The sequence below is a fragment of the Physcomitrium patens genome, chromosome 3, assembly GCF_059467195.1.
Source record: "Physcomitrium patens ecotype Gransden chromosome 3, ASM5946719v1, whole genome shotgun sequence".
NCBI classification, from domain to species: domain Eukaryota; kingdom Viridiplantae; phylum Streptophyta; class Bryopsida; order Funariales; family Funariaceae; genus Physcomitrium; species Physcomitrium patens.
The window spans coordinates 21797021-21848652 of NC_143412.1; the positions used below are offsets into that span (position 1 = coordinate 21797021).

A 51632-nucleotide genomic window follows, 5' to 3' on the forward strand; every position below is an offset into this window, starting at 1 on the left:
GTCGAAGGATGTTGCGTGACCGGTTGTGGGATTAGCAATTCCATGTGGTGCAACCGTCACTTGAAAGCAGGAGTGGGGGAAAGTTCCGATCCTATACGGAATCATGAGATTTAGCGTAGAAAGGAAGAGGAAGCCTACGCGGGTAGCACAAAGGCCTGCGGCGGTGAGGATGATGGGTGACGGGAAAACGCGTCCAGCGGAAGCGCTGGTGGCCGAGATGGGCAAGATAGTGCAAGAGATCGAATCGAAGCGGAAACAGGGAACCGGGGGAATGGACAAAGGAGGGATGCGTGCTGGCGTATGAGCGCGGACTGAAGGAAGGCCAGGGCCTGCACCCTCCGCCGCACGTCCTTCCTTACAAACCCCTCGGAACCCACCCATACACTTCCCGATTCATGGATGGCACTGTGTCCCATTCTACTACTGTAACTTCATCTGTAACCGATTTCGTTTTCCTACTTCGGATCCACTAGCCTCGACTTGTCTCGAAAGTCGCGAATTCGGAGTCAGTTTTTGTTGTTTTTGTTGGTGTTGTTGGTTCCTGCAGGAGTGGTGGATGTAAGTCGTGACAGATCATTGCTGCCGGTGCAGTACCGGGTCTACAAGAGGCCCCACAGTCGGCGAGAGGGTTGCAGGAAGGAGACCCTGGATCCCGTGCCGGAGGAGATTCCCAAGAGCATGGACAGCGTGTCGTTGCGTCTGAATGTGAAGAGCGCTAGCTGGAACGGCGAGCAGTGGTGTAGCCTTGGATTCTCGCCTCGCAACGCCGAGGTCGCCAATGGCTACGCGATGCTCCGCGACGAGGTCACCAAGTCCCACAATCGACTCCACCACACCAAGTGAGCCTTGCCTCTTCTCCTGCAACCTTGCAGTTCAAAACACACTCATGCAATCTACACACACACACACACACATGCACTCACAGCTATGTATATATATATATATATATATATAACTATCTGTTATGTGAGTGGATTAATATACTCACACATGCAGATGTAAATATACACAGATGCACACATAAAATGTTAGATAGATAGTTCGATAGAAACACGAACATGCGCACAGAAACACACACACAAATTTTATATCACATCTACGATTTGGTTTGACAGAACAAAGAATGAAGCTTGGGTGCAGGCATTGTTTTCACAAAATCAATCCCTCTTTAGAGTTTAATTTGAACAGCTTACTGACTGGGTAGAATAGAGATGTTGTATAACTAGATGTAGGTCTTCAATTGAGGATTGGAAATCGTGACATATTTGATAAGGTGGGTTTGTGCTCCATAGCAATAGCAATGTTTTAGGGTTTGGGAGAACAGAATTAGTCGTGTGCCACTTTTTCAGTTGAAATGTGATGCTCTGCTTTGAAGGATGGCAATGTGACATATGGGGTTCATTAAAAAGTTTTGCAGAAAATGAATGTAGAAAATCAATTTTATTTATTTACAGTTGGATAGGTTATGAACAAATCACATTATTTTACTTTATATATATATATATATTTAACAAATTTCTCTCTTACATTTTAATATTTAAATACAATAAAATAATATTTCGAATGAGGATATTTTTTCTCAATGGATTGTATTTGGAAAAGCCACGCGCTAAAAGCATTAGTTACCTTCAACCAATTGAAGCCACTGAAACCAACTTCCGTCCTTATATTCCACCACTTCCTCTTGCCAACATTGCTCGGTATCAAATCGAAGCTCAAATTGAAGACAATAAACATTTACTTAATTTGTACCGAGAGGAAGCAAAACGAACCTTGTGTTCTTACAGGTTTAATTACCTGCAACTATATGTCATGTCTATATATAGGTAAATGTTCCATTTTCAATTCAAAATTTTGGTATTATTATTATTATTATTATTATAAATATTAGATTTTAATTAAGGAAAGGAAAACAATCTTCAAGATGCATACATTCAAATGTTTAATTCTACCTTAAGTTGCTTAAATAGAGTATATATTGTCCTTCATATTGCTAAATAACATATGTGTGTTTAATTGTGTGTGTGTGTATATATATATATATATATATATACATCATAAAGCTAAAAGATTACACTTGTTATTTATTTGAAAGACTAGAAAAGCATCTGCAAAGGCATCAATGGAAAATTCTCCCATGGACAAGAGGAAACAATATGGTGGACTCCCTGTAAAGTCTTGCTCAAAGCTTGCCCTAAAAACCTTAGACAAAATATTGGACGATTCCATGAAATTTGAGATTTTACAAGCAAAGTACAATTTTGATATGTTGAAGCAACTTGCTGCTACCAAATCTACCCATGCATACAAGTTTCCAAGGAATTATGCAGCATTGAAGGTAGAAATTTATGTAAAAGAAAAAGCAAGAAAAATGTTCCATTCTATACCATCACAAAAATATCAACATGTGAATTCAAAGCCTAGGCTGAGAAGTCCTTTAAAATAGAATAGAATTTTAATTAATTTTCGGTTTTTTCACTTAAAAAAACATAATTAAATCATTTTACTTACAAAAATAACAATGATAATTTCTACTTTTATTTGGATACCCATGCCTTTTGAATAAAAATGCATGCATTTGTGCTCTAGTGTGCACAACACAGGAACTTCAAAATGCAAAGGACTTCATTTGTGAACCGGGCATGGCATCACGAAGGGCACAAAAGTATAGATCATGCTATTAAAGTTCCCATGGTAGAGGTTTTGATTAGTCTTATCCACCATGATGGGCAGCATCCAAACAAATCTGAGATTTACATATTGGACCACATTAGGTTTGTAGTTCAGGTACAACAATTTTTTTAATATTATTATGACTACAATTTTTTCTCATATATATATATATATATATATGAATGTGTGTGTGTGTGTGTGTGTATATTACAGAATTATCCTCAATAATTTCAAAATTTATAAATATATCAAACAAAATTGGAACACACATTTCCACTCAATGTCCAAATGTAGACTCAAAACAAGTTTGATGCTACCAATTACTGTGACTTGATGTGTGCAATCCAATTGACGAAATTGGATATGAATAGCTTATCTATACATCGCACATTACATTTTGTAAAAGAGGCCATTTATATGACAGATATGGAAATTATTGAAAAACTATTTGAAAGAAAAGTAACAAGTTTGCTGTATTGGTTGGAGTGCAAGAAAACTTGGTGACCCAAGTGAAACAAAAACTTGAGACAAAAATGTTGTTTCCTAGTAAAGATTTGGGGAATTCAACTCCTCTTTACCCATCACAGCCATTGGTTTTCAAGCCCTTGAAACAAACTAATGTAGAATCTTTGCCCTCTTCAGCTACATTGACAACTAGGATTGACAAAGCTTGAAAATAAAAATAAAAATAAAAATAAAAAAACGTCTAGTTCTTTTGTTGTAAAATATTGTACAATGACACAATATTAAAATTTGATTGATTTTTTAAAGTTTCTTGAGACTGAAAAAAACGATTTGAAGATAAAACTCAAACATCATCAAATAAAATATGAAGAAAATCTTTTTATCAGAATTATGATGATTATTCTTAATGTAATATATCTCAGCACATAATGTTATTAATTGATTATTCGGATTAGGGTTTAGTGCTTGTGAGATCTTAGGTTTGTGAAGTATTTTCAACAAAGTCTTTGGAATGTGCTTGTGAAGTATTTTGGCAACGTGAGTTCTGTGACGTTGTGCACCTGAGTATGTCTATCTATGTACATATAGACTAAGTGAACTATCATCAATGTTTATTTGTGAATTTTACTGTATACATGTATATATACATATACATGTATTATTCTTTTTTGAATTTTTATTGAAGTTTATGATTCATTGGTTTCATTTATTTATTTGTTTTTACAATCAAGTAGGACACTTTATTATTCCAAAATGGCCCTCATACTGCATTAGAATGTTAAAAATTTACATGGTCCACGGACTTTGGATAATACCACACCCACATTCCAAAGACTTTGTTGAAACATATGTTAGTTGGCAGATCACTTCAGCACCACCAACTTTTAGAAACTATGTTTTTCTACAACAAATTCATTCATTGAGCCTCTTAATATTTGCATATTAAAAGCCTCTTGGTACATACAAGTAACCTACATTAACTTTCAACAACATTGTTTACATTCTGTGTAAATCTCAAATTTTTATTCAAAAGAATCTAAACATTTGTAGGTTATTTTGGAGAGTTTTTGAAACCTCAAAGAATATCTCTCAAAAAAGTGTACAATGAATTTCCTAATTTGGTCATCAAGTCTTGATAAGAAATTATAATATAGATAAAATTAAGCACAGATAAAATTTAGAGATTTGTTTCAGCATATAAACATATAAACAAATAAAAAAAAGAATGGGAATAATTCAACATATTAGTTACATGGTTTTATTAAATTAAAAAATAAAAAAATCGATGTATGTATATATATATAATTTTTTCATTTATAATTTTCATAAATTTAAAATATTTTTTTCATAGAAATAATAAATTTTAATTGAATTTAAGAATTAGTGTTTAATATTTAGAAAGACAAATTTTATTTTATTTGAAAGTCTATTTCAAGAGGCATAATATTATTTGATAAAAACACACAAATTTTATACTCTTTAAATCACCTTAATAATTATTTTTTATTTTAATATTTTTTTTAATTAAAGATTTTTTTTTTATTCATTGAACTCTAAAAGCTATGCATTAGAAGATGTAGATAATATATATTTTTTAAATTACAAAATTATTAAACTTAGATACCTAGAAGACTTAGTATAAAGAAATATAATCTTAATTTGAATTCATTTTTTTTAAAAATCCTTAGGATTTTCATGTCATTTCTAGAAAGTTTTAGAAATTTTAAGAATATGATAAAATCTTTCATAAGTTTCTAAAATCTTTCATTATCTTTAAAGGTTTTTGTCAACTGTTTTTAGTATTTAGAAGATTTTGTAAAAAATTCCTAGAGATTCTAGATAAGTTGATAACTTTTAGAACCTTTTTGAAAGCATCTATAGGATAGTTGCTACACATTAAGAAAATGAAACCTTAGTCTTCCCAGCACAAGTTTAAAAATAATCCATATTTTTCTATCTTTTTGCAATCTTATAATTAACATATTTTTACTATAATATTTTTTATCATTTCATTTTTTTACTATTTTTTCTTTTTTGTTGCATTAAATTTTTATAGTAGTTTATATCTCTCTCTCTCTCTCTCTCTCTCTCTCTCTCTATATATATATATATATATTATAAAAATTAAAAATTTTAATCCAATGTATAATTTTTAATAGATGTTGATTTATTTTTATTTTTATTTTTTATTCTAAAAAATAATATTTTATCTTAAATGATAATATTTAAGCTTATATCTCATTATATAATTATTAGTATTATTATTTTTAATTTTTCAACAAAATATTATTTGATATTAATGATTGCAAATTTTCTTCAAATTTTTATTTAATAATATTCTTCTAATAGATATTAGAGACTTTTTTTTTAAAAAAAGTATTAATAATAAATAAGATTATATTTTTTATTAATTTATATATATATATATATATATTATAATTTTTTTATCATGATACACATGCTTAAATAGATTGTTGTTTTTTTAACTATTGAAAGGTAATGATAGAAGAATAATTTTTTTTTTAGTTTTATAAAGTTCAATTATAATCTCAAAGATAATTTAAAGAAATTAAATCAAAATAAATTTAAAATTAAATTATAAAAAATAAAAAAATAAAAAATTTTATAACTTATTCTATTTTTATTTAATTTAATTTTTAAAAAAATTATAGAAAAAAAATAGTTTTTTTAAAATAAAATTTTAATATTTTCATAATTTTTTTTAATTAGAATTTTTATATTTTAAGTACTATTGTGTGTTAAAAAATAGACAATAATATTGAAATTTGTTTTTGATAGTGTATCACAATGGTAATAAAAATAATATATCAAATTTTCGAAAAATCTATAAATAATAGACTCATGTCTTATAAAAGAAGGAAGAAAGTTAAAAAAGAGGATATAGTTATAAAATATGAAAGAACTAAAATCATTATTGCAATATACAAAGAGACTAAAAGTATTGAACCAAGATTGAAATACAAGAAAATAATTGACAATACTAAATGTCAATGACACATTTAGAACTTCAATCTAGAAAAAATAGTTTCAAGAATTGAAGACTAAGATATATACAGATAAGAAGAAATACCTAAGAAGACAATAATCAATAGTTAGTGATAAGAATAGAATATCTAAAGACCTTAATAAAAACTAACTTAAGATATAAATTAATAAGATTGAGAGGGACCTCAATCTTGTATCTACTTATAATACTTCTAAGATCTAAGGATTGAAATTTAGAACTCTCATATATTGATATGCAAGCTAGAAATGATTTGTAATTCAAGTTTCAAGAAGCCTTCCAAGAAGCTTCCTAAAAAGACTAGCAATATAAACTAAACTATCCTACTTAATTCTTAAGATATTCTGAAAGTTTTTTAAAACCCCATCTAACATAGCTTAGTTTTTAAGCTACCTACCACATACTTCTACTAAGCTCATAGAATATTTTAAAAATATTTGCCATAATATAGAAGATTTGTGAAAGATCTTGAATTTTTTTTTTTTTTAATATCCATAATACTAAAGATGGCCTTAGTCTTAGTTTCTTATGTATAACCTATAAAAAATGTCTTGTAGAAGCTTTTTAAGAATTACTAAGCTTGTAGTCTAAGCACTAAGTTATAGGTTGCATTTAGTACAACTTCATAAAAATATAAAACTCATAGAACAAGTTTCAATAGCTACATGACATATCTATAAAAATCTCAATATTTAATTTGGATCTATAAAACTTCTTTCAAGATTTTAAATTAGATATTATCTTTTCAATTTATATATATATATATATATATATATATATATAATTAAATAATATTAGTATTTATTATATTACTCTCTTTTATAGGCAATAAGATCTTGAAGAACAATTTAATTGCTTTATAAGTTGATAAAGTCTAAGATCTATTAAATAATATTAGAAACAACTTTGATTTGAGTTTTATATTATTATCACATTAATAGATATTATTAAAAAAATTAGTTGTTTCTTTAGCTAAAATATTTTTTCAAAAAATAAAATAATATATAATATTGATTAGAAAATCAACAATCATAAAAATAGTTTCTAAAGAGTTTGAAATTAGATCATTAGTAATAAAATCTATTGAAAGAAATAACAAAGGCTGCGTTAAAGTAGATAGACATTGAAGAAGTTTTTTGGATAGATGATGTAAAGTCTTAGCTTTAAAAATATTGTTACATGATTGTTTTTTTTTTTTTTTTTTTTTTTTTTTTTTTTTTTTTCTACTTTGCACATTTTGAGCTATTGAAAATCTCTTAAATATCTATAATTTTGTTAAATCCACAATGCTATTTTACTAAAAATTTATGTTGTGCTTATAAAGCATGTAATTATATTATAGGATTATATAAAGATCTTTTATAATTAAGAAGTTTTTTTTTTTTAGATTCATCATAAAAGTTATTTATTACATCAAGAATAAAAATTTCTAAAAATATATTTTAACAAACTTCATAAAAAGTAGTTTCAATTAGAATTTTGTACTAGATGGCTTAAATATGTAATTGCTCTAATTTGAAAACAAAAATATGTTGTTGATCATATGCCACATCTTCTTCTTTTGGTGCAAATAAAAACACCTTAATAATGTATTTGACAAACCTTGTTTTCTTCTAAGCTTATATATAATATTAAATAAAAAATTATAAAAAATATCATATTCTATTCGATTTGGCAATAATTTGAGATATATGCTATTATGAAATATTTAAGATTCTTCTAATTAGTATAAACTTTGATTGAAAAAAAAGTTCTTTTTAGATAGTAACACCATTTTTGAAAGTAATCCATAATAATAAGAAGTTCTTTGTAATAAATCTCATAATTAATTTTGATTAATAAGACTTTGATTTGATAAAAAGAAAAAAATTGAAAATCTATCATTTGTATCTATTTTTGATAAAATTAGACCTAATTTAAAGTCTAATGAATCTATTTTTATAAAAAATAGTTTTAAAAATTAAAAATGGAATAAAATAGAAAAAAATAAAATCTATTTTTAAATCCTTAAATTATTTTTTTATATCTTGACTTCATTCTAATTTGTCTTTATAGGTTTATTGTTTAAATAGAGTAACAATTTGAAAAAAAATCTTGATAAATATTTAACATTAGTTTATAAATTTTATAAATTATCAAATCTCTTATATTATTTTTAGAATTTTTTTAAAAAAAATAGTATATATATTCTTAAAATCCATTTTTAAATAATTTTTTAACATAATATATTCCAAAAACTTTAATTGAATTATGTAAAACACAAATATTTGTATCTTTGTATATAATCTTATATCTTTAGATTTTTATAATATAAGTCAAATATATTTTTTATATTCTTCTCTATTCTTAGAATAGATAAGAATATTATTGAAGTAATACACAATAAATTGATATAGAAATTCACAAAATATATTTTTTATTAAATATTAGGAAAAATTGGAGAATTTTTACATTCAAAAGGCATGACATTGTACTCAAAATGGCTAGACCTAATTTATAATATACTCTTCTATTCATCTCCTTTTACAACTTATACCAAAATATAAGCTTTGACTAGATTTATTTTAGTATAAATCTTAGTTTTACTCAATTTCTCAAGGAGCTTGAATTTTAAAAGCAAAGAATAATAATTTTTTATATTTAATTTTTAAAATCTACAATAATCTATACAAATTTGTAAGTTTTTTTTTCTCCACAAAGAGGATTGATACATCTATAGGATATTTTAAATATTTGATAAATTTATTTGCAAGATTTTTATCAGTATACTTTTTTAAAGTAAAAAATTCATTCTATTACAACTTATAAATTAGTCCAAAATGTGGTTGCTTTCTTTCTTGAAGGTCAATTTTGCAGTTGTAAGATTGGTGCTTTGATAACACATCAACTTTATTTTTTTCAAAGACATATTAATATTTCATTTATTTTTTTGAGCTTTTACTACAATTTCTATTTAAATGAGTATTTAGTACTGCATAAATACCTTAGATCCTACAAATAGAGATAAGATTTAGTTTAGATTTAGTTTTAGATTTATTTTATTTTATTTTTAATTTTTTGATTTTTTTTATAAATAGAATATATTTTTTAAGGCTATAAGATATCCAATCTATATTAGGATTACATCTTTTTTACAAAAAAGTTTCTAAAATAATATGATTATTTAGAAATTTTACAATAATAAATACTACTAGAGTTTATAATTACTTCTACCAAGATAGATTTGTAAGTTGCATTTCATGAATATAAATATTTTCTATCTATTATTTCTATATATATAAGATTTTTTTATACTAATAATATATTATAATACTTAGCAAAATAATTATTAAGAAAACATGAAGATACACTAAACACTAAAAAGGAAAAGAGAAAAACAATAGGTTTATAAGGTTCCAAAAACACTTTTAGTAAAATATTAGAAGAGGGTTGAAAAGATAATATAAGGTTTTCAAAAAATAATATAGAATAAATATCTAGCTGCATGGTGTTGAATATTGTAAATTTCAGCTTAGAAATACATTAAGAATGTGGTTGTGGAAGGATTTCAACTCATTTGGAAGTTAGATTTATAATCCAAAATAATGCATAAGATTTTTAGAATCACCTTCTTGGCAATCTCAAACAATCTAACAAGCTCCAAAATATCCTAAATTCACCTTAATAAGTCTAAAACAAAATTTTAGATACATCTTATCAAAATCTAATTAACCTCAAAGAAAATTGAAACAATCTTTATTAAATTCTAAAATAAATTCATCAATTCTAACAAAATTTTACATAAACTTTAATTAAAAATTACAATAATCTAACCAAATTCTAAAAAATTCTAACTAAATTCTAAGTAAATCTTAATTGAATCCTAAAAAATATATTAACAAAATTTTAATTAGATTTTAAGAGATTTTAATTAATTTAATCAAATCCTAATTAAAATAATATTTTTTTTTAATTCAATTCGAAAGTAATCTTAATCAAATTTTAAATCAAATATATTAAAAATATCTATATTAACATTAATAATTAAAAAGATAAGAAGAATTTGATACAATTATATAAAAGTATATTAATTTAATATTATCTAAGTGAATAGCTTATTTGAAGCTTTGTAAATATGGATTTAACTTTATAAGTATTTATAGGTGATTTATTGGTTAAAAACTTAACCAACAAATTGGCTGCATATTACACATGTTGACCATCTCTTTTACAAGTTCACTATATGTTGCAAAAATTTATTTGATTAATTTTGTAAAAATATATGACAAAAATTTATTTGATTAATTTTATAATCGCAATGCATAATCTTACAAGGTGCTATGTATCAATTCTAGAATCAATTTTGAATCAATTTATAGTTTTGTGCAAGGTTGTAAGTTGACTTAAAAATAAAAAATTGTTATTTAATAAATCCTTTATATTATTGTGAATTGATTTGAAAATTAATAATAGCAAATACATAATTTTACAAGCAGCTCTAAGTTGATTGAAAAATGAATAATAACAAATACATAAACTTGCACAAGGTTTTGCATCAATTTAAAAATCAATAAAATTCAATGCACAATCTTACATAAGAATGCATATTGGTTGAATAATCATAGAAGAAGAAAAATTCTTTATTTTATAAAAAACTCAATCTATTGTTTTTTTCTTTTGACTACATTTTATAAGTAGGAGTTTACTCTTAGTGTATAAAACCTATTACTTATACTTCTACTTATGATTCTATTCGTTAATAAGAAGTTATAAGTGAAGAATTTTTCTTCTCAAGTACAGTGAGACATAAGTGATGTATGAAATTTAAACATCTATTTTCAAGAGATTATTAACAAAGTGATTTGGGAAAGCTTTAAGTATTATTTATTTTGCTTTACTTGGGTGGATTTGAGTGAAAATCAACAAAGATAGCATCAAGCCTATGAATGACTCTTAAAATGATTTTTTAAAATCTTCTTTAGCAATGAAATGACAAGGTTTCAAGCAGCTAAAAAACAAGTTAAAAAAAAATAGAAGGAATTGTATTGCTGACTATTGCAAATTAGAAATCTACAAGGCACTTAAGTTCTTAGTAGTGAAGCTACATAGAGTTGTCAAGAATATAAAAAATTGTATAAATATATATAAAAAAAAAACTTTAATTTATTAATTATAGTTGTATAAGATCAGCAAATGGATGGAAAGCAATAATAGAATTGATGGAGATGAATAAATTGTTTTCAATCTTAATTCTTATCTTATATGCAACATATTTGAGAATTCTTATATAAACAATACAAAACCTTACAAAAGGCTATCTATTCAGCAATTCAACTATAAATGTGTCTTTTCCAATCTTTCTAAATTACAATAGCACCTTGTTGTGGTCCAATCTTAAACCTATTGGTGTTGGTGCAAACACCACCATCACCATTCCAGCACCAACACTACAATTGCTTGTATCACTACAATGGCTTGTTCTTTAGCACTGACAATTTGTTTTTACTCAACATCCATGATAGCAATTGGCTTCTTTCTAATGTCTTCTCTACATAAATTTTAAGTGTTTTTAAATTTGTCTTTAGTTTCAATTTTTCATTTCTTCTTTTTTGTATACAAATTTTTAGAGTTTTATATTTATATTTATTTTTATTCTTTTAAGCAATTTTTTGTGATATGATTTTTATTTTAGTAAGATTGTATTTTTATTTTTTTTATAAAAGATTATTATTATTATTATTATTATTATTTATAAATAATATATTTCATGAATTAATTAATGTTTATTATTAAGTATGATTAGATATTATTTTTATATGTAAAAATGAAAGTTTATTTTTATTTTATTTTTTTATTTTATTTCTACTTTTGCTCATTACATCGTGGATAGATGCAAAGATTTTTTGAGTGTCTTCTGTTAGGTTCAATCAGTTAAAATAACTAGATATTAATCAAAACATCTCTAAGATTCTCAAATGCATCTTTTATTGTGGCAGCTACGACTGCTTGTATATCTTGGAAATAATTGGATAGTTTTTTTTATCTAATAAGGTTATAGAAATCAAATCCTATTTTTTTTTAGTCAATTAAAGATTCTATTAAAGAAAGTCAAATATATTTTTTCTTCACAAAAAAAAAATCTTTATTAGTGCAAACATGGCATTTTTTTATTATCATTTAACTTTTTTAAATATTATATTTTGAAATATATTTCGAATTTTTATTAAATATTATTTTTATTTTTTTGTATAAATATTCTTATGTATATGGACTAGAAGATCATCAATACAATCTTAAGCCTAAGAAAGAAGTTACCTTCCTAAGTTTGCTATTTCTCAACTAACATTGTATCCACACATTGGAAATGTCATTTATTAACAAAGTAGTTATACTAGAAAAAATTATTATACTACACATAGTTCACACATTTCTTCCAAATTAAAAATTTGATAGTACTTTTTTTTATTTTTTATAAAATGAACTTAATTCTGAACAAGCATATTAAGAACACATGTGTGTGTAATTGAATGATTGGATTAAAAGAAAAAAAAGTTGATTCTTTGTCTCCTTTTCAATTTATGTATTATACAAAATAAACATAAAAATGATTTATTAAGTCAAAATTATGAAAAATAAAAAATAAGAATATATTATTTTTCTATGAAAAATATGTTATTACCAAAAATATTTTATTTATCAATACTTTTAAAACTTATTAGCAAAGATATATATATATATATATATATATATATATATATATTTTTTTTTTTTTTTTAATTTTTTATAAACAAAGTAAGAATTCTTATATTTCTATAAAATATACATTTAGGAAAAACAAGCTTATGCGCCATTTATTTATTTTATTCATACAATGATATTCCAATTTCTTGAATTATATCATCAAAACAAATAAATGAATAAATAAAACATCCATGATTTTTTGCTTGCAATAAAGTAATTGTCATTACTAAAAATCTTTTATAGAAACTATCTTTATTTAAATATGCAATTCAAGAAAAATAAACCATTAAATAATTATTTTATTGAATATATTTTTTCAGTATATGTATATTTTTATGATTTTTTAAGTATATATATATAATCATATTTTTATAATTTATTTTAATATATTTGCGAATTAAAATTTTCAAAAGATATTTTTTAAATATAGATATGTATGGCCAAATGCACTAATATATTTATGCACTTTTTATGTCATGAGAAATGAGAATAATCAAGTAAATAAAAAAGTAAGTGATGAAATTTTATTAAGTTGGAAATATTATCATAAAACATACAAATTAATATATAATAAAAATAACATATTCAAATACTATACATTTATATAATTAATGAAGTCATAAAAAATTACATTTTACTTTAAAATACTGAAAAAAATCCAAAAAATAAAATCTTATTGTAAAGAAACTTTTAAACCAAAAATGTTATGTATTAATTTCGACCACAAAGACATTAACTTAGAACTAATCATTACTAAAAGTAAAAAAATATTTATGTAAAAAGTTAATATTTAAATTATTAAAAAATTAAATAACATTTACAGACTACAATGAAAGTTTAGAATTTACTACAATTGTAACAATTAACTTGAAAAAGTCATAAAATGTACAAAACAGATATAAAAAATAACACACAGCCACAACATTCTACACAAATACAAATATTATAAATACATCTCACTGAGAAGATGCAAAACTTTTGTCATTTTATACAAGAAATAAGAATCAATATCTAAAATCATACAAATATATATGTATATGTATATATATATATATATATATACATGACTCAAAACGACAAACATGGGAAGAGTGAGCAACAGAGCTCGATGACAAGCATCTTGGGAATCGACGCCGACGGTGGTGTAGATTAGTCCTCTCACAAGCGAAGGAGGTTTTAGTCCGATCACTCAGAATCGTGGATGCGTCCCTGATAACGAACTGCCCAGCAATCAATCTGGTCTCACTGCTCGCTCCACACAGTCAGTCAGTCATTCACAAATCCAGAGAGTGCCGAGGGAATTAGCGATGCTGCAGGACACCCTGAGGCAATGGACCCTGACACAAACGGTGGAGATGGCCCACGGAGGAACCTCTTTGTGAAGCTTCGTGCATTCGGGCGGATCTCATCCCAACTCCGCTGGCTGAACCGTCTTGACCCGTCGAACTCGAGTCTCGCTCCGCAATTCTCTGAAAATCAGCACGACACACCCACATTCTCAACCTGCTCGCCCATCTGCTGCTCACCAGGATGGTGCCTTCGAGACCAGGATCCAGTCTTGCGGGGTCGTTTCTCGCGTCGGTTCTGAAGGGCACTGTACAAGACCTCTCTTCGACCTCTTAAACCCGACCCGGCTGTCAGGCTTATTCAATCACACTTCACCCACTCGTTACCCATTGTGCGCAAGTCAGCCTTCGTCTTTTTTCTTTTACTTTTTCTCTGCACCGCTGTCAATCCGTTCTGCAAGGTGCGTATCACGTCCTCCGCCTCTTTCCTCTGTGCAATCTTTTGCAGGGCCTGGTGTATCGGTCTCTCCACCTCTGGTGGCCCTGGTCATGGCTAGCCGAGGCTGTTCGTTGCTGTTCCAGATTCGGAACGTAACATGCATGCTCTCCTTGTTCCGCTCGGTAGAGATGCTTGCACTTGGAGTGCTCCAAGTTGCGTAACACGTCCTCCACTTGGGAAAAGTGCTTGAGGCTTTCGCCGTACAAGCCAGCACACAGTCCCATCACTGCTCGTAAGCTCGCATTTCGACCCATGAAGACCCCTGACTGATGATGATGATGATGATACGGCTTGCAGGAAAGTCGGAGAATCACTTTTATCGTTCCGCCATGGTGATGATTGTGTACGGGGACATCGGTCTCAATCCCTACCGGGCAATTCAGCCACTATTTCGAAGCTCAGGTGAGAGGATCAGACGCTGGCTGTGATTTGGTGATCTCTCCACACCGGGTGCACCGGCTTGACAAGTCCAGGAGAGAGCAAAGTGATGTGCAATGCGTCTCGTGCGTGCGTCCAGCGCCGAAAGGAACAACCTTGACCTGCAGAATTGATCGGAATCTGCTGTAGTTGATTGTCGATCCTGTGGATCCTATTGATCTGATGAACCGTGATGGTGGGCATTGTTGAAGGTGGATGTCGAGAAAGAACTGAAATTGGTGACGGTGAGCTTGAAGGCTGGCCACTTCCTTCTTCCCAGCTACAAGGCGAAACAGGTAAGCAAAACGTTCCTGGGCTGGACTGTCAGCTGAGGCAGTGGAAATCGGGGTGTGGATTCAAAGACGCTCGTGGTGGTTGCAAACATCTGGTTGTTCGATTTTTGGTACTGGCGATGGCACAAAACTGACCCTTGAAAGTGTGTGTGTGCACGTGTGTTGTGGCTGTAGCCCTTCGGATTGATTCCATGCTTGGAGGATGGCGACTTAATAGTTTTCGGTAAGCCAACTTCAATTCAACTGCTTTGTTTGGGAGGCATTCCATAGTTGCTTCCCAGCATGCAATGCCAGCGGGATGGGTTGCTTTTGTGCGTGGTCTTGTGCGGAAGTGTGGACCGTTGCTGATGTGTGGACCGTCGGTGGGAATTGTAGAGTCTCGAGCCATAGCCAGATACCTAGCTGAGAAGTACGAGGGCCAAGGTACGCCGCTTCTGGGCAAGACGCTGAAGGAGAGAGCGATCATCAACCAGTGGGCGGAGAGTGAGGCCCAGAACTTCCAGCCTGCGATAGGACCCATGGTGCGAGAAGCATTCGTTGCAGCGTTCGGGATACGGCCAGTGGACGAGGAGGTGGTGGCGGCGGGGATGAAGAAGCTGGACCAGGTATTGGACGTGTACGAGGCGCATCTGGCGAAGGGCACCAAGTATCTGGCTGGGGACGACTTCTCCTTGGCCGACCTGTTTCACACCGTGTACATGAACTGGATGAAGTCGGCGAGGCCCGAGCTGCTGGAGAAGCGACCCCACCTGTCGGCTTGGATCCACGACATCACCACTCGCCCTGCATTCCTTCGATGCTTGCAACTCGATTGGGAAAACGCCTCCCCGATTCAATGACGCGTTGTCTCCGATGCACTGCTCCAGAGTCTCTGCGAGGATGCCCTTGAAAGGGCTTGGACGCCGCAGAAAGAAGTGGGTTGGAGTGGTTGGAGTATAGTGAAGCTCACGAACTTAATGTGGTCGGAGTATAAATCTAGATTAGGGTAATGTTCATTCTTGTTGTTGTTGTCTTGGGAAAAACAATCAAACTTTCCGCACAGTTAAGAACAAAGTGCCGAAAATGGTCTTCATGTCAAGAAAATCTACCTCCAAGCATCATCATCTGTTTGAGAATTAGGTGTAGTTTCGTGGGGGCAACAAATCTGGCATGTAAATGGTGAACAAGTCCTAAGGTTGTAAGAGCCGAATAAGTTGGTTCATATTTTTTGGATTTAATGAGTCAATTGTTGATCAAAACTATGAACTTGATTGGAATTGAAGACATTATCTTTAAAGGAGAAAATGTACATGATTGAAGTAGATTTGTATGAACAATTTGAAAAGGTCTCTATGTTGGTAACATATTAAACATTCAACAATAATAAATTTAATCCATTTGAAACTTTTTTCATGCTTAATAGAATACTCTATAATTTGATAAAAAAAAATAGTTTGTACAACACTTACCACAATGTCATCCTTTGGTATTATTTATAGCTGATAGATTCACGAAAGAAAAAAAAAATCAATATTAAATTCAATATTTGATGTTTTTGAGCAACTTTCACAATGTATATTAATTTTGTTAATTTCAGTTTTTATTACATTTTTTCTAAACCATAATAGAATGACATCTTTTTTTTGTTTTCAATATTCAGGTACCATAGATACAGCTAATAAAATATGTCGTTGATAGTTCCATGCTTATGTTTTCTTGTTCCAATATTAAAACTTTGAAATAGTTATTGTAAAATCTCTTCATCATACATATAAAAATATTAAATATCAACATATTCAACATATCCTATGTGTCCTTTTTATTATTGGTACACATGAAAATATTTGTTCACCTTAGTACTTCTATAGTTATTGGCAATTGCAACATGAAAGAGTTGAATGGAGAGAAACAAGAAAATTCTTATTCATTGATATACACATGCACCTGAGATTGACAAAATACTCCTTTATTGCTGACATTGCCTATAAACTTTGAAGTTTTATAACTTCACAAAAAATATATAACCTTGCATAATTTATAAAATCCCCATTTACCAAGATTATAAATTAATCAAAGTATATTTATACATTTTATAATGCTTAAATAAAAACCATACATATATATATCTAAATTTTTCTTTGTTCTTTCATTGACTTTGTTATCATTGCTATAAAATTTATTTGCCATCATGCATATTCATTGATGGCTTTATGCAAAATAATAATAATAGTAAAAATATACTTTAATTAGTTATTAAAAATAATCTTTATTACTCATATATATGTTTTTGTATCTTTTCTTTTTATAAAATATAATCAACAATATAGGCAATAAAAACTATAGTATTAAAAATAAAAAAATATATTATACAAACATATTTATACATTATGAATGATGCTTTCAGTTTTTAAATTTTTTTCTTGGAAATTAAATAACAATGGTTTTCTTATGGTGGTTTACGATGGTTTCTCATTATTTATTACTGAATTTTTTTGAACAAACCAATATTATTAAACATAATGCACTTTTTGTGTGAAAATTCTGAAAGTCTTATAAAAGTCTAAGACCCTACTGTGGACCCTTGATACTCTGTAATAACTCTACTTCAATTACAGTCTAACTTAATTCGACATTACAAGGAGAACACAATCCTACGTCTAAGGAATTGAAATCTACACAATCGACTTCATTACATTAAACCAGATTCCCTTCTCATTCAACAACAATATTAACCACAAAGTACCATGTCTGTCACGTCATCAACTCGTTACTACAAAGCTTTGCCAAAATTCAGGGCCGAGCTGTGAGGAAGGTGGAGACTCAAAATGATGCCTACCTTACCGTGACTGAAAGTGATTTTTTCTAAATCTGAATATGCGTAAAGTCAAAAACAACCAATGTTCCTCATGGCCAGGATAGAGGCTTTTAACTCCTTAGATATTATACAAACATATTCATACATAGTGAATGATGCTTTCAGTTTTTAATTTTTTTTTCAATAAAGCTCAATAGCCAATTGTTTATTTCATATCCATTGTATTTGCCAAAGTGTTGCTCTCATGATGCATAGCATTATACTTCTCTCTAAGTGAATCAATTCCAACCACATGATTCATGAAAGCATTGAATCTAGAAAACATAAAACATGTATTTGAAGAAGTTTTGAACAAATTCTTTTGTTTTAAGCAATCATAATCTTGCTTCTGAACTTGGCTGTAATAAAGCTACTATCTCTATGCTAGCAAAAAAAATCACTTTTAATAAGAACCTTAAATTAGGTAGACCAAAGAAGCTCATTGTAGTAGATGAAAGGACAATCATTTGCCAAATCAACATTGAAATGGCTAAAAATGCTATTGACATTGCTAAAAACCTTAACAATATTATAAGTAATCTTGTGTCAATCCAAACCATTTGAAATGTTCTCAAAAAATGAAATATGAAAGTCATAGTGAAGAATAAAAAGCCACTACTATTTACCTACTATTAGAAATAATGCTTGGATTTTGCTCTAAAGTACAAAGAATGGACTATGGAGGATTGACAAAGGCCTAGCACTGGGTTTCACTTTCTTATCTACTATCTTATATTTTGTTTCAACTATCTTCTTTTTTTTTTTCTTTTCAAATCCCTAATTCTTTTATAAATAATACTTCCATTATCAAAAAAGCCAATAAATCTTACATCAATGGCACCTATATCTTGTTAAAGTACCTCAGTTTTTGAATCTCTATAATCCTACTTTATAGTGGTAATCTCCAAAAATTGTTGAATTCTTCAACAATCATTGGCAATGGATTTTCTTTCAATTTGTCTCAATTTTTTTCATAATTTAGAGACATAGTCAAAAATTGTATTATTTTTCTTCCATCCTCACTACAAATTTGTATATAAGTTGAACCATCATCAAGTATTCTTGTTTCCATTCAATTTGCAATAATATATATTTGCCCCAAAATAAAAAAAAGATAAGATATTGCATCTTAAATAAAAAAAATTTGCTCCATTATAACATCATCAATTTGATTTTTATATTTTAGCAAGTACCATATAACTCACCTTATATATTATTAGTTGTCCATATTATCTATCCATGCTCTATATCAATTGGCCAACCTTCACTTTATGTAAAGATCCTTGAACAAAAGATTTTGTCATGGACATACACATTTAAACCAACAATTACTTATATGATTAGATAATAGTATGAAAAAGTAATTTAATTCCATAATATCTTCTATTGAAGCTTTTTAGAAGCTTCATGGATGCTACTTTAATTTTATAGGTATCTATAATTGATTTTTTAGATTAAAAACGTGGTCAATAAGTTGGCCATGTATCACATATGTTGGTAGCTTGAAGAATAAGTTAACTATGTGGCCCACACATAGAAAATTTGCCTTATAAGCTAACGCATGTGTCCTACAAAATCAACACATATTAGAGATCCTATAGAATATTGCCATGTAGTTCCTAGTTAGATAGTATATATAGAGGCAAGAGTGAGGCCTTCTTCACTCTTGTTAATTTTTTTCTTGCTTCTAGTCTAGATTTAAGAATCTTTAGTTTCTTTGTCTTTTGGCAACAACCATTCTAGTTTCTTTTTAATATACATGCTACTTTATTGTTATTTTGTCACTTTTCTTTTGACACAGATTTTTCAAGGTTATGCATCTTCTTCCAGTTCATGTCCTTGATAGATTAACAAGAGTACACTTATAATATTAGAGCTTTATCTTTTCTTGATTAAGAGTGGATTATCCCTTTCTTTTGATAAGATATAAGTATATTAGAAGTTTTGGATTAACATCTTTTAAACTAATATTGTTCTTAGTATCTTCTTTATTTTCAAGTCTTCTTTTTTGCTTGTCTTGAGCAATATTAGACATATGTTTTCTAAATTGTATCATAGCAGAACTTGTTTAAATGAAGAGTGCAATGGCTCAAATGCAAGAGTAATTAAGAGAATTAATGCTTACAATTCATCAACTCAATTTACCACTATAAGGAGCAACAAGAATGGAAGAAAGTGAAGATATAGATATGATTGGAGCTCCTTCAACATTTGCACCCAATCATATCTCTTTTCCTATGATGGAACATCCTTTTAGTACTAGAAAATCAAGAATTACCATGCTTGAGAAGTTTGGTGGCACAAGATCCAAATTTTGATGATTTATCAATTAAGTACACCTTATGATTGAACTTCAACTTCAAAGCTATCCAAATCCAAGATCACAAGTTAGATTTATTGGTACACTTCTTTCAAATTCAACATTATCATGGTTTTCATCTTTTCTTGAAAGATAAGATCCAATATTAGATAATTTAGAGGTTTTTTTAATAATATTTTAATCCATATATGGAAAACATGATGCAACTTGTGTTGCAATCAATAAGATCCATATTTTGCAACAAAGTAATTGATTTGTAATATTATATGCTTCTTAATTTTGACAACTTGCAACTAATATCAAGTAGGATGATGTTACACTTTTTAATCAATTTTTCTATAGATTATAATAAAAGGTAAAGAAATTGATGCTCAACTTATTTAATCCTCAAATATTGAGTCAAGCAATTAACTTTGCTATGAAATGTGACAATCAACTTTTCAAATTTTGATTTGAGAGTCGAACAAGTAGGCCCCAATATTACTATAATTCAATGGCAATACCAATGCTACTTCAATATATACATTTGGAGATAAAAGATATATAAATTGATGTGGTACATTTCAAACCTCTTATTGAGAAAGAAAAGACTCATTGCCATCAAGAAGGTTTGTACTTATATTATAGAGAATCTAAGCACACTATTCAATATTCTCCAAAGAAGGAATATAATTATAAAATAAAGAGTACAAATGTCAAAGAAGATAATATATTGGAAAACAAATTTATTTCACTACAATAGGGATTGTGTGGCTAGAACCTTGTGCAATACCTAATAAAGATCCTATTCACTCTTCAAAATCCTCTTATTGTTTTATATTAAATATTATTTTAGGACCTAAATATTACAAAGCCTCTACCTTATTATATTCATGAACCTTAACATGTTTCTTAAATGAAGAATTTTCTAAAAGACTTAACATATCTTTAGTAAGGAAAACTAAACCTATTCATGTAAAAATCATATATAGTCGTCTCTTATCTTTTAGAGATGTTAATTACAAAATCCTTGCTATAGAAGTAATAATCAATAGTTATAATAACTTTGTGGCATTTAATATCATTAGATCTTCCTCTAATCCAATCAATTCAATCTTATTGTGGTTAAAAAAATATAATCCTTGAGTAAATTAGATTTCTTATATTCTTAAATTTTCCAAAAGTAAAACTAAGAGTGTAATTAATCAAGTAAAAAATCACAAATCTAGTACAATTAAACCTATGTTTGTAGGTATAAGAGCTTTCTTACATGGTGCAAAAGAAGGATCACCTTGCGTCATTTATACCACACTTGTTTCTAATGGTGTAAAGACTTGAAGTGACATTTTAAGTCAATATTAAAAATTTCAAGATGTATTTGAGAAAAAAAATGTGGATAGTCATCCATGATATCGTCTCTATGATTATTCAATTGACCTTCAAGAAAAATCACAATCGCTATTTGGATCAATCTACAATTTATCACAAAATGAATTAGCTAAACTCAAGGAGTATATTGAAGATATCTAGCTAAGAATTTCATATGCCATTTCAAATCTCCAACAAGAGCCCCAGTTCTATTTGTGAAGAAAAAAGATAGATCATTGTGGATGTGTGTTCATTATTGAGGACTCAACAAGATCACCATCAAGAATAGGTATTAACTACCTTTAATATTTGAACTTCTTTATTAATTGAATCAAGATAAGATTTATATAAAAATAGATCTACAAGGAGCATACAATCTAGTATGTATCAAAGAAAGAGATAAATAAAAGACTGCATTTCAAACTAGGTACAGATATTTTAAATATAATGTCATGCCTTTTGGACTTAGTAATGCACTAGAAACTTTTCAACATCTTATGAATGATATTTTTTGATTTTTTACACAATTTTATTGTTTGTTATCTGGACGACATCTTCATCTATTCTAAGAACACAAAAGAACATGAATTTCATATTCATTGTGTGTTACAAAAATTAAGAGATGCATGACTCTATACCAAGATAAAAAAGTGTGTATTCTATACTACTCAAGTTGACTTCTTAGGTTATACTATTTTAAATGATAGACTTATAATAGATCCTAAGAAAATTCAAACTATTATAAATTAGAAGATTTCAAAAACGGTCCAAGATGTCTAATGTTTTTTGGGATTTATTAACTATTATAAAGTCTTCATTAAAGACTTCTCTCAAATTATTGCTCCACTTATATATTTGACTTATAAAAACAAACTTCAATAGAATCAAGAAATGGAAGAAACATTTAAAGCTTTAAAGACAATCTTTGTTTTTGCACCAATCTTACATTGTATTGACTTCTCTAAGGCATTTTTTATGCAAATAGATGCATCAAACTTTGCTTTGGATGCCGTATTAGCACAAATAGAAATAGATGGTAAAATTCACTTACTAGCTTTTTATTCTAAAATATTTTTAATAGCCAAGATTAATTATGAGATTCATAATAAAGAGCTTCTTTTAATTATGGATTCTTTTCAAGAATGGCATTATTATCTAGAAGGCACTTCTAATCTAATCACTATATATATGGATCATAAGAACCTCAAGTATTTCATATTAGCTCATATTTTGAATCATCGCAAGTCTTGTTGGAGCATGTTTTTGTGAAGCTTTGAATTCAATATCACTTATCGATAAAAGAAATAACAAGGTTTGTCCAATACCTTTTTTAAACATTCTTATCTTGTAGCTAAAAAAAATGTAGCTTTTGATCAATAAAGGATAATTTTATTGAAGCCAAAATAATTTCATCTTTGAGTAATGAAATCAACATTGACTGTTGATTCAACTTTTATCAAAAAAATCCAATCAAGTATGTCCTCTAATCCTCTTATTCATGATATCAAGAATATTTCTTCTAAGTCTCATGATACTTCTAAGTTCGAGTTCAAAAACAACCTATTTTATTTTGAAAGATGCTTATATGTGCCAGAAGAAAAAGCACACTTATGTATTCTTCAAGCATGTCATAACTTTTTAGGGGCAAGATATTTTGGATACAAAAAGACTTTGGAATTAATATCTAGAGATTTTTGGTGGCCGCAAATGTGGAAGCCTATAAAAAACTTTGTTTAATCATATAATATTTATTGAAGGTCAAAAATTCCTCGTCATCAATTTTATGGACTTCTTTAGCTATTATGAATCTTTCAATCTCAAGATCATTTATTTCTATATTTATAATAGTAGATCATTTTATCAATATGGCATATTTTGTACCACGTATAAAATCTATTATAAATAAATAAACTACCAAACTTTTCTTTAACAATATCTATTAATATCATGAGATTGCCGAAAGATATTATATTAGATAAAAAAATTCAATTTATATCAAAATTTTGGATAATTCTTTTTAAGATTTTAAAAATGGATATAAAACTTTTTTTGGCCTTTCATCCTCAAACTAATAGATAGATAGAGTATGTAAACCAAGTTTTGGAGCAATATTTAAAGTATACTATCAATTATTAAGAAGAAAATTAGAAAACCCTCTTGCCATTAGTATAGTTTGCTTATAATAATATGATGCATTCTTCTATGCAACAATCATTTTTTTTTTTTTTGCCAACTATAGTTACTATCCATGACTTGATACTTTTGATTTTTTAAAGTTGATAATCTTGCAACAAAAGCTTTGCCAAATTATTTGTCAAAGCTACATACAAAAATGAAGGTGTAATTAAAGGTAGTTCAAGAGTGTCAAAAGATCAAAGCAGATGCCTATTAAAAACAACAACTACAATTTAATGTACGTGACAAGGTATAGTTATTTCATCGTAATATCAAGACTACTCATCCTTGTGATAATTTGGACTACGACAAGCTTGGATCTTTTCCTATTTGTCGGCAAATCAATTTAGTTGCTTATCGATTATATCTATTGAAGTCAATAAAGATCCATCATGTCTTTCATATGTCTCTTCTTGAACCATACAAGATTGTGAACATACTAAAAAAAAGACAAGCTCTACTTCTTCTTATAGAAATACAAAATAATGAAGAATTCAAAGTGGAAGAAGTTTTGGACTCAAGGTGGCTCTGAAATAAATTAGAATATCTTATCCATTAGTGTGGATATGATAATAGTGAATACACATGGAAACTAGTAAAGAATCTTGTAAATGCAACAAAGGCCATGGAGGCTTTTTATCTATGACATCTATCAAAATTAAGATAAAGAATAATAAATCTTTGCTATAAAAGAAACAAGGTCGAAGAAAGATTACATTTTATCTTCTATTTTTTTTGTAATTTTTGTGTATTTGTGATATTAAAGAAATAGAGAACCAACAACTAACGGATTCAATTTAAGAGCCCTTATTTATTGACTTCTCGAATAAGACATTGTGGTTGTCACAACCTTTAAGATGACACAATCGAGATGAAGATCCTCAAGAATGACATATTTTTCCTCAAATACATGGCAAGATACAATGCATTTGGTATCACAACTTTGGAAGGAACTCTTCATATTTGGTGATTTTACTAAAAGTAGAAACAAATCTTGACTGTGTTTTAAATATTTTATTTGAAGGTAGTTATGAAAGCGTCAACAATAATCAAATAATTGGGTGGTCTTTTTGCCTTGATATGAGATACTATTGATGGTTGAAAGGCCTTATCAACCATCTTCAAAGAGAACAAAGATTAAAGTATGTGACAAATAAAATTTGCTGCATCTTGGATTTTCTCAACATATAATGACTCCTTATGAAACTTCTTCTTAAAAAGAAGAGTAATGTCATGGATATATACATGTAAACCAATAATTACATATTTGATTAGATAACAGTATGTAAAAATAAGTTAATTCTATAATATCTTCTATAGAAGCTTTATAGATGTTGTTTTGAATTTATAGTGTCTAAAATTGACTTTTTAGATTAAAAACATAGTCAGCAAGTTAGCCATGTGCCACACATATTGGTAGCTTGAAGAACAAGCTAAATATGTGGCCCATACATAGAATACTTTCTTTGTAAGCTAAGGCATGTGTTCTGTAAAATCAACACATATTAGAGGTCTTATAGAACATTACTATGTAGCTCTTAGTTAGATAGTATATATAGAGGCAAGATAGAAGCTCTCTTCACTCTTGTCAATTCTTTTTTTGCTTCTAGTCTAGATTTAAGAGTCTCTAATTTCTTTGTCTTTTGGCAATAGCCATTCTAGTTTTTTTTTAATATACATGGTACTTTATTGCTATTTTGTCACTTTTTTTTTGACAAAAATTTCTCAAGTTTATATATCTTCTTTTAGTTCATAACTTTCATAGATTTATCTTTGAATAATGGTCAATGAAAGCAACAACTAGCTTATCTATATCTCCAATCTTCACCAATGCCTCTATAGTTGCTTTAGCCTAATACTTTTGAGTATAATGACTTGAAACCTCTTTATCTTTATTATTTTGATCATCAAAATGTATTCTTTGATTGTGACTCTTCTCTTTATTTTCTAATTCTTTGCAATAATTATTAAATTTATCTTCTTTATCTTGACATATGTATGTATAAATAATATGATTTTATCTAGTTTCATCCTTTAATTGACTCTTTTGCTTAATATTATCAATAATGACATCATGAAAATTCTTCTTGGTATTTTTTAAAATTTCTTTTTATGTGATTTCAACCTTAGCATTGAATACATGTTCTTCAAACACTCCCTTTAAATCTATTGTTGTATTAATATCATAGAGTAATTTATAAATTACTGACTTATCTTTATCTTCTATATCTTTTATTTTTTTTCTATAATGCTATTGAGGCATCTTCTATTGTTAATTCTTATGAAGCCATGTCAAAATCCTTGTCTCTTAAAATTTGTTGCTTATAAGTACTTCTTTCTCTTTTGTCTTGAAAATCTTGCATTTTTTTTTTTTTTTTTTTTTTTTTTTTTTAATTATTGGAGCTTTATGTTGATTTTTAGTAATATAGGCATATATTGAAAAAGTGTCAAGGATACAAACATGAAAAAGATACATAAAGTCATAAAATGTGTGTCAAAAAGAAAGTGACAAAATAAAAGAAAGTGTGTATATTCAAGGAAGAATTGGAATGGCTATTGCCAAAGACTAGAAAACATAAGACTCTTGAAACTAGACTAAAAGCAAGAAAGGAGTTGACAAAAGTGAGACACGCCTCACTCTTGCCTCTATATATACTACTTAACTAAGAACTATGTAGCAAAATGCTATACGACCTTTAATATGCGTCCAACTTGTAGGACACATGTCTAATTTGTAAAGCAAGTTTCCTAGGTGTATGACATATGTCCAACTTGTACTAAAAGTAATCAACATGTTGACACATGGCCTTTTGTTGGCCAAGTTTTTAACCTATCAATCACCTATAGATATGTACAAAGACAAAGCAGCGTCTATGAAGCTTCTAAGAAGTTTTCTATAAGATATTATCATATATATATATATATATCTACTTTGACTTATTTCTATCTATTCTTATTATCTAAATAATTATCAAGATAAATATATATGTCTGTGACATTACTCCCCTTTTTAGAGACGAGTTCTACAAGGAGCAGTGATTACATGTTAATGAAGTTCAAGATGTACCAAATTATATTTGTCACATACTTTGATCTTTGTTTCTTTTTGAAGATAGTTGCTAGGTTCCTTCAACGATCAAGAATGTCCCATACTAGGATAAAAAGACCACCTTGATATTTGATCATTATTGAGGCCTTCATAACTTTCTTCAAACAAAACATTAGTAATACCATGAAGAGTGGTTCCAACCACCAAAGGTATCATTAAACACTAGGAGTCTCTTCCAAGGTCATGGTACCAAACACATTGTATCTCGCCATCTATTCGAGGAAAAACATATCGTTCTTCAGAGTCTTCATTTCAATTTTTCCATCTCAAAGGTTGTCATAGTCATAATGTCTCGTCTGGTAGCTCAACAAATGATAGCTCTTGAGTTGAATCTGTTGGTTGTTGGTTCTCCATCTTCGAAGTACTAAAAAATCCAAAGAAACAATGATACAAGATAGAATGAAATCTCTATTGGGCTTGTTTTGCTTTATAGCAAAGAATTTTTTGACTCTTTATTTTGATTTTGATGAATGTAGTTGATGAAAAGCTTTAACTTTGACTAATGTATTTGCTAGATTCTTGAATGGCTCTCATGTGCATTCATTTATGTCATTTCTATGCTAATGTACTAGATATTTTAACCTATTTTGGCGTCGCCTTGAATCTAAAACTTCTTCTACCTCAAATTCTTTATTATTGTCTACTTCTATAGGAAGTAGTGGCATTTGTCTCCTTCTTTATATATCCATTGTCTTGTATGGCTCAAGTAAAGACACATGGAATACATGATGGAATTTCATAGACTCTAGTAGGTATAATCAATAAGCAACTGGATTGATCTATTCACAAATGAAAAATGATCCAAGCCTACAATAATCCAACTTGTCACAAGGATGAATAGTTTTAATATTATGACAAAGTAACCATACCTTATCTCCCATATAGAATTGAGGTTATTCTTTGTGATAGACATGTGCTTTGATTTTTCTTTTTTCTTTTTTCTTGAGCTTCTTTTAATTGTACCTTCATTATTGCATGTAGCTCTAACAATCGATTTGCCACATCTTCTGTCGTAAGATTATTAACTTTTGAAAAGTCAAAAATATCAAATCGTGGATGATAATTGTAATTGGCAAAGAAAGGTGTTTATTGAATAGAAAAATATACCAAATTATTGTAAGCAAACTTTGCCAATGGCAAAAGAGTCGTCCAATCATATTGTTGATAGTTGATGGTACACCTCAAATATTGCTCTAAAACTTGATTTATTCATTTTATTTGCCCATCAGTTTGATGATGGAAAGCCAAAGATAGTTTTATATCCACCTTTAATATCTTGAAAAGAGTTCTTCAAAATTTCAATAAAAATTGAGCTCCTCTGTCTAATATAGTATCCCTTGATAATCCATGATAGCAATAGATGTTGTCAAGGAAGAATTTAGTTGTTCCTTCATCTGTGATAGATTTTGTATATGGTACAAAATATGCCATCTTGGTGAAAGAATCTATAATCACGAATATGAAATCATATGAACTTGAAATTGAAAGATTTGTGATAAAATCCATAGAGACAAAAAACCATAGTTGTTTTAGTATTGATAATGGTTGAGAAGTGTATAAGATCGATGACGAGGAGTTTTTGATTTTGAACAAACATCACATTATTGCACAAATTCTTTAACAAAATTTTATATTTGAGGCCATTAAAAATCTCTAAATATAAGCTCCAAAGTCTTATTATATCCAAAATGTCCTACTATAGGGAAATTGTGACAAGCTTCAAGAGCATATAATTGTGCTTCTCTTTCTAGAACATATTAGCATCCTTCAAAATAGATTAGGTTCTCCTTAAACCTAAACTTAGAAGTATCTTGAAACTTAGATGAATTATTTTTAATATCATGAACAAGAAGGTCTAAGGACATACTTATTTGGATCTGCTTGAAAAAAGTCAAATCAACAGTTAATGTTGATTTCATTGCTCAGAGTTGAAATTATTTTAGCTTTAATAAAATTATCTTTTGTTAGTCAAAAGCCACTTTTCTTTCTTTTGATGTAAGATAAGAATGTCTAAAAAAGGCATCAGATAAACCGTATTTTTTTCTTAGTCGATAAATGATATTAAACTCAAATCTTGACAAAGACATCTTCCAATGAGCCTAGCGACAATTCAAAATATATCCTAACATGAAATAATCAAAGTTCTTATAATTTTTATATATAATGACTGGACTTAAAGCACCTTCTAAATAATGATGCCATTCTTAAAAAGATTCTATAATTACAAGAAGTTTCTTATTATAGATTTTATAATTAATCTCGACTACTAAAATATTTCTTGAATGAAAAGCTATTAGATGAAGTTTGTCATCTATTCCTATTTGTGACAAGACTACATATAAGGCAAAGTCAGATGCATTTGTCTCCATAAAAAATGCTTAAAAAAAGTTGACACAATATAAGATTGGTATAGAAGTAAAAGCTTTCTTCAAAGCTTCAAATGATGCTTTTACTTTTTTTACTCTACTTCAGCTTGTCTTTACAAGTTAAGTGTATAAGTAGTGTTGCAACTTAAAAAAAGTTCTTGATGAAGATCTGATAGTAATTGGCAAATCCTAAAAAGTATTGTACATCTTTTACTATTTTTGAAATCTTCCAGTCTATGATTGTGTGAATTATTTTAAGATCCATCATTAGACCATTGTTTGAAATAATGTATCCTAAGAAGTCAACTTGAGTAGTATGGAATACACACTTTTCTATCTTGGCGTATAATCCCATATCTCTAAGTTTTTGTAACACATGATGAATATGAACTTTATATTCTTCTGTATTCTTAGAATAGATTAAAATGTTGTCTAAGTAACAAATAATAAAATCATTTAGAAACTCATAAAAAAAATCATTTATAAGATGTTGAAAAGTAGCTAGTGCATTTGTAAGTCCAAAAGGGATGACATTATATTCAAAGTATCTATATATTGTTTGAAATACACTCTTCCATTCATCTCCTTTTTTAATGCAGACCTGATTGTACGCTCTTTGTAGATCTATTTTTTTTTATAGATCTTAGCTTGATTTAACTAATCAAGAAGTCCAGATATCAAAGGCAAATGATATCTATTTTTGATGGTAATCTTATCAAGTCCTTGATAATCCACACACATTTGTAATGATCCATCTATTTTCTTGACAAATAAGATAAGAGCTACTGTAGGAGATTTTGAATGACATATGAAATTCTTAGCCAAGTTCTCATCAATATACTTTTTGAGTTGAGCCAACTCATTTTGTGATAAATTATAGATTGAACCAAATTGCGATTGAGTTTCTTCTTTAAGATTGATTGAGTAATCATATGGACAATGCTCCAAGAAAATATCTGCATTCTTCTTCTCAAAAATATCTTGAAAATCTTGATATTGATTTAAAATTTCACTTGAAATCTTTTCATTATTTAAAATGGGTGTAGCACAAATAACAAAAGACAATCTTTCTTTACTGCATGCATAAAAGCTTTTGCACTTATAAGTACATGTTTGGCTATACTAGACTCATGGCTTTCTATTAGATTAATTTTTTTTTAATGATGTTTGAAGAAAAATCAAGTTTATGAGAAATCCAATCTATTACACGATTATACTTATTTAGCCACGATAAACCTAAAATGACTAGATTAGAGGGAGATCTAATTATATTAAAAATTACATAACTATTATGACCATTTATTACTACATCTATAGGAAGTATTTCATGAGTAATATTTCTAGAAGATAACAGAAGACCGTCTATGACTTCTACGTGTACATGTTTAGTTTTTTGTATTAATTATATATTATGACTTTTAACAAATTTTTTATCTAAAAAATAAGTGGAGGCTCTTGAATCTATTAAGGTAGAAGCTTTGTAATTATTAGATTCTAAACGCACATCTATTGTAAAACAAAGAAAAGGTTTTGAAGAGAAAATAAGACCTTTATGAGGAATTGTATAAGATTCCAGCCATATGGTCCATATTATAATTGGACAAATTTATTTATCGACATGTTTTCATCTTTGACAACAATATTCCTCATTTTGTAGTTTTATCATTTCTTTGGATAATATTGAGTAGCGTGCTTACTTTTTTCATAATATAAACATAGTCCTTCTTGATGATAATGCGTCTGTTTCCATAAAAAATGCCTTAGAAAAATTGACACAATATAAGATTGATCTAAAAATAAAAGCTGATTTCAAAGCTTCAAAAGATGCTTTAACTTTTCTACTCTATTCAAGTTTGTCTTAGCAAGTCAAATGTGTAAGCAAGGCTACAACTTGAAAAAAGTCTTTAATGAAGATTTAATAATAGTTGGCAAAGCTCAAAAAGCATTGAATATCTCTTACTATTTTTAAAATCTTTCCATCCATAATAGTTTGAACTTTCTTAGAATTCATCATAAGTCTATCATTTAAAATGATGTATCCTAAAAAATCAACTTCAGTAATATCGAATATATACTTTTCTATTTTGGCATAAAATCCCATATTTCTTAATTTTTGTAACACACAATGAACATGAAATTCATGTTCATCTAAATTTTTAGAATAGATGAAGATGTTGTCCAAAAACTATCAAAAAACATCATTCATTAAATGTTGAAAATCTGCCAATGTATTTGTAAGTCTAAAAGGCATGATGTTGTATTCAAAATATCTATACCTAAGTTGAAATACAATCTTTTATTCATCTCCTTATTTAATACGTACTAGATTGTATGCTCCCCGTAGATCTATTTTTATATAGATTTTAGCTTGATTCAATTGATCAAGAAGTTCAGATATCAAAAGTAGAGAGTATCTATTCTTGATGGTGATCTTGTTGAGTCCTTCATAATCAACACACATTTGCAATGATCCATCTTTCTTCTTTACAAATAAGATTGGAGCTTCTGTTGGTAATTTAGAATGGCATATAAAATTCTTGGCAAGATTTTCTTCAATATATTCCTTTAGTTCAGCTAATTCATTTTATAATAAACTATAGATTAGTCCAAATGGCAGTTGTGCTCCTTCTTGAAGGTTTATTGAGCAACCATAAGAACAATGTTCTGGAAAAGTATCCACATTCTTCTTCTCAAATATATCTTGAAACTCTTGATATTAACTTCAAATGCCACTTAAAGTCTTTCCATCATTAGAAATAGGTGTGGCATAAATGACACAAGGTGATCCTTTTTTTACAACATGCAAGAAAGCTCTCGCATCTACAAACACAGGTTTTATTGTGTTAGACTTATGACTTTCTACTGCATTAATTTTACTCTTAGTTATACTTTTAGAAAATTCAAGAGTACAAGAAATCTAATCTATTCAAGGATTATATTTTTTTAACTATGATAAATCTAAAATGATTGGATTAAAAGGAGATGTAATTATATTAAAGATTATGCAAGTATTATGATCATTTATTGCTACATCTATAGAAAGTGTTTTATGAGTAACATCTCTAGAAGATAACAGATGAATATCTATGACTTCTACATGAACAGATTTAGTTTTTTATATTAATAGTATTTTATGACTTTTAATAAATTCTATGTCTAAGAAACAAGTTGAGGCTCTTGAATCTATTAAGGCAGAGGCTTTATAATTATTAGGTCCTAAATGCTCATCTATTATAAAATAAAGAGAGGGTTTTGAGGAGAAGATAGGACCTTTATTAGAAATTATACAAGATTTTAGCCGCAAGGTCTGTATTGTAGCTAAACAAATTTGTTTTCCAACACATTGTCTTCTTTGATAGTTATGCTCTTCATTTTTTTAGTTTCGTCGCTCTTTTGGACAATGTTGAGTACTGTGTTTAGATTCTCCATAATATAAGCACAATCCTTCTTGATGGTGATGAGCCTTTTTTTGCTTCATAAGAAGTTTAAAACATACTATATCAATTTGCATATCCTTCACTTCTAAATGTATGTGTTGAAAAGATGTTGGTGTTGCCATCAAATTGTAGCAACATTGAAGGCCACTTATGAGACTTTCAAATCAAAATTCAAAAATTTGATTATCACACTTCATAGCAAAGTCAATTCCTTGACTCAATGTTTGAGAATCAGCTAAGTCAAGTATCAATTTCTTTACTTTATATTGTAATCCATAGAGAAATTGGCTAATAAGTATAATATCATCTCATTTGATATCAGTTGCAAGTTGTCAAAACTATGAAGCATATAATATTACAAATCGATTGCCTTATTGCAAAATATGGATCTTGTTGGTTGCAACACGAGTTACATCATGTTCTCTATACATGGACCAAAATTTTCCTAAAAATGCCTCTAGATTATCCAATATTGGATCTTGTCATTCAAGAAAAGATGAAAACTATGATAGTGCTGAATCTGAAAGAAGAATATCAATGAATCTAACTTGTGATCTTAGAATTGGATAGCTTTGAAGTTGAAGTTCAATCACAAGTTATACTTGATTGATAAATCCTCAAAATTTGGATTTTGTACCATCAAATTTCTTGGGTAGGACAATTCTTGGTTCTCTAACACTTGAAGGATATTCTATCATAGGTGGAAGGGCATGATTTGGTGCAGATGTTGAAGCAACTCTAATCATCTCTATATCCTCACTTCTTGTCATTCTTATTGATCTTTGTGGTGGTAATCTAAGTTGATGCATCGCAAGCATCAACTTCTTCAATTGCTCTTATATTTGTGCCATTGCACTCTTCATTTCAACAAACTGTGCCATAATAATACTCAAAAAATATCTAATACTATTCAAGTGAAGTAAAAGAAAGGACTTGGGGACAAAAAAATATTAAGAACAATATCAATTTAGAAGAAGGTAATCCGCCACTTCTAATAGGCTTATGTCTTATCATGAAAAAAGGATAATCCACTCTTAATTAAGATAAGACAAAGCTTTGATATTATAAGTATACTCTTGTCAATTTATTAAGGACATGGACATGAAGATGATGCATAAACCAATGAAATTCGTGTCAAAGAAAAGGTGACAAAATAGGAATAAAGAAGTATGTATATTAAAAAGAAATTGAAATGGCTTATTGCTAAAAGACAAGAAAATTTGAGACTCTTGAAACTAAACTAGAATCAAGGAAGGAGTTAACAAAAGTGAAGATGGCTTCACTCTTGTCACTATATATATTATTTAACTAATAGCTATGTGGCAATATTCTACAGGACCTCCAATATGTGTTGACTTTGTAGAACACATGCCTTGACTTACAAGGCAAGTTTTTCTACATGCTTACCACATAGTTAGCTTATTCTTCAAGCTAACAACATGTGTAGCACATGATTAACTTTTTGACCAAGTTTCTAACCTAAAAGTCAATAATAGACACCTATAAAATCAAAGCAACATCTATGAAGTTTTTAAGAAGCTTTTTTAAAAGATATTATAGAATTAACTTAATTTTACCTATTTCTATCTACTTCTACCTATTTATACATGTAATTACTAGCTTATACATGTATATCCATGATACTTGTTTGCTAACTTGATAGTTGATATAAATGTTTCAATAGCAATTTTTTCTTCTTAAAATTTTAACTTTAGCTCAAAATTAGTATGTAGCTTGATCTTTAAGTCTTTTAATATTATATCAAATTTCACCTTGTTTTAATTTATAGATCTTTAGATATCATAAAAACCCTACTCAATCCTAAATTGCCAACTTTTGATATTATTTTGTATCAAAAATCAAATATCTTTCAACTACACTATTAGATTAATACAAAAGTTTATACACATTTAGCACACCCAATCAACCAAACACTATCAAATTTTGAATTATAGATGTGATATCAATTGCTTGAACTAGCCAAGAGTACTAGCCATAATTGTATTGCATAAATCCAAAGTCACCAATACAAATCTTAACTTTAAAAAAAAATTGCAAAGTCATCCCAAATCTTATGAAAATAAGCCTTATGCCTTTGGAACAAGTTTAAAGTTAGCTCTCCATTTTTAGTTACTGATCTCCAAATCTCCCTAATACTTTGTTCCAGGTAGTCATTTTAATGGTTGGAGGTCTAATTTCAACCCTATCTTACAAACAATCAATCCTTGATTATCAATCCAACCTATCTAAGAGATTTTTTAGCCCGACCCTATCTTCAATTTAAATTTAGTATCAACTAGACTAATTATTTATCTCTTTTATCTTGTTTTTACCAATTTATGCATGAGTTAGAAATTTTTGAGTAGGAAGAATTGAAATTGATCTTGCCTATATATTGAACACCACTTAACATTCCAAAGAAAGTATTATTTGCCAAGTATTTTGACTTAAAGTGATGAATTAAAATTTTATAATTTTTGTTTAAAACAAGCCTATTTTAAAATACATTTCAAAATGTGTTGTTCAAAATTAAATAAAGAACAAAATTTTTGATAATTATGGTATCATGTACCCACAAATTTGAATAGGTTTGTATAAAATGATTTATAAACTTTGTATTGGCACAACCATGGGGTAAAATATCAAATTATCATTTTAATTGTTTTTCAATCCTTTAAAACAATAGTAGAACATACATTGTCTCAAACATGTATAATACATGTGTTCCAGAGATGCATAACAATAACAAATGCAGCATTAATGATAGTATGAAGCTGCTATTAGCTCATTTTGAGCTCTCACAACCTAATTCACTTTCCAATAAGAATCATGCTAAAGAATCAACACTGCAATACACTAACTACGCTCATCTACAAGATCATAAAATTAATCATTCCAAATAAATAACTTGACCTATCTCATCTTACAATTACATGGAAAAGATACAGTAATCAACAGTAAGAAAGAAAAGCCAACGAAGTGAACAACAAAAGACATACATAGAATAATGTGGCGTGTGTAGTAAAGGATGAGGAGAACAGTACATGCTTTCACATAAAGCTAAAGGTTGATACCCGTACAGGAGAACGAAAATAACAAAGTTTGGTCCGGGCATCACACATCAATCCAACTTCAATTCCTCATCGATAAGAAATGAACGCTTGTTCATCCATCGCCGAGGTGCAGTGTCGGAAGGCAGTGAGTGAGTGAGTGAGTGAGTGATGCGGGAGATGTGTTCGAAAAGCACGCTGGGTTTGAAAATTCACAACAGTTGCAGCGATGGCGATCGTTGTCAAGGTACTGGCGCTCGTTTTGCTGCTACGGAGCGCCGTCTCGCTCGCTGCGGTGCAGCTCGACGATTTAGAGGAATCTCCTGACTTGGGCAAAGTTGTGGAGCTCACGGACGCGTCAATTGAGGCCGCTCTTAACAGACACGAGTACATTTTGATCGACTTCTATGCTCCATGGTGCAAGCATTGCCAAAGCCTGTCTCCTCAGGTGTTTTTGCTGCGTTCCTAGCTCAGCGTTGTGAATTCCGGTTTGTTAACGACCGTTTGTGGCTGAATGTGATCCGGTTTGTGAATTAGGTCTTAATTTGTGTCCAGGGATGTGATTGAACAGGTTTGGGATTGGGCTTTGTTTTTGAAGTGGTCGTGCTAGTGGCTCCAAATTTTAGTTTAACGTTGGAGACTAGGTCGTTTTGTAGTGTGGAGGTCTCTAACCTATGGTGAGATGGAGCGTGCAAGCAGTTGGATCAAGCAGCTCCCTTTCTGGCAGATGGTGAGCCGTCGATCGTGGTGGCCAAGCTTAACGCTGACAAATACCGGACCATGGCTGAAAAATACGATATAAGGTGCGTTTTGATGTTTCGTTTCTTCATGCAGTTGCGGGATCTCACTTTCATGAGCTACTCTTCACGTTTTTGTTTCGAATTCGTCTCGTTAGTCTTTGTATTTCCTCGGAAGAGCTTTTTCTCTTGTTCCATTGCTAAGATGTTTTTATTTTTTCATTTATTATTATCACAATCAAGTGATTGCTGCAAGAGTATGTTGGAGTAATCATTGGGCGCACATAGTCACTCCGTTGTGTATTTGATTCCATGTGTGTCCAGTTTCTACCCGACGCTGAAGTTTTTCGCCAACGGATATCCTACAGATTACGACGGTCCCCACAGTGCCAATGCCTTGGTCTCACATGTCAGGCGTTTAACAGCTCCTGCCATCGAGGTGTACACATCCGAGTCTCGCTTCCGAGACTTCCTGAAAACACATGGATCCGAGTTGCCTATCTTTGTAGGGTTCGGCTTAGAAGCATCCGCATTGGAGAAGCTGGCCCACAAGCATAGAAATAAGGGGTGGTTTATTGTGTTGGGAGAGTACTCTGAGAAGGCTCATGAGGACTTCAAGTTTGACGAAAGGCATGCACTGGTGGTGTTACGTGGAGAAGATGAAGTGCAAGATGTGTACTATGGACCTTTTGAAGGTATCCTCCCTTGAGAGCTTGGCAGCACTCTCTAACAAATTGAGATATGGTTCCAATTCATCAAAAGTATAGCTGTTTGTTTCTACACTGACTGAACGAACTCACTGCGGCTGCTCCTGTCGGTTGTCTCGCAGGCCCGGATCTGGTCAACTTTGTAAAGCGGAATTTGCCGCCATTGGTGACACCCTTAAACATCGATAGCTTGAAGTTCCTGACGGAAGATGGTCGGCCGATCGTCGTAGGTGTCCTGGAAAATAATTCCACAGCCGAGGCTGATGCGTTCATCAAGAGTATGAAGGCAGCTGCACAGGCCAACAGGGATTTCGTCTTTGCAAGTATAGTTGCCTCGCAATGGCCGAAATTCTTGCGTCCATTTGCTCTAGGCAGGAAGCCTGTGCTGCCCGCCGTGATCATCTGGGACAGTAAACAGTACGCCAAAGTAAGTCATCTTCAACTCCTAATTTCAATGTCAAAGTCTGAAACTTTTAATCAGCACTAGCAATAACACCCAGCAACACTGAATTTCCTCCACAGTTCTAGATTGCAATCATAAAAAATTCCCCTTTTACAGTTAAGAAATGACGAGCAAGTATCGAGCATATATTGTCACTCCGAAGCGATTGCTCGCATTGGCATCGCTTTTGAAACGTTTTCTGAGTTCCTGATGTTTATCTGTCGCACAGAGTGACAAAACGGTTGATTTTGGAGACCAAATGGAGTCTAAGGTGGCAGACCTGCTGCAAAGGTTCCGAGAGAAGACAATCACGCTACTGGAGGTGAAGGGTCCCACATTGTATGAGAAGGCTACGGAGAATACCACTCAGATGTTGCAGGCCCTGATTCTGTTGTTTGCATTGTTTTTTCAATGGATTAGGAAGAACAGGGAAGCGGCCGCTAATCTTCGTCGGGAGGCTCCAGAAAGTGAAGAGCCTAGAAGTGACCAACCAAGGGCATCAGAGCCAAGCGGGGTTGATGAGATTAATGCTGATTCCAACAAGGAAGATTGAGTTAGAGGACAGGATGTTAAGGTACAGAGTAGCTTCAGATAAGGTTGCGAGGAGAGATTTTGAAGCAGAAGCTTAGGAACATATGATTTTAGTAGGTTGTTGCTCCTTCCCAAGCCACAGGTCTAAAGCAATTATCAGGAAGCTTGGCGACCTCAGCGCATATTTTAGAATTTGAAGGTTTCATTTTGTAGAGGACATGAGCAATAACGAGGTGTTTGTGATGCTCATACGTATTGATGATTTTATGAAGAGTATGGTAATTAATGGTCCATCCCCACTTGATGGCCAAATCTAGAAGCTCCTGTGTACATTATGCATTCGTACCTCAACACACAAGACAACATCCAAAATCCTCATAGTCAATGGATTGAGTAATTTCTAAATTACTTGCAGCGAATACTTCGAACGAACGCGTTGGGACGACTCCCGACCATTTACTTGAAAGTGGGTAAGCTAATATGCTCTCCGTTGAAGTACGTGTATGTTCAATTGAATTTATCAGTTGAAAGCTAAAATTACATGTTACCAAAATTACCATGGAGACTACATGAGTCTTAAAGCCATCAGAATGCGAGCTCAAGGAACGGTTTCCTCCGCACAATTCTGATTAAAGCGATTGGATGCATCGAGTGCCAAGTACGATAATGCGATAATATTCATTGGAAAATAATGCAGACTCATTCTAGGTATTGAATCTCACATTGAATTTCTGTCCAAGAACGTCATGCAGAAGTGAATTACATAATGAGAATTAAGGTATCCAAGGGCAAGAAAAGTTTGATACTCAGAAGTCAGAAACTAGCCCCCAGGAACAAATGTTCTAATACCTCAAATGATCTACAAGCTTCAAATGGACCAAATGGTTGTTTTTTCGCTATAAGGCACTACATGTATAGAAGGTAAAACTCACTTTGAACGGGTGATTACTTGGTGAGCTATTTCAATCAATGCACGACGACATTGTTGCACATATAAAGAAGAATTTGGGGGAAGGCTAATAATTGCATCCACAGCCTTTTGCGCATGGACTGTAGCAAATGCGAGGGTCTGAGCTACACCCTGGCTTTGTTTCACCATTTCAACAGCCTGCATAGTTCGGAATATTTCAGCACAGGCGAACAGAAGTGTTTCCAATCAGAAAATCACACAAATATCAAAAAGATACCCACCGTCCAAAAATTCGCAATATTGTAGATCGGAAAATTCTGCACAGGTATGTACTATTCATAAAATTGCTATACATTAGAACAGCTTAGAAAAGACTATACCTGGTTCCTGTCTGTGGCTGTTTTAAACTTAAGTTGTATTAGTTTTGACATTTCTGGAAATTGGTGAAGCGCAAATAACACGGGGGCTGTCACAACACCCTGCTCAAAACAACAGTATGTTGTCCAAAAAGGAAACATTTAGATAATTTCGTATGATGATGATATTAATAAAAACATTTTCTGCATTGCACATCCAAACCGCATTATCATCACCTATACTAACGCCAATATCTGTCATTGAACCAGAAATCCTATCAGTACACGCACAGACATTTGAAGCAAGATGATTCACCTGTCCAAGATCAGACAATGCCGACTTCCCCAAGGTTTTGGTGGTGCCTGTGTAATTGAGAGCATCATCCACTAATTGATATGCCAAACCCTGCGCAGTTATATTTGGCATCACTGAGCAATGTGTGCAGGAATATCTGAGGATGGTCATAACGAATTGATGCCAAATCATTCAGATTACATTTGCACTGGAGGATGCGAAAAAAGGATAGGGAGATGGTTATGTACTAAGTGACGTCCATAGTCAAAAGCACGATTGGCAACTTCTTCAGGTTGGCCTGCTAATACGGCAATGGATTTACAGCTATTTGCCATGAGGGAAGCAGTCTTATAAAAAGTCTTCCATGCTGGAAGTCAAACAATATCATGCGTAAGCACGTGGATCGACATTTCACTACAAATTACATCAAAACTGCTGTACCAAAGTCAGTGTCCATCTGAAAGAAATGAGACAAGGCTCACTTAGACATGTTCTTGTATTCGCTAGACAACTGCATTATCTCCCCTGTGACCAAGTGTTCCAAAACTTGGGAGAGTAACTCCACAACCTGTGTATTCCTCAGTGATGATAATGTTACAGATGCCCGAGCCAATAAAAAAATCGCCTGCCAAAACTGCCAACTACTAAACCAAGGCCAACAGTCAGCACAAAGCAAAGTAAGAAGCATTCAGTATTCCAGGAACTCTTTCAACACTCAAAAAACATAACGAACAAAGCATTGGATCTTTGACATCGTAGGAGAGGTGATAACTAAACACGTCTGTGGCACGTCGAGATAACCTGTTTAACAAGAGTAGTTCAGTGTAGACACAATGTTCAGTAACGCAGAATGAAATGACGGCACAAACCTTGTTACCCATGGCATGATTCAAAGACGATATGCCCCTCCGAGTATCTGCATGATCCAACACATCATCATGCAGCAAACTTGCCACCTGCCAATGATTGAGCAACACTGTGAGAAAAAGAACATGAGACTTGGGACTACATACTTGGCCATATTCACTGATCGTCAAACATATCTTATCAATAGAAGAGAAGAGAGCACTAACAGAGGATGTCATAAGCGATAATGTGACACCTCACAACTGCAAAACTTACGTGAATCATCTCTATAATTTCTGCAATTCGTTGTTGCCGGAATCGTAGGTCATCAAAAATTAAATCTTGCAGACCATGTGCAGGTGACGTCATTAACAAAGTCGACATAAGAAGTAGAACCTACATCATTTCCCCATTTAAAAAATCAGAACTGGTCCAATAACAAGCATGAAGTATGAGGTCGATGGGTGACAACCGAAAATCTCTATTAAGGCTGACCAAAAAGTCATTGCATAGTAAATACCAGATAGCATAGGAATTGCATAGCCATCACTTATTTACAGAACGATGAAGGTCCATACCAATGTTTCCATGCCAATATCCCTCAGATAGTATCGAACTACTATTTTAAAAAAGATACTATTCACGTTCAAATCAAGACAGAGTTCCCTAACGAGCCACCCGCTCTCCCCTAAAAACATTGAAGTCTCTCAATAGCTCCTTGCGTCATTCTGAAGCAATCAGCAACTAATAATTATCAGTGTTAACAGTATCTTCTGAAACAAACGAAAACTCAGTTGCACAAAAAATAAAAAAAGATACCGTAGGTCGAAACCGTTTGCCTTCCACTCCCATCTTGAAGAAATACTCAGCTGCTAATGACAATACTGAAACCTGTGTTCACCACTTTTCAATCAGCAACTTCAAAAAAAAACAGTGAATTACGAATGGCGATACAAAACAACATAACAGGGTTTTTATTTGAAATATATATATTAGAGATGTCTACAAATGATAAGCTACGAAACTAGATAAAAAAAAAATTCAAAATTCAATTACAAACTTAAATTGAGAACAGAGGAAATATTAGGACGCCTACGAAAACGGTGTTTAAGTATTTTGTACCTCTGCAGTCACCATCGATCGCATCCGATTGGCTACGACTCGCAACTCATCCGCAACCAAGGAGAATGGGTCTACCTTTGCCTGCGTCAGAATAAATTCTCCCCAATCATCAAAAAGAAACTGAACTCATAGTCCTGATCTCTAAATAGAATTTTCATTGAATTTAAGAATTTTGTTGAATGCTTTACATGAAAAAGTGACTTTGATTAGGGTCATTTCTGCAACTTGGCATTATGAACGTACATACTGTAGTTGGATGATGCTGAAACTACAAAATTATAGCAGGTATGTCTGAGACCAACAAGTTGAAAGGTATGAATACGTGGTGCCTATCATTTACTTCATTTCGTCACCTCACATACTAGTGCGATCAAAGGTTGAAATCATAAACTATAAAGATGACAAGAGCTGGTTAATCAAGGCAAAACTTTACTGACGTCAATTTGACTGTTGATGCTTGAAAACTTCAACCCTGGAACAGATCGAAATTGTCTGAAGGACGCGGTTGATTGCCATGACGAAACTGAAGAAATTTCCACCGACAAATTTTGAAATGGAAGTCTGTTCCACGGATCATGCTTTAAGAGAGGGAAAACCTGACGAACCTGAAGCATCCTCTAACAAATCAGCAGAATATCTAGGAAGTTTTAGCTGGACATGTACATTGAAAACGACTCTTGATGCATTTTAACACATTTTCTGTCAAGACTTCATTCCCATCTAACATTTACTGTCGTAATTGTGGGGCGCAGACAGCACTTGAACCCGGACATTTCCTGGGGAAGAAGGATTGCTTGGTTACCTCGCATGAATACACAACAATTCCATCAACGCAAGTGTCCTCGGTTCATTAGAGAACTACTAAGACGAAAATGACACCAATTTATGGAGTTGGATTTTCAGGTCACCAAATACTTTTTTCTGAGCAGCACCAATACCAACAGTACTTGCAATAACATGCTGCATTCTGCCCTCTAGTGCATTCTAAACCATCAGTATTGTTGGAGTTCCTAGAACCCTATTTCACTCCTTTAATCTGGGTAAAGTCTTTTCTACGGACCCGATAATACTGTGTCTAAAACTGATTTTAAATTGAATGCCAGATGCCGACTAGATTCCATGAATGTGAAAAAGATCAGGTTCTTCTACGTATCTCCAACGTGCTGCTGGTGTCTTTGTGCATCTTATCAAAGAATTTAACAGTTAAAATTTTCAAAAACTCCATGCGAGGAGAAAATGATAAATGTCCCTGCTGATTCCTTTACTCTAAGAAAGGACTATGAGTTTGAAAAACTGGGTGTAGCTACGGTTAGACCATGTAAAACCTCAATAGAAATAACAGCCGAACCTGCAACCCTTGTAAACTAGGCGATCGAAATTGCCAGCTCGGTCTCGCAACAATTTCGAAAGCAATCAACACCATATAAACTTCTTATGCATTGGATTCACCAAGGTAAGGAAAACACCGACTCCAGCCCGCGCAATTGCCTAGCACTCTCCTCCCGCCATCGCCCTATCGCACCCTTCCACGTGGTGATATTCCGATGTGCTGGCGGACTGAATTGATGAAGTATATGGATGATATCTATGGATGAATTATATTGTGGATGTATTCCGTGGATGAATTCTATTTTGCTGATATCTTATATGTTTGTATTAACTACAAATTAACCAACCAAAGAGCACTATAATGTGTCATTTCTTATTGATTTTTTAAATTTAATGTGAAGCCATACAAGCCAAAGATGCAAGCAAGATGTCAATTAGTATCATTGTGGCATTGAAAAGCATGAGAAAATAATAAAATAAATATGAAAATTAATATAATTTTGTAACTTGATTTGAAATGCAATCACAAAGTACAATTACTTATATTTTATAAAAAAATGCACATATTAAAAAAATCTCATATTTCATTATGTATATGTTTTTAATTAGAATATGTACATTTGTTTTATGCAATGTTGTACACTACCAACTATTGTCAAAGACATAAATCTCAAAAAAAGAAATCCTCAATATACTCTTGTATCACTCAAAAGGACTAGAAAATCACTCAAAGATGATATAGTATTAAAATAGAATGGCTATTGCTAAAGACAAAAAGATCAAAAAGTCTTGAAATAAGACTAAAGACTAAAAAGGCGTTCACAAGAGTGAAGAAAGCTTCACTCTTGCCTCCATATTTACTATCTAAGTAAGAGTTATGTGGCAATATTCTATATTCTTTGCAATACACATATCTTAACTTACAAGGCAAGTTTTCTATATATATGCCATATAGTTAACTTGTTCTGCAAGCTATTAACATGTGTAGTATGTAATTAATTTGTTAATTTTTTAACCTACCAATCAACTAAAATACATATAAAGTCAAAACAACGTTTATGAAGCTTCTCTAGAAGATATTATGAAATAAACCTATTTTTATATACTTTTATTTAATCATATAGGTAAATATAAGAATAAAGATGTATGTTTGTGACATTACTCTCTCTTTCTAGAGACGAATTCGACAAGGATCAGTCATCAAATGTTGAAGAAATTCAAGATGCTACAAATTGTGTTTGTCACATACTCTCATCTTTATTCTCTTTGAAGATGGTTGATAGGTCTTCTCATCCATTGATAAGATTCCATACTAAAAGCAAAAAGACCACCTTGTTATTTGGTCATTGATAACGCCTTCATAACTCCCTTCAAATAAAATATTATAAATACTATTGTAAGTGATCAAATCAATTCATTAATTGTTTTAGAATAAAAAGGTGCATTTAGAGTGCTTAAAATAAAAATATATGGTGTATAGTGTAGAAATCTTTGGACAAATAAAAATTAGAATGTTAGTTTTAGAAATGAAGTCTCAATGAGTCTTCAAGACAATTATCTTAGTTGGTTTAATATTTTTACTTATTATTGAGTATTAAAGATTATTTATTAAAATAAACATTTATATTGGCCTTATATCTATATGTATTACTTATAAAAAAAACTATGAATTTTAGTTAGTAGTTAAAAGAAGCATAAGAAAGAACCTCATGTCTTTAAAGTTAATTATAAAGAAAGTAGGATTTATAATAAATTTAAACTGATTTTATTATTATAAAAAATATCAAGGTAGAAAAATATAGTTCTAAATTGATATTAATATAAAATATTATAATATATATATATATATATATATATATATATATATATAATTTATTTAGATTTTTTAAGGAATTCTTAAAATAATTTCTAAGACTTTGATAAAAATAAGTTTAACCACTTCAAGAGCAATTATGAAGAAACGGCGTTGTATTGTAACACGAATATATAGTGAAAATATAAATGAAAAATATTTTATTAATATTTAGTCATTTTAGATGTTAGAAACAATGGCCAATTCCAGTGCCAATATTCAGGGGCCAGTTAATGTCACCCCATTGCAAGCTATACCACTATACGTGATATCAGCAATATGCTCCACCGGCGTCATCGAACCAAGTGCCCTCTGTATCAATTGGACAACCAAGATCATTTCCTAACCCTACATGGAACAAGCCTAGTAGGTATATATTGGTGGAGACACCCAATATGCTTGATGGGGGTGCAAGAAGACCACTTTGTTGTTTCCGTTGCAGACAGATTGGTCATTATGCTAGTAAATATCCCAATCCCAGAGCCAGTGACGATTATGCACCAGTGTGTGGGAATTGCAAGTAGTTGGGGCATACTTATCAGCAATGTAATGCTTCATTCAATTTCAATAATCACGATCAGCATATCCAAAGCTAAGAAAAAAATTGAAGAGATAAATCGAGGACCTGAAGATTCTCCGATAAATTGGATGGAATGTGTCCAAGCCGTTCTTACTTGGAGTTAGCAAAAGGAGAAAAGACCAATTCAACATTTGGGTGAGCCTATACGAAGGGCCAATTTGATCCAATTACGGGGACATCCAATCCAGGTCATGTTACGGGCCTCTTATCCAATATGAAACCTAACTTAGTTGGAAAACCCAATGAAGTCCCAATTATGGAGGCTTCAGTTCCATTTCAAGCTGTTTCATTTTCTATGTCGTCTCAAGGAAACGTCCTTTCCATAGAAAGATCTTCTTAGAGGTGAGAATTCTTTGGAAGCGCGGTCAGCTGTTCTAATTCCGAGTCCAGGGCGGAACAATAGGGGATCTCATTGAGTTAAAGAAAAAGAGAGGAAAAGGAAGAGGACATTCGGAAGAGATCAAAATTTTGGGGTCAAAGAGCTAGCTTCAAGCTCCTTTGAAATGTGTAAGACTTGGTTTTGATAAGGTTTGGCAGGACTTTGCAATCATTGTTCAAAGTCAGTGTTTGTATTGGTGATTTGAGTTTTTTTGCAATAAAGTTAAGGCTAGTACTCTTGACTTTTTTGTAAAATTAGAAAAACATCTACGGTTGAAATTTTAGAAATGTCTAGACGGTTGACTATGCCAAGTACATGTAAAAATTTGTGTTAATTTAATGGTATGGATAGAGGATATTTGATCATTAGTGTAAAGAGGTATCAAAAGTCGGCATATTGGGGTTGTTTAGGATTTCTGTAATATCTGGAGATCTATCAGCTGGAATAAGGTCAATTTTGATGTAGTAAATCGGGGACTTAAAGGCGGAGCTGCATACAAAGTTGAATGAGAATTAATAGTTGGAGAAGGAGAAATTATAATTCAATGTTCGTCATCAACTTTCTAAGCGGCAATCAATGAACATCAGTGTGGATTTACGACGTTTTCTTACAATCTGAAAGTTGGATTCGATTGAAACTTCTTGAGTATTTAGAAGACTTGCAAAGACACTAGTGGTAAAAGTTTTGCAACAATCGGATGGTCAGATTGAGAATTACATTTTGCCGAAGCTCGCTGTCTAGGGTTAGGATTTTAAAATTTTAAAATTAAAAATTAAAAAATTAAAAAATTAAAATAAATAAATAAATAAAATAAAATAAAATAAAATAAAATAAAATAATACGAATAAAAATAAAATAATTCAAAACTAAAAAATAACAAAATAATTTGTGCTTATAAAATCTTGAAGATATTAAAAATAGTATTTCAAAGCACTTTGTATTGGGATTAAGCTTTTACATTGAAATCCAAAATAGTTTGTATTTAGATGGTTGAAATCTACTAAACTACTTGGATACTTGCAAAACATCATTTTATCTTCTAGTATGTTCTTAAGCAAGATAGTACGTAATATGACAACGGAGTAAGATTTGAAGGATACACAAGGTTCCTATGCTAGTTGGATGTTTTTAAACACCACGGTGAAGTCAAAAATGCAAAATATTGGTTTTACTAATAGAAAATAGGAGGACTAGTAACTAGTGTAGTCCTTTGTAAAAAAGAAGGTGTATAAGTCTCTTATTGGATGTAGTACCTTGAAGGTAGTTATGAAGTTAAGACTAAGGCGTCATGGCCTGTCTTAGACATGTATATATACTACTTGTAAGCCTTGGTGAGGCTCAAACTCTTAATCTCTTAAGCATGTTCTTCTTGAGATAAAAATTATTCATGTCATTTTTTGATTATTTACTTGTTATTTTTAAATCTTCATAATTTATTTATAGTAACTCGGATTTATACAAATCTTATATCATTTGAAAATTAAAAAGATTGTCTCTTTAAAATTATATATTTTAAATTTTTATTTTATTTTTGATTAGATAAAAATCTGTCACGAACATATATAATTATCTCAATAGTTACTTATATGATTAAGTAAAAATAAGTAAATATAGAATAATTTCATAAAGTCTTCTAAAAAAGCTTTCTAGAAGCTTCATAGACACGATTTTGACTTTAGATGTGTTTATAGGTTAGGAACTTGGCCAAAAAGCTAACCATGTATTCGTAACTTATGGAACAAGTTGTCTCCATGTAATAACTTGTGGAATAAGCAAACTATGTGGTGCATATATAGATAACTTGCCTTGCAAGATAAGACATGTGGCTAGCAAAGTCAACACATATTGGAGGTCCTACATGACATCGCCACATAGCTCTTAGTTAGATAGTATATATGGAGGCAAGAGTGAAGCCTTCTTCACTCTTGTGAATACATTCCTAGTCCTTAGTCTTATTCCAAGACTTTCTAGTCTTTTTATCGTTGGAAATAGCCATTCTAGTTCAATAATATATCATTTTTGAGTGACTTTCTAGTTCTTTTCAGTGGGACTAGAGTGCATTGAGAGTTTTCTTTCTTTGAGATTCATGTCCTTGACAGTTTGACAAGAGTGCTAACATATTATTTCTATCTTGTTTTAGAAGTGAGTGGATTATCCCACTTCTATTGTTGTGTTTTGAAGGTTGCAGACTATCCACCTTTAAACAAAAAATCTTGTTTTCTAATACTAATCTTTTCTTTAAAGAGAGTGGATTATCCTTCTTTGTAGAATTTGTTTTTAGAGGTTGTGGATTATCCTCTTCTAATTTAACTTTTGAATTCATTTGAGTTGTCTATACAAGGAAAGATTATGGATGCTACTCTCAACAGAAGTGAGAATAGGTTTGTAACTATGGCTAATCTTCATGAGCTTGTCAATAGTCTAAGAATAGAAATATCATATATTTCTAACGTGAATCATCAAAGTACTATGCCTATATCTATGGAAGAAGTTCAGAGTTTGCGACAAGAAGTTGTGCAATTGAAAGAAGCAAGTAGATCAACATCACAACCAAATCTAGCGAGTTTTGCTTCCATAAGTATGACAGGGACAACAATTAGTATGCTTGAGAAGTTTGATGTAAGAAGATCAAAATTTTGAGGATTTTTGCAACAAGTCAAGCTCTATCTAAGGTTGCATCCTTTCCAATATCCTGATGGATTTATCCAAGTCGGATTCATAGCCACACTATTATTAGGAAGTGCTCCCTTTTAATTTATATCTTTAATGGAAAAAAATTCATGACTCCTTCATGATTTGAATTCATTCCTAGAAGTATTCATGGCCACATTCGAAGAAAGTAATTGAGAACAAGTAGCAAAGATCAAGCTTCTATCCTTTCGACAAGGATCACAATCAGCCACTACATATGTTGAAAAATTCCAAAACCTTGCTTGCGACGCGGATTGGAATGACAAAATACTTATCAACCAATTTTGATATAGATTGAAGGATAGTGGCAAAGATTTATTATTATCAATGCCGAAAGTAGAATCTTTGAAACAATTTATTACTCAAGCCATTGCATATGACAATTGTTTATTTGAAAGGTATCAAGAACAAAGATTTGGTTGGAGAAAAATAAGTCAAAGCCAAAACCAATGCAAATTGATATGATATATTTTAAGCCTCTCATGAAGCAAGAAAATACTTGACGTCGCTAAGAAGGGTTGTATTTATATTGTGAGGAAGCTAAGCACACCTCTCAATATTGTCCAAAGAAGAAACGCAATTACAAAATGAGGATCACAATTACCAAAGAAGATAATGTGTTAGAAACCGAGTTTCTCCTGCTACAATAGGAATTGTGCGGCTCGAATCATGTGCAACACCTAGTAAAGGTCCTATCTTCTCCTCAGACTCCTTACTTTGTTTTATAATAAAAGTATACTTAGGACCTAATAATTACAAAGTCTTTGCCTTGTTAGATTCATGAGCCTTATCATATTTTATAGACAAAGATTTTGTCCAAAATCAAAAAATACCTTTAGTGAAGAAAGTTAAATCTGTACATGTAGAAGTCATAGATGGTCATTTGTTGTCTTTTTGAAATGTTATCCATGAAACTATTCCTTTAAATATAGCAATTAAAGATTATAACAGCGTAGTAGTATTTAATGTAATAAAATCTCCCTTTAATCTGGTTATTTTAGGATTATCATGGCTAAAAAAATATAACCCTCAAATAGATTAGATTTCTCATAATCTTAACTTTTCTAATAGTATAATCCAAGATCACAATAGCAAAGTAGAAGTACGTAAGTCAAGTACGTCCAAACCTTTACTAGTAGGTGCAAAAGCTTTCATGCATACTGCAAAAGAAGGATCATCTTTTGTTATATATGCTACATCCATTTCTAATGGTGAAACAAAATCAAGTGGTATTCCTAAGCAATATCGAGAATTCCAAGATATTTTTGAGAAGAAGAATGCAGATATTCTCCCTGAGCATGGATCTTATGATTATGCAATTGAACTACAAGAAAGAGCTCAACCACCATTCGGACCAATCTTTAGCTAATCGCAAAATGAGTTAGCTACATTAAAGAAATACATTGATGAAAAATTGGCAAAGAATTTCATACATCAATCTAAATTTCCAACCAGGGCTCCTATCTTATTTGTGAAGAAGAAAGACAAATCTCTGTAAATGTGTGTAGATTATCGAAGACTCACCAAGATCACCATCAAAAATAGGTATCATTTTGTCTTTGATTTTAGGACTTCTTGACCAATTCAATCAAGTAAAGATCTATACCAAAATAGATCTATAAGGAACATACAATTTAGTTTGTATCAAAGAAGGAGATGAATAGAAGACTTCTTTTCGTATTAGGTATGGACATTTTGAATATAATGTCATGCCTTTTGGACTCACAAATATACCGACTGCTTTTCAACACTTATGAATGATATTTTTCGTGAATTTTTAGATGATTTTTTTATTTTTTATTTAAACGACATTCTAATTTTACTCTAAGAATACAGAAGAACATAAGCTTCATGTTCGATGCAAGTTACAAAAACTTAGAGATGCAAGATTATATGCCAAGTTGTAAAAGTACATATTCCACACTACTCAAGTTGACTTTTTAGAGTACATCATTTCCAACGAAGGCCTTATGATGGATCCCAAGAAAATTCAAACTATCATAGATTGGAAGATTTCAAGAACAGTACAAGATGTGTAGTGCTTTTTGAGCTTTGCTAATTACTATTGAATCTTCATCAAGAATTTTTCTCAAGTTGTAGCTCCACTTACACGTTTGACTTGTAAAGAAAAACTTGAGTGGAATAAAGAAGTAGAAGCATCATTTGATGCTTTAAAGAAAGAATTTATTTCTGCACCAATCTTATATTGCGTTGACTTTTCTAAGGCATTTTTTATGAAAACAGACACGTCAGATTTTGCTATAAGTGTCGTGTTGTCTCAAATGAAAACAAATGATAAATTCTATCCAATAACTTTTCATTTGAGGAAATTTTCAACAGCCGAGATTAATTATGAGATCTATGACAAAGAGCTCTTAGCAATCATGGATTCATTTCAAGAATGGCGTCATTATCTAGAAGGCACCTCAAGTCCAATTACCATGTATACATACCATAAGAACCTTGAGTACTTCATGTCAATACGTATTCTGAATCGTCATTAAGCCTGTTGAAGCATGTCTTTATCTAGATTCAATTTCAAGATCACTTATCGATCCAAAAAACAACAAGGTCTATCAGATGTTCTTTTTAGATATTCTTATCTTGCACCAAAAGAAGGAGATGCATCTTTTGATCAACAAAGATTAATTTTCTTGAAGCCCGAGTATTTTCATCTTTGAGCTATAAAATCAACATTGACTATTGATTCAATATTTATGAAGCAAATTCAATCAAGCATGTCCTTTGATCTTCTTGTTCACGATATCAAAGATACTTCCTCTAAGTCTCATGATACTTCCAAGTTTGAATTCAAAAATAATCTATTATATTTTGAAGAA

General features: G+C 30.9%; 2 protein-coding genes and 2 pseudogenes across 4 annotated transcripts; 3 read left to right on the forward strand and 1 right to left on the reverse strand.

The window, feature by feature from the left end:
- The first annotated feature begins 441 nt into the window (after positions 1-441).
- LOC112279649 (uncharacterized) lies at positions 442-3526 on the forward strand. Its single transcript, XM_073532516.2, has 5 exons — positions 442-839; positions 1603-1826; positions 2101-2338; positions 2590-2787; positions 3098-3526. Exons 1-3 carry the CDS (start codon positions 679-681, stop codon positions 2172-2174), a joined length of 459 nt encoding a protein of 152 aa, XP_073388617.1. The 5' UTR covers positions 442-678; the 3' UTR covers positions 2175-2338; positions 2590-2787; positions 3098-3526.
- An 11276-nt stretch (positions 3527-14802) lies between these two features.
- Positions 14803-16616, forward strand: LOC112279660 (glutathione S-transferase F9-like; annotated as a pseudogene). The gene is made up of 4 exons (XR_016502295.1): positions 14803-15070; positions 15298-15381; positions 15553-15601; positions 15754-16616. The product of XR_016502295.1 is annotated as a glutathione S-transferase F9-like (transcript).
- A 19528-nt stretch (positions 16617-36144) lies between these two features.
- On the forward strand, positions 36145-38751 carry LOC112279380 (protein disulfide isomerase-like 5-2). The gene is made up of 5 exons (XM_024513766.3): positions 36145-36463; positions 36715-36818; positions 37077-37447; positions 37582-37886; positions 38131-38751. The coding sequence occupies exons 1-5, from the start codon at positions 36245-36247 to the stop codon at positions 38452-38454; spliced, it is 1323 nt and encodes a 440-aa protein (XP_024369534.1). The 5' UTR covers positions 36145-36244; the 3' UTR covers positions 38455-38751.
- A 428-nt stretch (positions 38752-39179) lies between these two features.
- Positions 39180-42742, reverse strand: LOC112279870 (solanesyl-diphosphate synthase 1, mitochondrial-like; annotated as a pseudogene). The gene is made up of 10 exons (XR_016502296.1): positions 42399-42742; positions 41962-42042; positions 41659-41730; positions 41116-41235; positions 40863-40949; positions 40435-40634; positions 40242-40360; positions 40015-40104; positions 39723-39821; positions 39180-39540 (listed from the first exon to the last, which is right to left on the reverse strand). The product of XR_016502296.1 is annotated as a solanesyl-diphosphate synthase 1, mitochondrial-like (transcript).
- Between the last annotated feature and the right edge of the window lie 8890 nt (positions 42743-51632).

What these genes read in the sequence shown, in the direction of transcription:
- LOC112279649 (XM_073532516.2), top strand. Translation starts at nt 679, where the DNA reads ATGGACAGCGTGTCGTTGCGTCTGAATGTGAAGAGCGCTAGCTGGAAC. An exon ending in AATCGACTCCACCACACCAA is followed by an intron (nt 840 to 1,602) that starts GTGAGCCTTGCC and finishes TATTTGGAAAAG; the next exon opens with CCACGCGCTAAAAGCATTAG. An exon ending in TATGTCATGTCTATATATAG is followed by an intron (nt 1,827 to 2,100) that starts GTAAATGTTCCA and finishes TTGAAAGACTAG; the next exon opens with AAAAGCATCTGCAAAGGCAT.
- LOC112279380 (XM_024513766.3), top strand. Translation starts at nt 36,245, where the DNA reads ATGGCGATCGTTGTCAAGGTACTGGCGCTCGTTTTGCTGCTACGGAGC. An exon ending in GTACTATGGACCTTTTGAAG is followed by an intron (nt 37,448 to 37,581) that starts GTATCCTCCCTT and finishes GTTGTCTCGCAG; the next exon opens with GCCCGGATCTGGTCAACTTT. An exon ending in ACAGTAAACAGTACGCCAAA is followed by an intron (nt 37,887 to 38,130) that starts GTAAGTCATCTT and finishes TCTGTCGCACAG; the next exon opens with AGTGACAAAACGGTTGATTT.